Below are 72089 nucleotides of genomic sequence, written 5' to 3'. Positions count from 1 at the left end.
TGAATAATTAAAGTCATTATTTCCAATTGCTCTTGGGCATGCAAATCCTCTTAGAGATATCATTGAATATAACTTACTTGCTGTAAGTCACAAGAAACAAGTTTCTTGTAGCAAGAAACTCCTTACACACCATGCATTCTCTGTAAATGCTTGTTAATTAAGTGGAATTTCTTCCTTTTTATTTTTTTCTTTCTTTTTCTTTTTTCCTATTTTGGTCCTTTTAGGGTCGAACCCAAGGCATATGGAAGTTCCTAGGCTAGGGATTCAAATGGGAGCTGTAGCTGCTGGCCACAGCCACAGCCACAGCAATATGGCATCCAAGCCTCATCTATGACATACACCACAGCTCACAGCAACACAAGATCCTTAACCCATTGAGGGAGACCAGGGATCAAACTCACATCTTCATGGATACTGGTCATGTTTGTTACCACTGAGCCATGACGGGAACTCCCTAAGTGGTATTTCTTTTCTCACTCTCAGGTTTCCTGGTTGCCTCCTAAAATCTCTGCTCACCCACAGCTTTTTTTCAGTGAGACATTATTTGTCATTTTCAACAGAACACATATACTTTTCCAGCTGCAATTTCCTTGACATCGGGAGACAGCAAGCTTGACTTCATAGCAGCATAGATTTATCTCTGGTAAGCAGAGCTGAGATAACACACACATAAGCCAAATTCAAAAGCAAATTTAAGTATTGATCATTAAATACAACTTTATAAGTTATACAACTAGTTCCCCCTGAGGAAAAGTAGTATTTAAAGCAAATTTTGAAAGAAAAAATATAAAAACTTGAGCTATCAAACAGAAACAATCAGGGAGCTCCTGTCGTGGCGCAGTGGTTAACGAATCCGACTAGGAACCATGAGGTTGCAGGTTTGGTCCCTGCCCTTGCTCAGTGGGTTAACTATCCCACGTTGCCACAGCAACCTCCTGGATACTAATCAGGTTCATTTCTGATGCACCACAATGGGAACTCCAGCGGTGGCTACAGGCCGGTGGCTACAGCTCCGATTCCACCCCTAACCTGGGAACCTCCACATGCCACAGGAGCAGCCCAAGAAATAGCAAAAAGACAAAAAAAAAAAAGAAAAAAAAGAAAGAAAAAAAAAAGAAACAATCAGCCTTCTGATACTTTCTCCAAAAATTCTCTCAAATCTTTTCAAATAAATATTATTTTGCATTTATAATGTCTTTTTGTCTCTTTGCCCAACATAAGTGCACACTAGAGTACTGTTCTTATGTTGAAGCCCCACAAAATGTTAAGAATCAGACTTGCTTTACATTTAGCTAACTACTTAAATCTATAGCTTAATAAGCAATCATGTTTTGTTTTCCAAAAGCGAATTAATGCAGTTTATCAACACATGCACAAAACAATTACTTACAATATAGTGAGATTAAACAAAAATACAGAGCAGAGAGAAGAAAAAATAAACATAAAACCCCAAGGCAAGGATGAAAAAAGCAGCAAATGCTGTGAAGTTCTAAACATTTTCTGAAGATTAACCTCCAATTTTGGGGAGTTGCCACCATGGCACAGCGGAAACGAATCCGACTAGGAACCATGAGGCTGCGGGTTTGTTCCCTGGCCTCGCTCAGTGGGTTAAGGATCTGGCATTGCTGTGAGCTGTGGTGCAGGTCACAGACACAGTTCAGATCCTGTGTTGCTGTGGCTGTGGCGTAGGCCAGTGGCTATAGCTCCAATTTGACCCCTAGCCTGGGAACCTCTATATGCCGTGGGTGTGGCTCTAAAAAAAAAAAAAATTAACCACCAATTTTGCTCTGAGCTTCCTGGCAACCATGGAAAGAACCATGATCACTCGCATAATTTATAAGTTCATGCCAAAACACTGTGAATGATGCCTGTATCTATATCCTTATGCAAAATACAAAAAATTTCACAGGGCTATTTATTTTAACATCCACAAATATAAAAAAAAAATTTAAGACTCAAAAGGACAAATGACAAAGTGAAAATCATATTACCTCCTAGCGAGTCTGCAGAAACTCTTGGGCAAAGTCAAGATTACAATGATATTATTTGGGGGGCCAGCAGAACTGGATTACTAAAGCTTCCTACAGACTGATTCGAGATTGTTTTATTAAAGACCAGAAAAAATCTGGTGGTAGATGTACAAACCAATGTTTCTGGACAAAGCATGGTGGAAAATACATGAGAACATCCCTCTTGAGGTGAGGATGAAAAGAAAATGTCCTTGGTAAGAAGAAAGGGAGACTTGATAGTCTGGTTAAGGGACAGAGGGATGGAGGGAAGGAGGCAAATGGAAGGCCCAGGTGCTCCTATTGGAATTGGGGCAGGGACGCATCACAGAGGGATTGAAGCACTCAGGACAGCACTTGTTTTTTATCTTTATTTATTATTATTATTATTATTATTATTACTATTATTTTGCTTTTGAGGGCCATACCCATGGCATATGGAGGTTCCTAAGCTAGGGGGCACAGCCTGCACCACAGCCACAGCAACTCAGGATCCAAGCCACATCTGTGACCTACACAACAGCTCACGGCAATGCTGGATCGCCTACCCCCTGAGCAAGGCCAGGGATTGAACCCTCAACCTCCTGGATACTAATCAGGTTCATTTCTGATGCACCACAATGGGAACTCCAGCGCTTGGTTTTTGATTCACTGGAATAACAAGAAGTGAAAGAGACTGGCGAAGAATCTAACACAAGGGAATGGTTGGAGAACTATTCTAACCGAAACCCACAAATAACTGAATGAGTAAAATCAGGAAAGAAGAGACTCGAGAGAAGGATTTCATGGTCCGGCTGAACTTGGCTCTATCGTTGGCACCTCACTTTCTCCCTCATTTGGGAGGAGTATTGAAGGTAGAAGGGAGAGAAGTGGGTGGGGGGGACTGTCTAAATCTCAGATTTGACGCGCATGTATTCTCAGGTGTGATGTAAGAACAGCATGGAGCTGACGTTCGGATATTAGTTTGTTGTTAGAAAAAAAAAAAGCACAAAATCCAATTTGTTCAAATGAAATAATTTAGGGTGATTTAGATTCTGCAAATGAATGGAGAAAAAAGGTGAAAAAAAAAGGAGACATTAAATATCACCCCCAAATATGTGTAATAGAGAACAGAATAAGAATAGTGTTTTGAACTGGAAAGACTAGTTAGGTATTGAGCAACTATAACTATAAAGCTCTGTTGTATTGTTTCAAGGGTTAATGATTCAACCAAGGATTGGCATTCTTATGACAAAAATGGATATGGACCTCAAGACAGACAAGAATGGTAGATAAAAACTATGATATCAACTAGCCAGAGATAATAATTAAATTTCAGAGAATTATGATCCATTGTAAAGAAGAGAGTTAAAAATGTAGAATAATACTAAAACTGAGTTTAACAGAAGGAGTACTTGACTGGGAATCAAAAGACTGGGGATTGGATCTCAGCTCCAGTCCAAGTTCTCTGTCAGACTTCTGTTAAGTGACTTCACCTCTGGGTCCTGGTTTTCTCAATTGTGAAATGGGGGTAAGTGGATGAGCTCAGTGGCCCCAGCTATGCTGTGAAGGCCTGAGGGGTTGCCAAAGGGAAGGTGAGGCCAACAGGCCAGACCTCAGGCCCTGGACCTGAGCATGTTATTAGCAGAATAGATTCTAACCTTTCAGCGATAACTTATATAAGAAAGCATGGATTCTTTAGACAAAAGAGAACTACTACTGTTTTCAAAACGCTGATGGAAAACCATTAGACTAGATGACCTCTAAGTTCCTTCACATCCCTCATAAATCCTACTTAAGTTAGTAACACAAGCTAGCAAAAACTGGAAGCTGGGGAGTTCCCTGGTGGTCTAGTGGTTAGGACTCAGCGTTTTCACCACTGCCACCTGGGTTCAATTACTGGTCTGGGAACCAAGATCCCACAAGCTGCTGCAAGCTGTGGCCAAAGGAAAAAAACAAAACCTGTAAGCTGATACTATTGCTTCCATCTTATAGGTTGGAAACAAGCACAGAAAATCAGAGCAGATTCTCCTTGATGGAAACACCAAGACTAGCATCTACATCAGCAGACTATCAAGGCAGAGTTGATAGTTTCAAAAAATTTAAAGCTCTTTGTGTTAGGAAAGTGTTCTATAGGATGATTTGGTTATGTTGCAATAAGCATACAGGCACTTGATGTCTTCGTCTATGAAGTCCTTTTACATAAAAATCATGCATAAACATTTGCAGCAATATGTTTGGAGTCCATGGGCATCTGTAATTAAAATTACTCCAAAAATATTCTGCTTTTGCTTCCTAAATATAGAGTTTTTTTTTCCCTGGTTTTGGCCTCCTCTGAACTGCACCACCCGCTTTCCAGTTTGGGTTCCTGTTACTATATGATTCTGCATCTCATAACTACAGTTTGATGAATCACAAAAAAATGCTATTTGACACGGAAAACTGACAGTCCACAGTTTTGTCAGGGTAAATTATGTAAAACGTAGCTGCTGTGCAAAATTAACATTTGATGAATATGTTTGTCGCTTTTTTCCAAGGTATCAATTTAAGTGAGATTAGCATTACTGAGCCAAAATGAACCTTAATTTATAGAAAGTAATGTGAGCAAAACCTTAAGAATAATTGTGGTCTTTAAGGTAGATTACATTTGTGTCTGAACTGGCCTAAGTAGCTAGAGTTATCAAGACTACCGCAGCTACAGCTAACGGTAGTTGTTACAAAGATGAGTTTTGAAGCCAGACTGCCTATTAATCCCAACTTGTTTACTTACTAGCTGAGTGACCTTGTACTAGTTACTTAACCTCTCCATGCTTCTGTTGCCTCTTCTTTCCTACAGGGATATTAAGCAAAGTGTAATATATATGTGTGCACAAAAAAAAAATGTATATGTGTATATACACATATATACACACACAATATTAAACAAAGTTTTATATATATATACACAAAGTATATATATATTATACAAAGTGTAATACTATATAAAAATATATATATTATATATATAATATTACACTTTGCTACTAACATATAAATGCTCAGTAAGCATTAGTTTACAAAGTAAATAAATAACTTGGCCGAAAAAAAAATTCTAACTTATCTAAATCAGTGTTGCATATTGACAAGCATCCTATTTAGAGCTGTCTGCTAACATAGACATGCTAAGCAGGGAATATGACTTGTTACACATTTCAGTGGAAATCAAAGAAAGAGTTACAAGTAACAAGTTCTATCAGCATCAGCAATAAATAAAAAATTAGCAAACTTTTCTTCCTTCTCTCCCTCTCTCCCTTTATGAGTAATTCACATTAAAAGGCATTAGATTGAAAAGAGTAAATTAGGAATTTGGGGGCTGGAGGGGAGTGTCTGGAGTGTTGGAGCCTTTCCTACAGAAAGGAAGAGAACACAGTGACTGGGCACACGGGCCCTAGATGACAGTAGTACTGGGAGATATGTTAGATGGCAAGGAGGAAATGGTGATTGGCAAGACTTGTTGCAATACAAGGGAGATTGGACAAATATGTAAACATACAGGTGATAATGGGAGCCAGGAGGGAAACTATAATAAACTTTGTGTTTCTGGATTTAATTTTTTTTTTTTCATGGCATACAGAGGTTCCCAGGCCAGGGGATCGAATCAAAGCTACAGCTGCCAGCCTACACCACAGCCACAGCAATGCACGATCCAAGCCACGTCTGCAGCTACACCATAGCTCACAGCAACGCTGGATCCGGAACCCAGTGAGTGAGGCCAGGGATCAAACTTGCAACCTCATGGATACCAGTCAGATGACATCCACTGAACCACAATGGGTACCTCTGGATTTGACCTTTAAGTGCTGATAGGAAGTCAAGATTTTCAGTATAGACAGATATTTATAGAAATAAATCTAGTGGGTGTGTGTACATATATGAATATTCTCCCTAGAGGGTCTGAAAGTAGCAACACCCCAACAGTAATGAGCACACCTAGCACCCAGATCCTAATTGCTAAATACTATTCTCCACCAAAATGAACCCAGGGCTCCTTGCAGAAATGACTGATTCCAGGGCTGGAGCGTCTTATAAGGAATGACCTAATCAAGGTACCCAGGTTACCATCACCAGCAAAGACACAAATAAAATTGTGTGTACCATCTGATAGGATGCAATGAGAACATAGCATCAATTCTGTGATATCCCTTGCCAAAAAGATTGTAACCTGAATCTAATCATGAGCAGTCATCAGACTAACACAGATGAATCGATATATTCTACAAAATAAGTGGCCTATAATCTTCACAAGTGTCAAGACCACCAAACTCAAGAAAACCAATTTCAGGACTGAAGGAATCTATAAAGACATAACCATTAAAGGCAACACGTGGTCCTGGATTGAGTCCCTTCACTGTGTGGGATCTGAGTTCCATGGCTGGAATGTACCACACATGCTAATGGAGGTCTAGTAACAAAGATGGCATTCGGGGTGATGGAGCCACACGTCAGCAGCATCTTGCTCTCAAATGGTTCAAGGAAAATTCTTTGTACTAGTCTTACAATTTTTCTGTAAGTTTGAAATTATTTTAATTTTTAAAAAATAACCATTATTTGTTATGAGGTCAGTAAACAATATATTTATTTTTAAGCTCTATTCCAAAAGCTCTTATGACAATTAAATGAGTTAATAACCTACAGAGCATTTAGCACAATGCCTGGCACAGGGTAAGACCCTAAAAATATAGCTATAACTAGCACAATATAGTGCAATATTAAATCTCAAACACACACATTCCTCATCCCACTGGCAAGTGAGTACAATCAGGGGAGTCAAATGAAAGGACTCAATCAGATGGTTGGAACTGTTCCTGCCATGAAGCAAATGTTAGGACAGATGACCTTGAGGCTCCGTTTGTACTTAATTATGTCTGGTCCCATAGTGCTAATTACCATATTTCCTCAGCCCTTTCATAAGCATCTTCTTGATTAAAAATCATTTATTAGGCACAGTACAACGTATACCACCCCACCAAAGCATTGTAAAGGCTTGATTAAGCATTGCATTTTTCTGGCTCCTCTTGAACCCTTACCCACACTCACTTTGTAAATGAAGACATGGATCTGAACAGTTTCACCCAAGGACACGGAGCAGGTTGATGGCAGAGATAAGAACAAACACCTAGAGAGTCACTGACCTTGCTTCCCCTCTGGTTCCCAATGACCAGCTAAACTTACCAAATCAACTCAGCCAAGTTACACCAACAAAAGGAACCCTAGTTCGCTGTGTCTCTTTTCAACTTCAACTTCGCACTTAGCTTTCTATCTCAAAATATTGCCCCTGGGGATTAAGGCAGCATTTCACAATAATGGGATAAGATTTATCCTGTGCAGGAAGCAAAGTTCCTTTATTTTGAAAACCGTCATCGTCAAAAACACAAAGGGAGAAAAGGAAAAGAAGGAAAAATGCAACTGCTCAGACCCGATATCTCTGTATCTCGTTCTTCTCCCTCTGCCTCATTCCTGGCGCATGCAGCTCGCTTTGACATCGAGGGGCGCTCTGCCAGGAAAGAGCCACATGGACTGCCGAAGGGGATCGGAACCTGACCCTCTCTTCTCCCACTCCTCCCCCTTCTCCAAGTCCCCACTGCCAGCTTCACAAACAGTTAATTGCCTTTCCCTACCAAGAGTTTGACAGCCACTCTCCCACAAATGACACTAAAATCTTTACCCCCTGTATGGTTGGTGGTAAAAAAAAAAAAACTGTTTCCATTTTTAGGAGAGCATAAGACCTGGCCCATTTTATTTAGAAATTAATAATAATTCTGAGTGCTCTCTTTTCTCTGTTCTGGAAGAGCAGTGAAGCAGCCGTGCAATGAAGAATTTACCACTGTGCGTGCCAGGACAAAAACAGATGGACCAAAAAAGTTTAGATGGATGAATCTGAAAAATTGGATGACCTTTCTTATACCCCAAAAGTTATAAAAAATTAGAAGAGCAAAACTTCCATTTGCCAGCAAGATTCTCTCCAATTTGCAAATTTCACATTGTGGATTCGGGGACAGGAGTTAAAAAAAAAAGCTCACCCCATTCTCTGGATGGCCAGAGGTCATCTCATCGCCATGGGTCTCCTTACATGAAAAGTCTAGAAAACTGTTCTGTTCATAAACTACCACCTCCTCACTCTGATAAAAATAAGGATGGTTAAGGAACTCAATTCATGGCCTCACGACATCCTGAGATTCCTGAAGCCAGACTAGGGCAAAGAATGGTGCATTTCATTAGAACACAATCCAAATGCAACCAAGGGACAAGAACAAATACCAGAGAGTCATTGACCCTGCTTCCCCTTTGGTTCCAAATGACCAGCTAAATGCCCCAAATTTGAGGATAAGCCCCAACTCAGCCAAGTTATAATAATAATAGGAACCCTAATTCAGTGTGTCCCTTTTCAACTTCAACTTTGCACTTACCTTTATATCCCATAATAGTGTCCCTGGGGATTAATGCTAAGTGCAACCAAGAACTGACTCAGGCTCAGGTCTCAGCTAACTGCTGCCTGTTCCCAATGGAAGCTACTCACCTCACAGATTTACTCATGATCAGAACTGATGCAATAGATTGCAGATTTATAGCATGTTAACTGGATCAGTGCAAATCCAGCACCAATTACCAAAGCCATTTATAGCATCTGCTCAATCAAATGGTCAGTAGAATATAACTGTGTATATATTTGGGGCACAGATATGTTATGGGAAATATTTAGTTCACAGACATTCTGAATAATTCCTAGGCAATGTATAAAATACACTTGTGAATATATAATGTTATTTATAAACAAAGAATGCTGAGATGGAGACCCACAAAGTTCATCCAAATTCAGCTCTGCTCTGCTTTTGGAATATGGGTGAGTTACACTTCCCTACACTCTGTACTTGTATGGGGCAATTCTAGCCAATGAGGTGTGGGGATGTGTCATTGCTGGAGTGAAGAGCCTCATCCTACACTTTCTCAGCCATAGGGAATCCTGTGGTATCATGCTGATTGGTCGAGTCACAAGATAAGTGAAACAAAACTGAGAGTAGAGCGCTCCACCCAGCTCATGAGCAATCTTTTTTTTTTTTTTTTTTTACTCTGTTTCAATCTCCTGAGGCTTGGGAGATCTCTGTTACTGCTATGGGCTTTGCCTGTTTATAAATAATAGGGAGGAGTTCCTGTTGTGGCTCAGTGGTAACAAACCCAACTAGCATCCATGAGGATGCGGGTTTGACCCCTGGCCTCACTGAGTAGGTTAAGGATCAGGCGTTGCCATAAGCTGTGGTGTAAGTCGCAGACGTGGTTCGGATATCACGTTGCTGTGGCTGTGGTGTAGGCCGGCAGCTACAGCTCTGATTGGACCCCTAGCCTGGGAACTTCCATATGCCATGGGTGTGGCCCTAAAAAAAAAAAAAAAAAGCTAAATAAATCATTGGTAAATGTATCAAATAATTTGGGTTTTTATTCCTCAGTCTGACAGGACTTCACAGAAATGGTTCAGGGTGTGTCAGATCCCCCAAGGAAGTAAGAGGTGCATGTCAGTCTTCATATGGGAAGCGAGCAGCCACATCACATCTTGGGAACAGGGTCGTCCACCTGTACTCCCAGAGGAAGTCTCTGAAGGCAGAGGCACAGTAAAGGGTCAGCTACACAGCCAGGTATCAGAAAGAGGCGGCACTTCAAAGTCCAAGGAGGGGAGTTCCCGTTGTGGTGCAGCAGAAACAATCGGACTAGGAACCATGAGGTTGCAGGTTCGATCCCTGGCCTTGCTCAGTGGGTTAAGGATGCAGCATTGCTGTGAGCTGTGGTATAGGTCACAGACACGGCTCAGATCTGGCATTTCTGTGGCTGTGGTGTAGGCTGGCAGCTGTAGCTCTGATTAGACCCCTAGCCTGGGAACCTCCATATGCCGCAGGTACGGCCCTCTAAAGACAAAAGACAAAAAAATAAAATCAAAGTCCGAGGAGGAAATCTGAGTCTTAAACCAAGTACTACCAATGTAGTTAGGTACTAGATGATTCTGAGGTTGGAACAGTGTTACCGGCTGTTTCCAATGGCTTGCACTGGCACTCAGCACACATGGGACTTTCCTGCTCTCTCTCTCTACGCTAATTCTAAAAACCACCACAGAACTGTGACCCAAAAAAAGCTCTCGAATCTTCTAAATTAAAATCTCTTGGAATTGACCTAATCTTACAAACCCGCTTTTTTATTTAATTTTATTTTTTTCAAAATAGCATCCAGACAGAATCCTTAATAATCTCTTCAGACTTTATCTCCCTTCCAAAATATTGCCCCAACACCAGTCATTACCCCCAATGATTCAATTCATCCACTTTCTATAAACAGGTATTCTGTGCATAAACAAAGAGTCAGAGAATCATGATATTTTTTTCATCTTAAAGAAGACTTAGAAACCAATATTCACCATCTCCTAAAAAAATTGGGCAAGAAACAATAGCCAAATTTTTAAAAAATAGTTTCCCAATCTATAACTTTGGTTTTTTCTTACCCACCAGAAACTTCTATATCATGAATAAAATAATGAAGCATCAGAGCACCCACTGCATATTCATCTAAACATATTAGGAAAATATCCCACTAATAATTAAATCAGAACACAAGCTGTTGGTATCCCTTAGGTTTTTTTTTTTATTATTAATAGCAAGATGTTATCATTTGCTCACATTCTTCAGCTTATTAGGAAATTTGGACTGTAATTTTGGATCCTGAGTCGAAAGAACTAATTAAATGATAAATGTCACTTTTTCTCCCAACTTACACAACCAGAATTTTGAATAACACATTTATCTATTGTGCCAAATCAAGAGAGAAAACATTACTCTTTTGGTCCTTAGAGGACTAAAAGGGACTCACAAAAGTGATTAATTTACAAATAAATGGGATTTTTTTTTTTCTGTTTACTAGGATTTTACATTTCTGCTTTTCTACAAAAGGTAAAGGCATTCCTGATCCTCTAAGCACATCACAAACATTAATTCTCTATTTTGAGAAAATCCTAAGTGGCTTTAAAATTATCATTAGTCCCATTTACAAATAAAATTGAAAGAGGCATATTAATGTATCAAGCTTGTCTTACTCAAGTAAGAAACAATGGTAAAACCTGGTCTGGACTCCACATCAATTTTTTTTTTCAGTTGAAAATTGTATTTTACCTACAGAGGGGAGGGGAGGGGAGGGAAAGGTGGGAGAGGAAGTGGAGGAAGGAGGGAGGCACATATACCATCAAATTCAGCCATCGGGAGAAACTGGCAATGTTTAGTAAGTCAAAATATACATGTTACAATGTATACTTACAATGTTTAGTAAGTATACAAAATATACAGGCTTGATACATTAATATGCCTCTTTCAATTTTATTTGTAAATGGGACTAATGATAATTTTAAAGCCACTTAGGATTTTCTCAAAATAGAGAAATAATGTTTGTGATGTGCTTAGAGGATCAGGAATGCCTTTACCTTTTGTAGAAAAGCAGAAATGTAAAATCCTAGTAAACAATATTTCTCCAGCTCATCTTTATACCATTCCTATATCCTTATATCATTCTTCAAATTCTCAATTCCTCTTAAAAGGACAAATGATGCCCCAGGCATTAACAAATTACATCAACTTGTTGTTAACTGGTTTTTCCAAGTAATTGAATAGGAACAATTGTGTGCAGTCACTGTCCTATGTAGACATACTGTGCATTGTGTCATCAGCACAGCTCTGTGAAGGAGAACCGTGAATGCTGCCCTCAGTAACTGAGGAAGGGCAGCACACAGGTTCTGCTTATCTTGTCCTGTGGTGTGTGGGATTCAGACCACAGCCTGGGCCCAGGGGACCCACTGTACTCCATGCTTCCTCTCTTGTTAACTCTTTTTTATGCCTAAGTGAGAATTATTCCATGCAATTCTTCAACAATTTTCTAAGCTACAATATAAAAATCACAAAGCAGGAGAACTACATACCTAATTTCACTTTTCTTTAGTGATTCAGAAAACATATCAATACTTTGAAGGATTTCAGAATCAGTAACCATAAAATGAAAATAATAATAAAGTCTACCTCAAAAGACTTCCGAGAATTGAGAAAACTTAGATGAAGTACTTCAGCAAAGCCTGGCTAATAATATGTGTAGCTACCATTCAATAAATGGTAGTTATTTATTATTATCTTAATTATTTATAAGAATAATTTATAACAATAGAAATTACATTTAAAGAAAGGATAGTTGATAAAATATGACACAAATCAACATATCTATTGAAACAAAAACAAACTCACAGATATAGAGAACAGACTTGTGGTTGCCAAGGGGGAGGGGGCATGGGGGAGGAAAGAATTGTGAGTTTGGGATTAGCAGAGGCAAATTATTATACATAGGATGGATTAACAACAAGAGCCTACTGTATAGCACAGGGAACTATATTCAATACCCTGTGATAAACCATAATGGAAAAGAATATGAAAAATAGCATTTATATGGATGACCAAGTTACTTTACTGTAAAGCAGAAATTAAGACAACAATGTAAATCAATTATACCTCAATGAAATTTTTTAAAAAGATTGTTTAATTCTTTCTTCTAATAATGCTCCACAATACATTGATATCTCCTTTATACTAGAGTCCTAAAAATTTGGTGGTAAATTGATATTTTTATTTAAAAAGTCATACTTTCTCTTTTAAAGACATTTTCATTTAAGGGCACCTTATTATTTTCATGTCTGTCTAAATTTCAATTAACAGTGACTGTTAAATCTTCAACTCTACAGTTTTTCAACCACCAGTCTTTGTCAAGAGATTTATAGTCAATCAAATGTGCAATTACTCTAGAAATCCAAATATTTATAGAATTTAAAGTAAATTATTTTATAAAATGCATAACCATGACAGTTTTGTAATTTCAGACTTTTATGCCTGAATTTTCTCTACTGGGAAAGAAGAAATGCTAAATAACACTCCATCTAGCTCTCCTTTCTCCTTGCTATAAAAGCCAAATCCTGGAGTTCCTGTCGTGGCTCAGTGGAAACAAATCTGACTAGGAACCATGAGGTTGCAGGTTCAATCCCTGGCCTCGCTCAGTGGGTTAAGGATCCAGTGTTGCCATGAGCTGTGGTGTAGGCCGGCAGCTGAAGCACCAATTCAACCCCTAGCCTGGGAACCTCCATATGCTGCGGGTGCAGCCCTAAAAATAAATAAATAAATAAATAAATAAATAAATAAATGGCAAGTCCTTGAGCTTATTCAGACTGAGCCCAGATTACTGAGGCAGGATAAAGATACTGCAAGAGAAACACATCCCTTTTCACTTCCTTCTTAATAGAAATCATATTTTGTCTCTTGAGACAGGACACTACAGAAATACAGAAAGGAAGACTCACTCTGAATATGTCTCATATCAATCTATTTCCAAGAAAAGGAAAAGACTTCTTAATTTGTATTGAAGTATAACTTACATACAGTAAAACACACAAATCTGAACTGAGCAGCTCAATACAGTTTTACACAATTCTATATCCATGGAACCACAGCAAGATCAAGATATAGGACATTCGATTGGGAGGGACCAAGATGGTGACATAGGAAGCTCCTGAATGTCCCTCCACCCACAGATACACCAATTGTACACCTACAATTCCCTCTGAGACAAAAGCCAGAAACTGAGTGTTTTCATGAAAACAAGTAGGAATGTCTGAGACACACTGGTACCATAAACCCCACTCCCAGCTCAGCAGTGAACAATCAGCAGGGAACTGCCAACTTCCAAGTTCTCTCTGAAGAGCAAAGGGACAGACCCCCGAAAACACCAGACTCTGAAAGCCAAATGGGGCTTGCATCCACAAGTCCCACAGGACTACAACAAACGAAGAATTTTAACTACGACCACTGACTGTGGCTATCCTCCCCAGGTCCCAATACAGAGGGAGCACAAAAAACAGCCATCTTTCATTCTTCATTGAAAGGGACTCAACTATATACCTTGAAAGTTGCCTAAGGGTCTGGCTTCTAGTTGGCATGAATTTAGGGGTTGACATATCTTCCCTGGAACCTGAAAGAACTAGTAGGCACTTCTCTGTCTTATTTATACAGCTCCTGCAATAGTCAAACCAAGTGTCTCCCTTGAAGGAGCTTGTCCACACATTTAGTACCCCAATTTTTATGGCTCTCACCTGAGGGACAGACCTCCAAATCACTTTGTTCCAATAGCCAATGGGACTTGCATTCATGAGTCTCAAAGGAAAATAGGAAACAAAGCAGCTGTTTTTAAACTGGCACAGGAGCACCCCTCACACCATGGCTGTACACTCGGGCTAAGTGCAAAGGAAACAGGCAAAAAACATCCACTCACAGTGTTTTTGCTGGAAGGGACTTAACTACATACTTTCCTGGCTGCTGCCTAAAGGTCTGGTTTCTAATCGGCCCACATGAAGGTGTTAATGGTGATCCTCTCCTATAGGACACTGATGGCTTGTGGCATACCCTCAACTACTGGGAGCCACTAAGAACAAAGATGGCAGCTTGCACAATCACAAAGGTTTGAGAGACAACCAGGACCTTAGGCCATGCTGATGGACAAGGTTCACCACCTACACAAAACCAGTCTGTCAAGACTGAGAGGAGTATGCTTTCTCTAATGTGCATAAATCAATACAGAGAGTCAAAAACAAAAACAAAACAAGAGCATATGTACCAAACAAAAGAATAAGATAAATCTCTAGAAACTGATCTTAATGAAACACAGATAAATGATTTACACAACAGAGAGCTGAAAATACAGTCTTTAAGATACTCACCAAAGTCAGAAGATGGATGCATGAACAAACTGAAAATTTCAACAGAGATAGACAATACTAAAAGGTACAAAACAAAAATCACAGAGCTGTAAAATATAGAGCTGAAATGAAAAATTCAATAAAAGGGTTTAACAGCAGACTAAATCAAGCACAAGAAAGGATCAGTGGACTCAAAGGCAAAGCAGTGGAAAACACCAAACCAGAAGAGCAAAATGAAAAAGAGTAAAGATAGTTTAAGGGCTTAATGATACACTATCAAGCATTAGAGGGGTCCTAGAAAGAGGAAAGAGCAGCAGAAAGTTTATTCAGATAACTAATGGCTAAAAACTTCCCTAATCTGGAGAAAGAAACAGACATCCAGATCCAGGAAGCCCAAAGAATCCCAAAATGATGAATCTGAAGAGAACTGGGAGTTACCACTGTGGCTCAGTGGGTTAATAACCCAATCTAGTGTCCCTGAAGATGTTCAATCCCTGGCCTCAGTCAGTGAGTTAAGGATCCAGTGTTGCCACAAGCTGAGGCGTAGGTTACAGATGTGGCTTGGATCTGGCATTGCTAAGGCTGTGGCATAGGCCAGCAGCTGCAGCTCCAGTTCCACCCCTAGCCTGGGAACTTCCATATGCTGTAGGTGTGGCCCTAGAGAAATAAATACGAATCATACCAAGACACATTACAATTAAATGATCAAAAGTTAAAAACACGGAGAGAATTTAAAAGCAGCAAGAGAAAAGCAACTTATTAAGTACAAGGGAAACTCCATAAGACTATCAACAGATTTTTCAGCATAAGCCCTGCAAGCTTGAAGGGAGTGGAATGATTAAGTGCTGAAAGAAAAAAACTCCCAACCAAGATACTCTACCACACAATAGGAAAGGGGTAGTCTCTTCAATAAATGATATTGGATAGGGTTAGGGTTAGATAGCCACATCCAAAAGAATGAAACTGGACCCATATCTTATACCACATACAAAAAAACAACTCAAGATGGATTAAAGACTTAAATGTAAGACCCAAAGTCATAAGAATTCTAGAAAGAAACATAGGGGTAAGCTCCTTGAAATTGGTTTTGGCAATGATTTTGGGGGTTTGACACCAAAAGCAAAGGCAGAAATCACACACATAAGCAAGTGGGACTACATCAGCCTAAAAAACTTCTCTATAGCAAATGAAACCACCAACAAAATGAAAAAGTAATCTATGGAATGGGAGAAAATATTTGCAAACCATGTATCCAATTAGGGGTTAATCCAAAATATACCAGGAATCCATGCAGTCCAAAAGCAAAACAAACAGTTAACAGGTAAAGGATTTGAATAGACATTTTTATGAAGACAACATACAAACAGCCAACAGATACATGAAAGCTCAAAATCACTAATCAGGGAAAGGCAAACCAAAACCCCAATGAAATATCATCTCAAACCTGCTAGGATGTCTATCATCAAAAAGAAAAGAGGTAACGAATGCTAGTGAGGACGTAGAGAAAAAGGAACCCTTGTACATTGCTGGTAGGAAATTAAACTGGTGCAGCCACTATAGAAAACTGTATTGAGTTTCCTAAAAAAAATTAAAAACCAAACTACTGCATGATATAGCAATTCCAAGGTTGAGTAGATATCCAAAGAAAACTAAATGGCTTTCTCCTAAATTCTCATGTGTACTGCAGCATTACTTACAGTACTAGTGTAGGGAAACAACCTAGGTGCAGGTGGATGAATGGATAAAGAAAATGTGATTTATATACACATACACACACACAGGAAAATTACTCCATAATTTAAAAATATGGAAATCCTGCCATTTGCAACATCATGGATAAACATGGAGTGTATTATGATAAATAAGCTAAATACATGAAGACAAATACTGCATGACACCACTTACATGAGGAATCTTTAAAAAAAAAAAGTCAAACTCAGAAATAGGAGAATGGTGGTTGCCATGGTGGGTTAGGGGAAACAGGGAGTGATTGGTAGAAAGGTACAACATTTCACTTTTAAGATGAATAAAGTCTGAGGATCTAATGTAAAACTTAGTAACTACAGTTGATGACACTGTCTAATTGAAATCTGCTAAGAAAGTAGAACTTTAGTGTTCTCACCCACAAACAAAAAAGGTAAATACATGAGGTGATGGACTCGATGGTAGGAATCCTTTCACACTGTATACATATATCAAAGCGTCTGTTGTACACTTGAAATATATATGTTTAATTGTCAATTATACCTCAATAAAGCTGAAAACGAAGATATGGAACATTTCTCCACATCCCAATACTACTTTTATACTACTTTTAAATTACCTAAAAATTTTGCCTAAAGAATGTTAGATCACAGGAGTTCCTGTCATGGCTCAGTGGTTAACAAATCTGACTAGCATCCATGAGGACACAGGTTAGTTACCTGGCCTTGCTCAGTGGGTTAAGGATTCAGTGTTACCACAAGCTGTGGTGTAAGTCGCAGATTCAGCTTGGATTCCACGTTGCTGTGGTTGTGATGTAGGCCGGTGGCTACAGCTCTGATTTGATCCCTAGCCTTGGAACCTCCATGTGCCACGGGTGCGGCCCTAAAAAGCAAAAAAAAAAAAAAGGTTACATGGCAGAAATGGTATTCTTATTTCTTATGCTCAACAGTAAGACCGCTGGGGAGATGGACTGATGAAAGATGGGGAGGTTAAGGGGTCGAAAGGACAGGTCTGGGAATCCAAAAGATCTGCCCCTGTGTATATTTGACCTCTGTCAAATCATACCTCCCTACCCTGTGGTCGCTTCAGTTGTATTATGAGTATACTATCCTATCTGTAGGTGAGTCTTAATGGGGATTAAGTGAGTTAATGTATGCAAGGACTCACAAGGCATCAAGTAGGCACTTAATAGGTTAAAAACAACTAATGGCTGGTATCAATAGAGAATTCATCATTTTAATATTCTGCTGATGTTTGGGGGCAAAACATCTTCCTTCTTACTGACTTCTACATTTTCATGTGATAAGGCCCCAAGGGAGAGTGACAATATTTTCATCCCTACCATTTTGATTTAGCTGCTGAAGGAAACTGTAATTCATTTGAACTACTGTATCAGTATCAAATGCCACTTTAAAAGCAATTGTTAAGAATTCTGAGAATAAACTTATACTTTCTTTGATCAAATAAGCTGCTGTAATCAGAATGAATGTTTTGCAATGATCAAGCTATTTATTCTTGAGAGCTTCCAATTTTTTGAAGCCTAAAATGGTTTAGTTCTGTCCACCAAGCAATTAATATGTTCTACTAAACAAATCAGAGCTGGAGAACCAAATTAACACCTTTCAAGAGTGATATATCAGCACGGCTTCTACAGAATGCTTTATGACCCTTCCACCTAATTTAATGGATAAATTCTAAGTGTTGAAATGCCCCCGTACGGCTTGAATTCTTTCAGAGGGAAGAAAATATACATTTGTATTAAGTGAAACAGTAGAAAAATTAAACTCCTCCACTGTATATGAAATTCTATTTTCAAATCCTTTACCTTAACCCCAAAACTAGGAGTTCATTTGTTAACCCAGATTTAATTCCATTAAGAAAGATGTTTTGTGCAAATAAATGAGTTGAGACAAAGGCACACCTAATGTTTCCAGTCTTACACGACTAACAGCTCATGTCTCAGGACTGTTGACCACTCAGATGTCAGTACCACATCTGGGTCTTCAGTTTGGGGCAATGATCAGCCTTTCTGCACACCCTGGTGAATAGGACACCGCGGCCCAAAAACCAGAGTAAATCATGTGGACCTACTATTATTTTCTCCCGTACCTACCTGTGAGAAAATAAAAAATACACATATTTGTCTTTGCCTGGGGTTCTTAGAATTCCTAAAACCCTTGGAACTTCCTAAGTGGTAAGAACAATAGGAGAGTCTTCTGCTCTCATGAGGCAACTTGAGGGGGGGGGTCCTGGATGGGAGCTGGTCATCAGAAAGAACAAGCCATGATTAGAAGCTTGGGATCTTCAGTCCCGGCCCCCACTTCTCCAGAGAAGAGAAAGGGGCTAGAAATTAGGTTACTAATTGAGTGTGCATGTGTGATGAAGCCTCCATAAAAATCCCAAAAGTATGGGGTTTGGAAAGCTTTCAGGTTGGTGAACACATTATGTCCCAGAAGTGTGAGGCAGCCCAACTCCTTGGGGATGGCAGCTCCCAGGTGTGGCCCCTCCCAGACCATGCCCTCTGTACCTCTTTATCCTGCTCTTCATCGGTACACTCTATCGCATTCTTTAATAAATTGGTAAAAGTAACTAAGTGTTTCTCCAAGTTCTTTGAGATGTTCTAGCAAATAATCAAATGCAAGAAGGAGGTGATGAGAACCTTCAATCTGTAGCCAAAACAGACAGAAGCTATTTGTGGGTAACCTGGGCATCTATTACTTGCATCTGAAGTCGGGGGGGGGCAGCCTCATGGAACTGTCCTCCCCTGTGGGTCTGACAGTCTCCAGGTAAGTAGTATCATAATTAAGTTATAGGACACCCACTGGGGGCCCCAGAATGGCTTGGGGGGATGACACATTTGGTAACTAGATTGTCACGAGTGAAGTGTTCTGTGTGAAAGTGAAGGAGGATGAGACAGGAGAGCCCAAGGTTTTTCCAACCCACCCCCTCCTGGCCTCCATGGACTTGAGGTTGTTTAGGGGACATGAGCAAGGAAAATTGACTTTTGTCCCCCCAAACTATCTCCAATATCCATTTTTTTACTGTAACAAAAGACAAACTTTATTCACTTGGAAAATAGTAACACCAAGTCTGGGAGAATCACATTCCAGTTTTAAATGGGATCATATGGCTAATTACCAAATTATGGCTAATATTCAGAGTAGAAAGTAACATAAACCAAATTAATTAATACCCATTTTAATCTGACTTTAGGGACTAAATTCCAAAAGAATGAGCCTCCTCAGAAGTGCCCCAGATCTATACATGAAACAGAAACTGATCTATGTTGCTGGAAGTAACTATTGGCCAGCCCTGCTAGACAGCGGAAGGATCCTAAGCAGTCCCACCAACTACAACGTCATTCCAGGGTGCTTGTTTCTCTTGAAATAGATTAAGGATTGCCCTTCCTTTCTCCAACCTTCTTCTAGTACATTTGCCTGAGTAAAGAGACTGGGAGGAGGCTTCTGTATTTCTTCTTCCTTTTTTTTTGCTTTTTAGGGCCACCCCCTTGGCATATGCATGTTGCCAGGCTAGGGGTCGAATCAGAGCTACAGCTGCCGGCCTACACCACAGCCACAGCAACGCCAGAAGTAAGCCACATCTGCAACCTACACTGCAGCTCACGGCGATGCCATATCCTTAACCCACTGATCGAGGCCAGGGATGGAACCCGCAACTTCATGGATCCTAGTAGGGTTTGTTAACCTCTGAGCCACAAAGGGAACTCCCTGTATGTCTTCTTCAATAGGACTTAGGGAGTGCCTGTGTCTCTAAAAAAAAAAAAAGAAAAGAAAAGAAAGAAAGGAAATGAGAAAAGAAAAAGGTTGTTGTTGCTGCTCTTATTATCATTATCACACCAGAACCTTGGCAACAGAGGCCAAGTTCAGCTGCTGACTGTTCTGATATGAGCAGAGGAGTAAGAACTTATGCTGCATTGGGAACCAATACAGTAATTGAACAGAAAAATGCCAAAATCATGGCCAGAAGATAAGAGGTGAAGAGAGGAATCGGGCTGGGGTTGGGGAAGAGCAAGGTTCTAGAAGGCTGAGTCAGGAAACAGCAAAGGGGACTTCTTGGTGAGTGATAAACATGAGAGTAACAGGCTCAGTACTGGCAACTGCAGTCCTAGTGCAAGTCCTGGGGGCTGAGCTCAGCTGATGAGGTCAGAAAAGCCATGAGAGTGAGGAACATCTGAGGCGTGGCCCTCACAAAGTGGTTACATCCAGAAGAGCCTCCTCAATCAGAACTCCCTTACAACTCGATGACTTAGAAACTTCCCTTCAGTCGTCTAGGGCAATGTTCAAGGGATGGATGAGCTAGAGGAAAAGAGTCTGAATTAAGAGCATCAATTAAGGTCACCCCCACGCACCATAAAACAGCTTGTGATAGCCAGGAAAATAGAGTAAACTCATCCAAGGAAGTCCCCTGGAGTTCTATAAATCTAGGGCTGAATTGTCATGTTTTAAACACTCTTAGGAGGCATAAGAGTTATATAAATTTTGGAGTTCCCATCGTGGCTCAGTGGTTGACGAATCCAACTAGGAACCATGAGGTGGCAGGTTCGATCCCTGGCCCCAATCAATGGGTTAGGGATCCGGCATTGCCTTGAGCTGTGGTGTGGGTCACAGACTCGGCTCGGATCCCACGTTGCTGTGGCTGTTGTGTAGGCTGGCGGCTACAGCTCCAATTGGACCCCTGGCCTGGGAACCTCCATATGCCAGGGCAGCGGCCCTAGAAAAAGGGAAAAAGACCAAAAAAAAAAAAGAATTATATAAATTTTATTTATTTATTTATTTGCCTTTTTGTCTTTTTAGGGCCACTCCCACAGCATATTCGACCCCAGGCTAGGGGTCGAATCGGAGCTACAGATGCCAGCCTACACCACAGCACAGCAACACAGGATCAGAGCCTCGTCCGCCACCCACACCACACCTCACAGCAACACCGGATCGTTAATCCACTGAGCAAGGCCAGGGATCGAACCCACAAGCTCATGGTCACTAGTCGGATTTGTTTCCAATGTGCCACAATGGGAACTCCCTACAATGAAATTTTTTATCCTACCAATAGTAATAGAACATTTTGGGGATTTCATTTCTTAAAATAAAACTGCTTCATTAATTATCCTTTCCTCCTTCCTTTACCTCTTTTTTAAATGTTTTTTTTTATTTTTATTGAAGTATAGTTGATGTACAATATTATTTAAATTATAGATGTGATTCACAATTTTGAGAGGTTATACTCCATTTATAATTATTATATCTTCCTTTATCTCTTTACTACATATTTATTTTATCTGTGTGGGCAGTTTGGCAACAACTATAGAATGCATATAAGAAAAATACACAGGAGTTCCTATTGTGACTCAGTGGTAATGAACCCCATTAGTATCCATAAGGATGAGGGCTCCATCCCTGGCCTCACTCAGTGAGTTAAGGATCTAGCGTTGCCATGAACTGTGGTGTAGGTCACAATTCGGTTCAGATCTAGCACTGATGTGGCTGTGGTGTAGGCTGGCAGCAGCCTCAATTCAACCCCTAGCGTGGGAACTTCCATATGCCACAGATGTGGCCCTAAAAAAAGAGAGAGAGAGAGAAAAGAAAAACGCACAGTATTTTGACCAAGGCTTTTCTCAAGACAAACCCTTAAAAAGAAATGAAATGCACGCAATGTGCAGAGAAGGCTTCGAAAGAGCCAGTCCATCAGTCTTTTCAGACATACCCAGTCTCATAACCAAAGTCACTACAAGAACCATTCATTATTTGACTATTGAGTGACTACAACATGCATGGCACTAGGCTGGTTCTGGTGTCCACCTAGTAGAAAAACAGAGGCTTTCTGGGAGAGAGATATGTAAACCAACAATTACAGATCAGGGCTGTGATCGTAGCCTGATATGTAAACCAACAACCACCTGATCAGGGCTGTGATCGTAGCCTGCACAAGATGCAGTGGCTATGGAAGTGTGTTCATCCTTGACTACCAAGAACAGTCCTATTCTGATGTATGAACATGGGCCAAGTGTAAATATTTGCTGAGAGAAAGTACAGATGATGAGGGGTCATGGTGAGATCTAACAAAAGCTCGTTTTAACTTCACCTATTCCATAGGATATACTGAGATAATTTTTCTAGCACTGCATCTTAACAACATTTATTTGTCAAGTCCTCATCAGCTTCAAGCTGCATACCACTGCCATTCCTGTGCCTTACACTTTTTCATTTTTTTTTCTTCCTTTAGTATCCAAACCAGCATGGACTTGGTCATCCACCTTCCAGTTTGGGGTGAAGGTCATCACCTGGTCACTTCTATTGCTGTGTCCTCACTAGAATAGAGACATATGGCTAATGTGTTGTTGATTGTGTTATTTTGGTGTGTTCTGATGCTATCACATCTCCTAAATTTTCTTCAGCCAATTACTGTCAAGTGCATTTAATTTCTTCTATTTCATGTTAGGCCGTTGCCAATGTGCTCATCCCCATAGGGCTGATATTCTGCTGAGGAAATACTGGATTTTTCCTTTACCCTAACACAGCGAGGTGTTGCATGATAGTTTCATGAAAGTGAAGCTACGCTATTCAGGAAGACCTAGCCAGCCATTGTAAGAGCTGGCTTCTTTTAGCCTTTCAATGTATATCCATGTTCTTTATTCAGTATGTCACTGTTCCCATGTTCCACTTAATTATGTGATAATGTGGAGAGTGCCATGGGGTGGTCTGAGAAAGTAGGTAGAATTGAGTAAATGTCAACAACAAATGGCAGAGCTCAAAGACAATGCTACTGACGCACACTTTGGTCAACAGAAAATGTGACTGAGATCTTAGGCAAAAGATCTGAAAGCATAAGTGAAAAATCCAGTATCTCTACATTCCTGTGAAAAGAAATGTTTTACCCTAAATGTACTATATTTACTATAGTTGCAACAGCTTTCTGTTCCTCTTCAGAAAATGGTGTAAGAATCATTTATAATATCCTTGGTCTACAATACAATTGATATACTTCACATAGAAATTGGAAAATAATGTGATTATACTTAGTGTGCAAGATGTTCTTTCTGATGTCTTACATTATAGTTTCTTCGTTTTCTTTTAACCATAGAAATGGAGCAGGTCACTTCCTACCTCCAGGACAAAATTTAAGTTTCTTTATATTTCTTCAAATGTTTTTAAGTGCATTGTTTCCACGAGTTTTGAGAGCTGGTTTCAAGATGGAATTTACACTGTGCATCATTTAGGTTAGATTCCATCTACATGCATATTGTAAATGTACTAAAAAGTGAAACATTTTTGAAAACGCGATACAACAGCTTAGTCCAGATCATAATTTTCATAATTTTTGCTATTTAGGGAAAACATTAACATTTTTTTTTAAACCACAGCATTTCATCATGAAATTTGCAGTGCATGGATACAAATTTCCCCACAAAGATTTTTCAAAGGTATGTAGACACCAAATTTCTCCACAAAGATTTTAAAGAGGATATTAGCTGTGGACTTGGGATACTGGATGGCAGCTGGTCTGACATGACAGGCGTGAATAAATGTGCCAACAAAGCCCTTATGGTTTATTGGGTAATTATGGGAAGTGACACTGGTGCCAGCCAATCATATTCCTGGGCAGCTACTTCTCAACCCACTTCCTCTTAAAGTAGATCGTTAAAAATGCACTTCGGTGGAGAAGCTTTGCTCCTACTCGACATAAATAGTCTATTTGCAAAGTTAGTCATTTGGTCAAAATGCAGCACATCAGTGATGCTACAGTGAACAGCCTCCTCTTTATCACACAAACATCTTCCGTTAAAGGCATTTCAGAGTGAGGCTTTTGAACATGAGGGGAATGAATGGGCCTGCAATGGGCATGTGCCCATCAATTCCCATCCATAAAACCACATATTGACACACAAAAGTGAGTTCATTCCATTTCTGAAATGTAACTTTAGAGCTTATGGGTACAGTGCAAACTGAATCACATTTTTTTTAAATGCCAAACAGAGGACACTTTTTTTTTTTAACTTGAAAAGACAAATCTTAATTCCTGGAAGCTGATGAAGTCCATCTCCTCGTGCCACTCCACTAAACAAAGAGGTGATGACCAAAAAGCTTTCCAAAAATTGCTCAGGAAGATTAGAACTTCTTCCTAATGACATGGAAGTTACTATTCTTAAGTAAACAATCTGCTATCACCCCAAACTTCAAAAGTCAAGGTGGCTTCAAATACTGCTTGGGAAGAGGGATGTTGGCATGATATTGAGAAAACCAAGAAGGCTTATTGAGAAACTGTTTTAAAACTACTGTTGGATTGACAAGAATAGGATGTTTATTTTCTAATATGACATTTACCTTCATTCCCAGAAAGGTACTGATATCTAATCCTGAAATCAAGCTTCACAACAAAAAATCTGAGTCCCCAGAAGAAGTATATATGTTAAGGTCTAGAAAGTTCTGCCAATAAATTGTATTTGACTCATAACCGGGAGCAATGCTCAAAATAGTCATCTCTGGTTTTCATGGGCACTAATTCATCAGAATGGATTCCCTGATGTCCCTGACTGGCATAGGGTCTAAAAGGCTCCTTGATGGAAAGTCCAAGGGATGAAGTTCAAGGGAAGGGGCCAAGGAAGCCAAAGTAGCAGGGGAGTACCCAGGGTCTAGAGAAAGTGGCCATTGACTGAACAATTCAGACATCTTCAATGTTTTAAAGTAGATACACCTGTGTGTACTGACTCATATCTGCCTCGCTTCTTCCTCCATGAAACTTCTATCACACTAGGCTAGACCCAGAGAAGAAGTATTTATGAAAGACTAGTGACTTGTACTAAAAATGTAGACACTGATCAAGTGTACCTGAGGTATTCCCATTAGAGCACAGTGGGGCAGGTGCAAGGGGAAAGGAGGAAAGAAAGAAAGGAGGAGATGATGGATAACTATAACCTGTCATAGCAACTAAGGAATTTAGCAGGATGGACCTTGAGAAAAGAGAAGCAATATTGACTAGAAGGGAAATCTGAAACAAAAGGAGGATTTAGCAGACAAAAGGTTGCCTTTTCTCTGGGTGACAAGAATGACAAGTGTGCTGGCCACCAGGAGCAATGAGGTAGACACTGGTTTCCATCAGCATCCCAAATCCAATTTGAAACCATCATTCCATCTTCAAAGTAATAGATGAAAAATTTTACACTGAGGACAAAGCACCTGAAGTTGAATCACATCATCAACCTGGGGCTGATGAGACACTGAGTGGATTTTCTATTACATTTCTACAGACTGAACATCTGTCTTAGAGTGAGCTTATTCAGCCTCAGCCAAGAGCTTTCATATCCAAGCCTACTCATCACCATCTGAGGGCACTGAACTGAAAGATACTCTGAGGAGACAGGACAGACCATCGGGAAATCGTTTTAACTCATGAAAGCTTATCCGGAAAAAGGAAAAAACACCCCCTGATAAAGCACCATGAAAAAGAATCTATGGCCTAGCAGCCAAGTTCTTTTAAAAAAAAAATTAACCCTCACATTGTCACTGTGAGGAAAGTGACCTTTCACTTTCTGAAGAGGCTCAGGTACCAAAAAGTGACTGACTTTAAAAAGGCAAAAAACACTCCATCTCTGAGGCAGAGGAAAATCCACGCACTTCTATTTTCATACAATAGGCATCAACAAATGTTGACCCAAAAATAAGAGGATGAATACATCCAGCTCAATGCACTGTGTTATTCTGAAGTTAGGGAGTTATGACTTAAAATCTCTTCTCTGAAAACAGTGATGAAAATGAGATCTATAGATAAAGCAGCAGACAGAGATTAAGTATTAGTCGCGGACAACCCTCCTTTAAGACACCCTTAGGGATACAGAGAACAAACTAGTGGTTACCACAGGGGAGTGGAGCAGGGGAAGGGTCAAAATTAAGTGAAGGGGATTAAGAGGTACAAACTACTAGGTATAAAATAAATAAGTTACAAGGATGGAATGCACAGCACAAGGAATACAGTCAATATTTCATAGTAATTTTGTATGGAGTATAATAAATAAAAGTATCAAATTACAGAGTTCCCTGATGGCTCAGCAGGTTGGGAATCAAGTGATGTCACTGCTGTGGCTCTGGTTACTGCTGTGGCGCAGGTTTGATCCCTGGCCCAGGAATTTCCACATGAAATAGGAATAGTCCCCCCAAAAAAATCTAATTACTAAGCTGTAAACCTGAAACTAATATACTGCAAGTCAACTGTACTCTAATTTAAAAAAAAAAAATTAAACCCTTAGGGAGGTCCTATATGATCCTGGAGCTCAACAGATTGAATTTAGAAAATCCCATGACAACATACCACAGTATACATCAGTCTCTTCCATTTCAATGTGTTGGCCTTTAATTTCTTTACAAGGAAGCAAGAATTGGAGATAATTAACTGCTCCAAAATAGTTTCCCCTCAATCCCAATTCAAGCAGGAAAATTAAATTCTGTGTCTTAGTTCTCCTCACAGAGATCTAAAGAGAAGACTATGAATCAAAGAAATAACACTTTGGAATAAGCCTAAGTTAAAGCTATGCCTTCTTTCTCTGGGGAAAATTAATATACAAGATCCAAGATCCAGACTTTGAAATGTTTTGGCAAATGATGTGGAGGAAAATCTACCTTACTTTCTCAGCTGTCCTTAAAGCTCTGCTTCCAGCCACTTGATCCGTTCAGTCTCCTTGAGATGCTGATAGACATCTCTCAAAGCAGTGGCAATGCGCATTTCACAGAAAACCTCTCTCTGGAAGGCAGAGCTCCTTGGAATGACACCACCTTGGCCAGAAACCCTTATTTCCTGCAGTGCTGCATCTATCCAAGAAATAGTCTCTTCAGGACCAACATTGCCAAGAACAATACAGAAAAACACACTGGCATTCACCAACTTTGAAAGTAGCCCAGAAACAGAGATGCTCAGCCCACTCACAGTAGAGAAAGACACGTACACACCCCCACTTCTTTGTCTGCATTACCTACCACATACCTGAGAGACTTAGCTAGCCCTCTACTAATGAACAAAGACTAGCTTAAGGAATAATAAGTTCTTTGGTGGGGGTGGGAAGCAGTTCAAGCTCAAGAGTTGGAGACTTGGGCAAAATCTGATTCTTTTTAGAATGGCACCTCTCAACGATGCTCGACCAGAATCCGCCAGTGTTTACATTCTACTTCATGATTGAGATTAATTAGACACTAAGGAAAAGGGTCCCCAACAGGTCACCAAAAACTAATTACCTGACCTCAATCCAGATCTGGTAGACTGCACTCATTGGGTAAAGCTAACTCGAAGTTGGTCTCACCAGTCTTTCAAATGCCCTTGGACTAGAGAGAGTAGGGGGGTGACCAGAGGTCCCCTTTCTGGACCTCTATCCATCAGCCTTTTGTTTCAAATAAAGAACAAGTGTGCAAAAGCCTGTGGCAGGCACTATTATAGTATTACTTCTTTCAATCCAATGGCAGGAAATCTTGGTCAGAACTTTCTAAGTCCCTTTCTATCCTTCTCAGTAACCACCATCCTTCTTGACATCCTCACAAACTAATTAACGCCCAGTACTTCTCTGGCTAGAATAACTCCTTACTATAAAAAGAGAGGCCAAACTCTTAGACGGAAAATTTTATTTTGGAATATATACATATTTTAGTCTACAAACATTCCCTGAACAATAAGTGTTTCGGCACACTGGACTAATAATTTAGATAGTGAAATTATTAATGACTGAGTTAATACAACTTCATAAGTGACCAACCTATATTCTGGACTAATATAGACAATTCTACTTCCATATACTAGGTTGAGTTTCATAAGCCATATTTGCAGATATTTTATAGCAAAGTGGGATTTGAAAAAGATCTGCAAACACCCTGGGAAAAATAACATTAGAAATTGGAATCACAAGGCCATCAGGAGAGGCAGAGTAAAATTAAGAAAGATGGGCAAGGAGAAAATACCTAAATACCTTTTAAATGAGATTTGAAAAGGAGATGGAGGAGCAATGAGGTGTAAAGATAAGACAAAGGCAAACTTTCAGATTTCCAGATAAACAAGCAGACATCATTCACACCCAGTGAGCTACGTGACACAGAGAGGCCATCAAGCCTCACAAGGAGCAATGCTCTCACCTCACACGTTAATTATAAAAGGAAGTCTAGTCCTTGTCTGCCGTACAGCTAGATTTCTAGTTTTCCATCTCACTGCTCTAAGGAATCATTTATGTTGGCTCAAGCCACCAGAGACTAATGGATATTCCCCACTCCATAAACCAGCAGCCACATTCATGTGTTTCTATGGAGAGGCTGGGAAGGTAACACGTATGTAAGGTTATCTACATAACCAAAACTATCATTCACCAACAGCGCCAATGGTAATACACTCCCATGTATAAACCCAGCAGACTTAAATATATTTCTACAGCATTGTTGGTTGCCTTAATAACTTAGGGAGATACTTAGCCGTTCTGGTTGTGAGGACAAAGCTGCACTAACTAAAAGAAACTCCAAGCTTCACTGAAACTAATCCTTGTGTAACAAGAAATTTGAGAAAACCTACTTTGACCTTCAGGTGTGCTAAAGTTCCTATGACAAAGAAGCATGACTAGCTGCCCAGGACCCAGGTCTGATGAAAAAGCTAAACACAATGCTTGTGGCCCTTTCTTTCTACCAAAAATACCAACTTCGATCTTTTTTTTTTATTAGTACTCCCATCAAGGAAATTTTTTATTTTATTTCTTAGACTTTATCTGATAAAGATTTAAAGCACCAAAGAAACAGACGGGGGGGAAAAAAGCAAAACAATGAATTTATTTTTCTCATATATAAAAAAAGGCAAAAAGAATACTGAAATTATAAATAGCTTTTCATTTGATTGACTAAAAATTTTAATCACTGATTACAGCTGAGCATACAGGGTTTAACCCAAGATACCAGGCACTCAATGGCACCATCTTTTATTCAATTTCATAGACCAGTCATACTTAAAGAAAAATATAGAAAGCCAAATCACACAATTCTGAATTTAATTCCAAGCCCCATGAAATTAGCACCAGAATAAAATGAATAACTGGTTATATTCTAGCTTCATCCTCATAAAGTTCAGGTATTTATGCTAGTGGCTTTTTTGTATGTATATTTGTTTCTTGTGTATTTCTTATAGTTGTTTTCTATGGAGTTCAGCAAATTCAAAGATGGTGCTGGCTAGAAATTTTGTTCTGTAGCTTAGAACTCAGAGATGAGCCTAATCAAATTTATTTGGCAATAAAGTCAGAAATGCAGTTGTCATGACCCTCTTATATACACAGGCTACTCCTGTGGTAATTTCTAATTCAGGAATAGGAAATTAATCTCAGGTGAAAGCATGTAATTCATCTACTAGCAAACCAAATTGCTTCTACAAAATGATATCAACCTAAACTATTCCTATACCTGAATCAATGTGGAGAGAGTTGGAGCTCTCTGAACAAGGATTCTCTGCAATTCAAGGAGAGTCATTTACTCAGCCCCGTGGAGAAATCACCATTGTTTTTGGTGGTAGGTGAAAGTGAGAGGTTGCAATTAACTTTTCTTTAATTAAATCCTTTGTAAACAAGGGTATTCATCATTTTTAAAAAGACATAATATCTCCTTTGTATTGTTTTTCTTCTTTAATACAATAAATGACAATTTTATTTTTTCATCCCTTCTTTAGTTCTTTTTTTTTTTTTGTCTTTTTGTCTTTTTTGTTGTTGTTGTTGTTGCTATTTCTTGGGCCGCTCCCTCGGCATATGGAGGTTTCCAGGCTAGGGGTTGAATCAGAGCTATAGCCACCGGCCTACGCCAGAGCCACAGCAACGCGGGATCCGAGCCGCGTCTGCAACCTACACCACAGCTCACGACAACGCTGGATCGTTAACCCACTGAGCAAGGGCAGGGACCGAACCCGCAACCTCATGGTTCCTAGTCGGATTCGTTAACCACTGCGCCACAACGGGAACCCCCCCTCTTTAGTTCTTAAAGGAAGCTGAAAGATGGAAACCATGAGAATAAAAGCTTTATGGTAGCTATGAAAAACTCCATTCTAGCAGACACTGGAGGAAACAGAAGGAGTTTGGAGCTCCCAAAAGCTCTGTCCCCGGAGAATTGTCACCACTTGATCCATCTAGCACCTCACTGAAAAGCTCCAGCTCAGGACTGGTCTTTATTTGACATGACTCAGAATTCTCTGTAGCAAACAGCCCTATCTATAGGACGTTTGTCAAAAATAATCAGTGGCAACTGTTTAACATTGTTGCTGCTTGAGGCAGTACCATCAACTGGGGCTAACAAGAGGCTGATCAAAGAAACTTTAAAGGAGAAACTAGGGAATGGCATGTCCTACAGGCTTTAAGAACTCTGAAATATTTCTGGCAAGCAAGAAAGCCATGAATCTGAACAAGGCTGTGGGCATACCCAAGGCTGTGCACATGTTTAGAAAAGACTTAAGAAGGCCATGATTTTGCACCCCTGACTGACCATGATGCTCTGCTCAAGCAGATAGTGAAGACTATGGCAGACTTATAAATAATCTGCCATAGCAGTGAAAGTATGCCCCCAACACACACACACACAAAGACATAAATAGCTATAAAACTGTGTTATGTTTATAATATATAAAAATGAGGAGTTCCCATCATGGCGCAGTGGTTAACAAATCCGACTAGGAACCATGAGGTTGCGGGTTCGGTCCCTGCCCTTGCTCAGTGGGTTGACGATCCGGCATTGCCGTGAGCTGTGGTGTAGGTTGCAGACGCGGCTCGGATCCCGCGTTACTGTGGCTCTGGCGTAGGCCGGTGGCTACAGCTCTGATAGGACCCTTAGCCTGGGAAACTCCATATGCCGAGGGAGCGGCCCAAGAAATAGCAAAAAGACAAAAAAAAAAAAAAAGAAATTTGTATAACAAAAATTACACAAAGGAGAAGAGAGCTATATTGGAGCAAAACTTTTGTATACTATAAAAATTAGATTGGCGTTAATACACTAGATTATTTTAAGATGTTAATTATAATCCCCAGGACAGGCATTCCCATTGTGGCACTGCAGAAATGAATCCAACTAGGAACCATGAGGTTGCAGGTTCGATCCCTCACCTCACTCAGTGGGTGAAGGATCTGGCATTGCCATGAGATGTGGTGTAGGTCACAGATGCATTTTGAATCTGGCATTACTGTGGCTCTGGCATAGGCCGGCAGCAACAGCTCCTATTAGACCCCTAGCCTGGGAACCTCCATATGCCATGGGTGCATCCCTAAAAAGACAAAAGGCAATAATAATAATAATAATAATTCCCAGGACAATCACTACAAAAATAACTCAAAAACATATAGTAAAAAAATGGCATGCTGGAAAATATCTACTTAACACAAAAGTAAGCAGTATTATAGGATTAGAGGAACAAAGAAGCAACAATATATACAGAAAACAAATAGCAAAATGGCAGGCATAAATCCTACCTTATCAGTAATTATATTAAATGTAAATGGACTAGACTCAAAGGCAGAGACTGACCAAAATATGGGGGTTTTTTAATGATCCAATTAGAGTCGCTTAAAGCCAAAGACAAAAATAAGTAAAAAGATGCAAGAATATCATCATGAAAACAGTAACCAAAAGAGAGCTGGAGTAACTACACTTGTATTGGATAAAACAGACTTTAGGACAAAATTGTTTCAAGAGAAAAAGAAGGGCATTTTATTTATTTTATTTTATTTTATTTTATTTTATTTTATTTATTGCTTTTTAGGGCTGCACCCGTGGCATGAAGAAGTTCCCAGGCTAGGGGTCTACTCGGAGCTACAGCTGCCAGCCTATGCCATAGCCATAGCAACGCAGGATCCGAGCTGTGTCTGAAATCCACACCACAGCTCATGACAATGCCGGATCCTTAACCCACTGAGTGAGGCCAGGGATCGAACCCGCAACCTCATGGTTCTTAGTCAGATTTGTCTCCACTGTGCCACGATGGAACTCCCAAGAAGGGCATTTTATAATGATAAAAAGTTCAGTCCATCAGGAAACCTAAACAAGTGTAAACATTTCTAACAAGAGAGCGAAAATACATGACGCAAAAACTGAAAGATCTAAAGAAAAATGAGACAATTAAAAAACAGAGAATCCGATACTCTATTTTTGATAATGGATAGACCAATCAATAAAAGATCAACAAGGAAATAGAACACTTGAACAATGCCATAAATCAACTAGAATTAGCATACATCTCTAGAACATTCACCTTTTTCTCAAGTGTATATGAAACATTCTCAAAGATAGTTCATGTGTTAGGCCATAAGACACATTTCAAATTCTTTAAATAGATTAAAAATGTACAAAATACATTATCTGATCACAATGGGACAAAATTAGGAATCTGTAACAGAAGGAAATTTAGGAAATTCACAAATATGTAGAGATTAAAGCACACATTCCTAAAAATCCAATGGGTCACAGAAGAAATCACAAAGGAAATTAGAAAAGATTTTAAATAATGAAAACAAAAGCACAATATACCAAAACTTAAAGATGCAACTACAGCACTGCTTAGAAGAGAACTGATAGCTATAAAGAACTGTATTTAAAAATAAAGAGAATTCCCTTGTGGTGCAGTGGGTTAGGGATCCACTACATCAGCTGGTATCGCTGCTATGGCACAGGTGTGATCCCTGGCCCAGGATCAGCCACATGACCACAGGCACAGACAAAAATAAAAATAAAATAAAAATGACCTCAGTTCCCATTGTGGCTCAGCGGTAACGAACCCGACTAGTACCCATGAGAATGCAAGTTCAATCCCTGGCCCTCCTCAGTGGGGTTAAGAATTTGACACTGCTGTGAGCTTCAATGTAGGTCAAAGTGTGGCACAGGCTGGCAGCTACAGCTCTGATTAAACCCCTAGCCTGGGAACTTCCATTTGCCATGGGTTCAACCCTAAAAAACAACAAAAATGGAAAAAAAATAAAAACCAACAACAAAAAAGAGCTCAAATTAATAATCTAATCTAATCTTTTACTTTAAAAATTACTTTATTCTTCTTAGTTTGAGGAATAGAAACTGGAAAAACAATAAAGAAAAATCACCGAACTAAAAGTTAGTTTTTTGAAAGATTTTAAAATTGACAAACCTTTAGATAACAAAGAAAAAAGAGACTCAAGTTGCTACAACCAGAAACGAAAGTAGAGAATGTCACTATCAACCTTACAGAAATAAAAATGATGACATGAGAATGTTCTAGACAAATACACGCCAACAAATAAGACAACCTATATGGAACGGACAAATTCACAGCAAGACGCAAACTATCAAAACTGACTCAGAAAGAAGCTGAAAAGCTGAGTAGGTCTACAACAAATAAATAAAGAGATTATATGAGTGCGGGGAGTCAGAATAGTGGCACCCCAAGAATGCCCGTGTCCTAATCCCCTGAACCTGTGAATATGTTAAGTTTCATGGCAAAGGAGAATTAAGGTTACACATGGAATTAAGGTTTCCTAATAAACTAAACTCAAAATAGATTATCCTGGATTATCCTGGTACATACAACGTAATCACAAGAGTCCTTAAAGTAGAAGAGAGGAGTAAGAGAGGAAGACAGAGTGATGCAACATGAGAAGGATTCAATCACCTGTTGCTTAAAGATGGAGAAAGAAAACCAAAACCCATGGAGTGAGGGAAGCCTCTAGGAATTGAAAAAGGCAAGGAAACATATTCTTCCATAAATCTTGTCAGCACCACTGACACTTGGATTTAGCCCAGTAAGACTGTGTCAGAATTCTAACCTTCAGATTTGCAGGATAATAAATTTGTATCGCCTTATGACACTAAGTCTGTGGTAATTTGTCATAGCAGCAATAGAAAACTAATAGAGATTATGGCAATGAGAGTGTGATGCTGAGATAACAAATACCTAAAAGTGTGGAAATAACTTTTTTTAAAAAAAATAAAGGTATAGCTGATTCACAGTGTTGTGTCAATTTCTGCTGAAGAGCATAGTGACCCCGTCATACATATCTCTACACTCTTTGCTCATAGTATCTTCCATCATGTTCTACCTCAAGAAGTTGGATATAATTCCCTCTGCTGTACAGGGAATTTGGGGTTGGTAGATGGAAGTAACTTCTGAAGTGAACAGTAGGCAGAGGCTAGAAAACTTTTAAGAAGCATGATTGGAAAAGCCTACATTGCCTTGAACAGACTGTTAGCAGAAATATGGATGTTAACAACTCTGCTAGTGAAACTCAGAAGGAAGTGAAGAAGCATGGTAGCTAAAACATACATTGCCTTAGAGAATTCCTAAATTATTGTTAACAGACCATCTGTAGAATGAGGGGAAAACTGTTAAAAAGAAACCAGGACTTGCTGGTTTGGGGAATTCTCAGCCTTTCCAGTTGCCAAAGATACTAAAATTTAAGCTATTCACTATCAAGAGAGAAAAAACTTGAGTGTGCTGCTTTAAAAGCTTTTGCTAATACCTCAATCAAAAAGGTCAGACTATTTAGTCACATATAACAGAAAACATTCTTTGAAAAGATTAAATGTGCACCTCATAAATCCCTTCGGCCATCAGCAGAAACCAAAAATAAAGATGGGATTACCTAAGAAAAGTCTTAGATGAATCTCCTGGATGTTGGAGTGTCTCCCACCACATACACAGGAGATCCACAATGTTCTTGAAGATTTTAAATACTAGCAGAAACACTACCAGGTTGGACCCAAAAGGACAAAGAGAGTGCAAAATGAAAGAAGGCTGCTAGACACCCAAAATTCTAGAGGTGGGAAACATGCTGATAAAACTGCTAAGCTGAAAAGATGTGCTACCTTTTGTGTTATAAAAAAGAAAAGATAACTCTGAGGGTAGAATTGAGACCCCGGAGGGTGGGGCCAAGTTCTGCAAAGAATTATTCCCAAGCCTTAAATCCTAACAGAGCTTTGAAATTGCTGGGGATTAGGGCTCCTCCTTCCACTCCTTGTCCTCCCCTTTTCAACAGGAATGTCTATAACCGTTATCCTACTTTTATCCCACTGCTGCATTTTGTGTGCAGATAATTTGCTTTGTATTCTCATAGGACCACAGAGGGAGGTAAATTTTGTCCCAGATGGATTATCACCAGAGCCTCACCTAAACCCAGTTTAGACGATTTAAATTGATTGTATTTGGGCTTCTGACCTATTAATATTTAGAAAAGATTATGAAGTTTGAATTGATGCCGTAATGGGTTGAGCATTGAAGACACATGTTCACACCAAAACGTGTACACAAATGTTCATATCAGCATTATTGATGATAGTCAGAGTGAAAATATGAGTTCCCTGGTGGCTCAGTGGGTTAAGGATCTGGTGTGATCACTGCTATGGCTCTGGTTACTACTGTGGTGCATGTTTGATCCCTGACCCAGGAATGTCCACATGGCATGGGCACAGCCAAAAATAAAAGTGAAAATAATCCAAATGTCCACCAGCTGATGAAAAGATAAACAAATGTGGTATATTCACACAATGAAACATTATTTGGCTACAAAAAAGGAACGGGCTTTTGAAACATGCTACAACATGCATGAACTTATGCAAAAGTAAAAGAAGCCCGACACAAAGGCCACATATTATATGATCCCATTTTTATGAAATGTCGAGAATATGCAAATCCATAGAGTAGATTCATGGTTTTTAAGGGTTTGGAAGAGAGAAATGACTGCTATGGCTATGGTATTATTTTAAGGGTAATAACTGTCTGGAAATAGATACTGATGATGGGTGTACAACTCCATGAATATATTAAAAACCACTGAAATTGTACAGTTAAAAGAGTGGACTTCATGGCATATTAATTACATCTCAATAAAGCTACTATTTTTATTTCTTTATTTTTTTGTCTTTTTGCCTTTTCTAAGGCCACTCCTGCGGCATATGGAGGTTCCCAGGCTAGGGGTCTAATTGGAGCTGTAGCCACCGGCCTACGCCACAGCCACAGCCACAGCCACGCAGGGATCTGAGCCACGTCTGCAACCTACACCACAGCTCATGGCAACGAACCTGAGACCTCACGGTTCTTAGTCGGATTCGTTAACCACTGAGGCATGACAGGAACTCCAAATTACTATTTTTAAAAAGTCATTTCTCATCAACATCTTTTTAGGGGATAAGCATGAAAACATTTCTTTTGAGAATAAAAACTTCATTATATCTTCCTAACCCCAGATTCCTAACCTTCACGGAGAAAGACTAAGAATATCAGGTTCCACTCTATTTTTTAAATACTTAGAACTTAATTTTTAGTTCATGTGTATTCAGTTTGAGGCTTTCATTTTCATTCATTCATTCAAGAAATATGTGTTGAGTGACTTTTGTATGTCAGGCATGGGGCCACACACAAAAGCACAAATCTTTGTTTTTGAGAAGGTTCACAAAGGACTCAAAGAAATTATAAGGATATTTCTCCAGCAATTATCCTGTCTCTCTTGCATCGTCAATTTTTCCCTCTCTACTAGATTATTCCCATCAGTATATAAACCTTCAGATATTTCTTCTTCAGATATAAGTTTTTTTAAGCTTTTCTTAACCCCACTTCTCTCCTCCAGCTACTCCAATTTCTTTTTTTTTTTTTGGCCATACTCACAGCATGCGGCCAACAGTGCAGTAACAACACTGGATCCTTCAGCCACTGCATCACAGGAGAACTCCCAGCTACTTATTTTTTTCTATCAATTTTACAGCAAAAAACTCCGTGAAATGGTACTTTGTTACTTGCAATTTCACCAATGTTCTCTCGGATATGTCCGTTAGTATTTGGCCCCCATTGCATCACTGAAACCACTCTTTACAAAGTCCCCAGTGACACAAGCACCATACACTCCAGGCTTTATCCCTACTTTCTACCTGCTCCTTCTAAATCTCTTTTGCTCATATCTTTTATCTTCCCAATCTCAGAGGGCTGGGAAGCCTGAGAGAGCTCAGTCGATGGTCAAACACCTCAAAGTCACCATGTCCAAAATGAGCTCCCTATACTCTCCCCAAAACAACTATTCCTAAGGTCTCCCACATCTCATTCAAACCAACTATTATCTTTCCTCTCAAAGCAAAAATCTTAACTCCTCTTTTTGTTCACCTCCTCCATCAGGTCCATCGGGAAATTCTATGAGCATTGCCTTCAACAAACATCAAGAGTTTGAGCAGGTCTCATCATCCTCACTGTCACTACCCAGATTTAAAGATCAAGATCACTTCAGTTACAGAGTTCCCGCTGTGGCACAACAGGATCAGCTGAGTCTCTGCAGCACTGGGACACAGGTTCAATTGCTGCCTGGCACCGCAGGTTAAGAATCCGGTGCCCGGGAACTCCATATGCTGCAGGGCGGCAAAAAAAAAAAAAAGAAAAAAAAGGAAAAAAGATTATTTCAGTATTTCAGTAACCTCTTAATTAGTTCCTTCAGTCCTTTTTCAGAAGAGTCTTTTTTTTTTTTTTTGGCTTTTTAGGGTGGCACCCAAGGCATATGGAGGTTCTCAGGCTAGGAGTCGAACTAGAGCTACAGCTGCCGGCCTACCCACAGCCATAGCAACGCCAGATCTGAGGCTTATCTGTGACCTACACCACAGCTCGTGGCTGGCTCCTTAACCCACTGAGCGAGGCCAGGGATTGAACTTGCACGCTCATAGATACAAGTCGGACTTGATCCCTGGCCTCGCTCAGTGGGTTAAGGATCTGGCATTGCCGTGAGCTGTGGTGTAGGTCGAAGACGGAGCTCAGATCCTGCGTTGCTACGGCTATGGTGTCAGATGGCAGCTATAGCTCTGATCAGACTCCTAGTCTGGGAACCTCCATATGCCTATGGCCCTAATAAGCAAAAAATAAATAAATAAAAATTCCTCTTCTCAGTGAGACCTCCCCTGGCCACCCAATTTCTATATCTCCCAGCTACTTATATTTCCCCTCATTTATTTCTTCTCATTCAGTTTTCCATTAAAACTACATGTCACTATAGTTTTAATGGAAAACTATATGTATCTTATTTACCATATGTTTCCCGCACTAGACTGTAAGCTTCAGGGGGCAGATATTCTATTTTGTTCACTGTGTTCCCCAATGCATGGAAAAGAGTCAGGCTCTATATAAGCCACATGGTGCTCCATAAATGAATGACTGAATGATTCCTAAATGAAGGCAAACATGATATGATGATATTATGAAAACAAAGAAGAAAAAGGGTGTAGTTATAAGAAAATGGTCATTTGTTCTTAGACACAAATCATAATTTGTCTCTCATACTGTAACAAGTTCGATGATCTAGTACTTACTCATCTTTCAAACTCCAACACATATTTCACCTTTCCTACAAATTCTTCTGATAGTCCTAGTACTCTGGGACTCTCTCCCATGCCCGTCTCCTCAACCCTTAACATTGACCTTCATCAGCTACCACTAAAGACCAGGCACAGCACCCTGCTATATGTATGTGTGGATACACCTGCAAACTATTTCTCCAACATTCTGCCATCTCCTTGAGAATATGACCCTCATCTTATACTTTTACATAGTACCCCAATTCCCACCACTGACAATTCATGGAATTCTGTGTATGTGCTTGGTCCGTTTTTACTGAATGTGGGGGAGATCGGAGGATCAACATGTTTTAAAACATCAAGATTCATCAATGCTCAAAGACCTAGGCAATCCTAGGGGTCTCCCAGGAGAAATATCTCTGAAGAACAAGCAATGATAGCAATGGTAAGATTGGGATACAGTTTTTTTTTAACTCCGTTTTTTTTTTTTTTTTCCAATTGTAAAACCATCTCTATAACATGAAATTCACTATTTGCACCATCTTTTAGGATAAGTTTAGTGGCATTAAGTGCATTTACGCTGTTGTGAAGTGTCGTTACCATCTCTTTCTTATATAAGCCTTTATTTATTTATTTATTTATTTATTTATTTATTTATTTTCTTTTTAGGGCTGCACCTGCGACATATGGAGGTTCCCAGGCTAGGGGTCAAATTGGAGCTACAGCCACTGGCCTACACCATAGCCACAGCAATGCAGTATCAGAGCCTTCTCTGCGACCTACACCACAGCTCATGGCAACATCAGATCCTTAACCCACTGAGCACGGCCAGGGATCGAACCCAAAACCTCATGGTTTCTAGTCAGATTCGTTTCCAATGCACCACGACAGGAACTCCTATATAAGCTTTTTAAATGCTGGTTGCAGGGAGTTCCCCTTGTGGTATAGCTGCTTAAGGATCCAGTGTTGTCTCCGATGTGGTTCAGATTTGATCCCTGACCCAGGAACTTTCAAATGTCATGGGTGCAGCCAAAGAAAGAAAAAACAAACAAAATGTCTGCTGCAGAAGCAAATAAGAGATATTCTGCCTTATATGACACTATTATAGCAACAGCAACCCACCCAAATTCCTGGGGCCAGAGTTATCCTTAGCTTTTTTTCAAGTTATCCCAGGACCTTAAGAGGCATAAGTACTGAAAAAATCCCTGTAATTAGCATTGAAAACCAGAAAGAAATAGGAAAATATAGAAAAACTTCCAAAAATATTCAGAGAAAGTCTGGCAAATAACTTTTTTTTTTTCGGCTTTTTAGGGCCAAACCCGGGGTATATGGAGGTCCCCAGGCTAGGGGTCTAATCAGAGCTACAGCTGCTGTCCTACACCACAGCCCATGGCAACACTGGATCCTTAACTCACTGAGCGAGGCCAGGGATTGAACCTGCATCCTCATGGATCCTAGTCAGGTTTGTTTACCACTGAGCCACAACGGGAACTCCTGGCAAATATCTTTTAAAACTATTCCAAATAAAGCAAAAGATAACTTCCAGTAATTTTACCTTACCAAGAAAGCATCTGTGTAACAAAGTTTATTTTCATTACCCAAAGGTTACCTTATAACTCTGTCTTGCGAGTACTTAACAAGTAATTTTGTACAAAAGATGTTTCCCCTTCATCCATCTGCTCCTTTAACTGTTGCCCTCCACCAGAAGTGGCTTCATTAGGTTCTTTTTATTTGCACGCAAGAACCACCGTAGCCAAACTCTACATCACCGCTGGCTGCCAGCGAGCAGTAAAACCCTTTAAACCGCACTCCTTTTCCTCTCCTCATAGTAGTTTTTTAAATTTATAAATCCTTTATTAAATACATATATCTAAGTTCAGATAAAGACATTGGGAGAGAGGTCATCTGTGTGATACGAATATGCAGCGAGTGGGCCCCTGCCCAGGAGGACGTATCACGTAGCAGGTCAAAGCAAAGACTTGAAGTCATGTCAGCTCATGTTCCCGTCTGGTTCCTGCAAGCCTGAGCTGCACAAAACTCAAGACACTGAATCTCTGACCTTCAGCTCCAGCTGCTATAAAATGGGGTACATGGCAGTACCTACACATGATGTTTGAATCTATAGTGCTAAGTTCTGTGCCTGGCACAAAGTAAACTAAGTAAGGAGTTTCCTGGTGGCTTAGCTGGTTAAAGACCTGGTGTTGTCACTGCTGTGGTGCAGTTTCTTTTTTTTTTTTTCTTTTTTTGTCTTTTGTCTTTTTAGGGCCACACCCACAGCATATGGAGGTTCCCAGGCTAGGGGTCCAATCAGAGCTGTAGCCGATGGCCTATGCCACAGCCACATGGGATCCAAGCTGCATCTGTGACCTACACCACAACTCATGGCAATGCAGGATCCTTAACCCACTAAGCAAGGCCAGGGATCCAACCCATGTCCTCATGGATATTAGGTTCATTAGACGGAAACTCCCGTGGTGCAATTTCAATCCCTGGCCCAGGAATTTCCTCATGCTACAGAGGCAGCTGAAAACAAAACAAAACAAAAAAGCCACTAAATGAAAATAAGTAACACTAGTATTGTTTTCATATAACAGAAAGGAAAGCAATGGCAACAACAACAACAAAATCAATCATCATGCCTAAGGTGGAGAGAATTTTATTTATTTATTTTTGCCTTTTCTAGCGCCGATCCCAAGGCATATGGAGGTTCCCAGGCTAGGGGTCTAATCGGAGCTGTAGCTGCCGGCCTACACCAGACCCACAGCAACGCAGGATCCGAACCTCGTCTGCAACCTACACCACAGCTCATGGCAATGCCAGATCGTTAACCCACTGAGCAAGGCCAGGGATCGAACCCGAAACCTCCATGGTTCCTAGTCGGATTCATTAACCACTGCGCCATGACGGGAACTCCAGGTGGAGAGAATTTTAAATTGCATCCCTTCACTAATAAGCTGGGGGTAGGAAAAATTTTACCAGATCTTTGTATCACATAGCTTAAGGACCAGGGAATCCTCCTTCTGTAGAGTGATGGACATGCAAGTTATGAATGGTGAGGCCAGGAGCTCATCTAAATGAGGAGGCGGACATGAGTCTACATTATGTTTGTTTGTTTTATGGCTGCACCGGCAGCATATGGAAGTTCCCAGGCCAGGGATGAATCCGAACCACAGCTGCAGCAACACCAGATGCTTTAACCCACTGCACCAGCTGGGGATCCAACCCAAGTCTCCTCCACAGAGACCTGAGCAGCTGCAGTCAGATTCTTAACACACTGTGCCACAGTGGGAACTCCTAAATTATGTTTAAAAAGAGCAGGAATTTGGGGAGCTGTCTCTGGGCAGCTCCAAGGTTTCAGGAGCCCTGGAACCAAGGAAAAGAGAGGTAATGAGCTCATGAGCTCCCCAGCTATGAAGAAAGGCCAACAATATTTAAACAGTTTAGGGCCCTCAAGCAGACCATGGTCAGTAAAAAATGACCCATGATACAAAGTGGTCAATCAACTAGTTTTGTGCAAATCATGTCCAAGGTTGAACCTGAAGTCCTTCCTTGTTCTGAGCTGTGATGACTTTATTAACTCTAAAACCTTCCCAACAGTCTTGCACGCAGCACCTCATCAGTGGTGATTTTGGAGCAAAGGAGCAGGGGTTGGGGTGCAGGTAGAGCGCTGTAGATGGGGAAAGAATGGGGGCCAAGGGGGAGGAGGTTGGTGAGAGGAAAATGGAACTGGAGAGCTAGTGTGGATTAACAGCAAAAAATGACAAGATGTAAGTTCTTCTAGGAATCCCTGGGAATATTGAGGAGAGCATTGAACCTTCAGTATCTGATGCAATGAAATCTTTAGTTGCTCTGTTTAGAATAAATGTTAAAGAAAATATGAAAGCTGGAAGACTTGGGAATCCTCTGGTTACAATTATTAATTTTACATATCTATTAGGAACTAAAATTTTTACATAACTGTACACTTATATTTGGATGGATCTAAAGTTAGGAAGTAGGAGTTAAGAAGTTTAAATTACAATGATATTCTACTTAAAATATGTAAAAATGGTGTTATTTTATCGAAACTCTTACATTTCATCAAGTGCAAAAAGTATAAACCGGGAACCAAGAAAGATCTGCAATATGTCATATAACATATGGAAAGCATCATTAACGACGAGAATCAGCCAAAGTGAATGCAAATTCCAGCCTTGCTCCTTAACTGTGTGAGCTGGAACACTCACTCAAGCTCTCGACGTTTCAGGAGTCTCGCCTGCCAATGAGCGCTAAAGGACCCGCTCTGTTGGACCAGACATCTGTGGGCCCCACACCGCCACCTCACCATCCTTCCAATCTTCCCCACTCCCTCCATTCCTGATGCCCTTTGTCCCCTTGGCCTCCTTGGAGTTTGAGGACCCTCCAAAAGCCCCTGCTGAATGTCTGGACTTCGGCATAACTTAAGACTTTGGGGCTGGCTCGGTTGGTCCGTCTCAGTAGCTCCCACACTCTGCCCCTCCCTACTGCCTCAGATGTGGACTTTCTGCTCCAGCCACCAGCCCTGCCACTGCTCCTACTCATATCCCAGAAGGCCATGGCCCAGTCGTCAGCAAGGAGGGGAGATTTTGACAGTAATAATACCCATTGCTAAGTTCTCACGACAATCAAGTGAGATCAGGTCTGCAAAAATTGTATTTTTATGAAGGGTTAGACCACAATTTTATGCTGGCAGTCATAGAAAGCTGCCTCAGTAACGACGTGTCAACCCTTGAGCTTGGATGTTTGAAAAAATGTTACATTCATCTATATATTCTGCTTTCAGTTGCTTTTTCTTTTGTGTTGACGTGGGGATCTGACCAAAATGAGCAGGCTGTAATACGGTCTTTACTTACAAATCTGTCTTCCTGTAGAAGCAAATAGATGCCAATGTAAGACTCAAATGTTACCACTACTATGGAGAATGAAAAACTGGGAGTAAACTTAACAGACTCACAGTTAATAGTTGAGGATAACTCCCAAAATGCATCTATGAGTTAGTCTTGGATTCCCTCCACAATACACGGGAATCTCAACTCCTGCAGGAGCCCTGGAGAACCTGCCCCAGGGTCCCACTAGCCCACCACCCACAGGGTAAAATCTCCTCCTTAAATGAGAAGACTGGATACCTCAGAGACCCAGATGGATGCACTTTGCTCAGCTACCTGCATCTCCCTGAGGTTTCACTGACCTGTGCAATACTCCTTTTCCTCACTTCCCCCCCTTTCTTTTGAGAGAGGGGATAGTTTTGTTGTTTCCGCTGTACCCATGACATGTAGGAATTCCTGGGCCAGGGATCAAACCAAGGCACAGCAGTGACAATGCCAGATCCTTACCCCACCGGGGAACTCCCTCCCCTTTCTTTTCCTAACCTCCACTTCACCTTTTTTATACGTTTTCTCAGCAGAAGCCTTAACCAAACAGTAAGCACCTGAGTCCAGGACATAAGTTTGGTTGGATGGGTTCCAGCTGCCAAGAAACTCAGCAGCTGTTCCTGAATAGTTGAGGTTTGAGTGAGATGGAGGTATTGAGATCCTGGAAATGAGAAACCGAATTCTGCCAATCATTTAAACCACTATTTTAAAAATGACAAGACATGAAGCAGAAATTAACACAATACTGTAAATCGACTATAATAAATAAATAAATAAAATTCATCTCCTCCACCAGTGGAGAGAGTTTCCTCAACCCTTACTATAATTTCAGTGATGGAGATAGTAAGAAAATATTTGGAGATTTAAAACAAAACTAAATCTGGAGTTCCCATCATGGCTCAGCGGTTAACGAATCCGACTAGGAACCATGAGGTTGCGGTGTTTGATCCATGGCCTTGCTCAGTGGGTTAAGGATCTGGCATTGCCTGTGAGATGTGATGGAGGTTGCAGACAAGGTTCGGATCTGGTGTTGCTGTGGCTATAATATAGGCCGGCAGCTACAGCTCCGATTAGACCCCTAGCCTGGGAACCTCCATATGCCGTGGGAGCGGCCCAAGAAATGGCAAAAAGACAAAAAAAAAAAAAAAACTAAATCCATCACATGCAAGTCTCCACCTTGTGGGAGACAGTGAACAAAGGGAGTTCCATGCATTCCCAGACATGCCAATGACTGTAAAGACATACACACCTTTATTAAAAGATGACTTTTAAAAAGATAAAATAAAAGCTACAAGATGCTTCATAGTAAGTTCACTCCTGGAAGAAGAAACTGTTGACACAGCTTGTGCCAAGGGGACCGGCAAGCACTTCCCGCCGAGCCTGCCCTCGTGGACCCGGGTCAGGCAGCTTATTTGAAGCTGTCCTTTGAATCCAAACACTGTCCCATCTGTCAGTTACAGTCACCTGCCGGCTCAGTCACAAAAGCTCCCTGTCACCTCTGGACAGGAGTCTGACAGCTTCCAGAGCAGCCGTTCTGTCACTAACACTTATTTCTTTTCAACCTGCATAAGATTATAGTCATTTAACTGGGCCAGAGACACTCTTTTTCTGTTAAGATCAGCCCCAGGCCAGACCTGTCCTCACTGGGAGTGTGTCTACGGGTCCATTTCCTGGGTCCTCCCTCCCAGCCCCTCTTGGTGGCCTTCGTCAGTGACTCGTTCTCGTAGGAGCCATGCTCAGGAACACAGGAACGTTGACACTCCATTAACTTCAGAGGTGAACGACTTTCAAGGTGTGTTTCTGCTAAATTATAAGTGGCACATTCAGGTCGATTAACCGCGCCCCCCCTTACCTGACCTGTTTGTCTCTCAGGCAGTAGGAACTGCCACCTCTCTCTCAGGACACCTGCTTCTCAGGGAACACGTCAGCCAGGTGACAGCCTGAGCGGCTCGGGTTGGGGCGCATCCCCCCGCTGCCTCCTCAGAGAACCCCACACCCCCAAAACTCATGCAACCTTCAAGGCGCAACCGGGTTATTTCCCACACATTGGCAGCTACAGGAATGTGCACTGATGTGTGTAGAGATGGCAAGTATGCGTCAGTACTTGCTGGTAATACTTAAGCTCAGTTAACCTGCCGTGTAGGGCACCACATAAAACTGGCTGGACTGGAGCCACTGGAAACGGGAAATAAAAGTCTTACAAAAAGGTGTGTAGGGTGCGTTGGTAGGTAGTGAAGTCTTAATTTTTGGAAGGAATTTCATGAGAAAGAACCAGATGGGAGGGGCTTGGAAAGTGGTGGAGCAGAGGGGAAAAAATGTGAAATTGCTCTTAAATATACTGTGTTGGAGGTGGGTGAGGTACCCATGAAGTGAGAACTGGACACTGGAACTTAAAAGAGAGGCAGAGGCTGAGGAAAACTGACTGGAGAATGATGAGCCCAGAGCTCGTTCCTAAAGCCTGGGAGTGGCTGAGAGTCACAGGGAAAAAAGAGAACAGAGAAAGGAAAGAGAGAGCTAGGCTGAGACATATTGCCATGCTTCTTTCGTCTGTCCCTTTTGCAGCACAAGTCTGTTTACGGAACGGTGAGTAACTGCTACGACTAGAGCTTAGGACGGATGGGGTGTAGTACAGAGAGGACGCTGAAGGCAGACATTTCCGTCAAGAAAACCAGTCTCTCAGCTCCAATAAGATACCCACAAAAATCATATCACCAATGCCCCTATTATCCCATTCACACTGGACAAGGGAGCCTCATAATCTAATCAAATCTGGAGAACAAAAATCTAACCTCAACTTAGTTTATCTATGGTTAAACAATAAAAATCCAATGTATATAATTTAAGATCTTAGAAAAGCTCACACAGGATTTGGTACATAAATACTGATGTATTCTATCATAATTATCTTTCCCATGATAACAAAATCTGGATTGCAAATTTTAACTAGCACTGTACAGTTACTCAATTCTATTCAATACTAGCCACAGGAATTTGATATCCCTGCTGTAAAGCACAGGGTACTATATCCGGTCTCTTAGGATAGAGCCTGATGGAAGATAGTATGAGAAAAAGAATTTATATATATGTATGACTGGGTCACTACACTGTACAGCAGAAACTGACACAACACTGTAAACCCAATAAACTTTAATTAAAAAAATAAAATTGCAAAAAAAGGAACTGGATTTCTATTGGCTACTGATCAACCACTGTAGATTTCTAGAATGTGAGTCTTTGTGCTTACACTTGTACTATACTTATAACTCTATACTGCACCGCACAATGAAAACCACAGATTATTCATTTACTTTCTGCTCCATCTCTCTGGACACTCAAGGATCTCCTGCATGGGTTTCACTGGAAACTGCTATTCCGTATACCCGTCTGCTTTTGCTAACATGTGCACAAGAGAGCAAAGATAAAGAAAACGCAAGTGTCCGTCAGCTCAAATGCTTTTCCCCGCTCCACCCCACTGCTTCCTCCTCTTTTTCCTGGTGTCCCACCCACTCACAGGCAGGCCTTCTCATGAGGCTGATATATCAGTTACATGAAAGGCAAGCCACTTACCACAGCAAACTCAACCCAGCAAAATGAAAGCTATTTCTCCCTCTCCCATAACAGCCTGAAGTGACAGGCAGTCCTCAGGGTTGGTAGTGCTGCTCCGTGAAATCATCCAGGGACCCACATTCTTGTCCCCCCATCTCCGGGGGCCTTGTGTTCATGTGCATCTTTGGGACTGGTGAACCACACCACGGTCAGCCAGAAGGGGCAGGAGAAAGCAGAACAGCCATGTCACTTCTGTCCACATCCTGTGGGCCAGAGGTTGACAAATATAACCCTAGTTGGGCCGCCATGTGCCCCCGAAATTGGGGGTGTGGTCTTTGAGGGAAGAAAAACTGAAGGAGGGAATGGATATGGGGGACAGTTAAAAGTCTCTGTCACAGCTGGTTCAGATCTGGGCTTAGAGAAGGCCATGTCTGTCCGGTCTGAGCATTTCTCACACCAGATTCTCGTGGGGCTGCTTCAACTAGAGCAGTGCTAATACTGCCAACTGGAATCTTGACGTTGCCAGCACTGCACTGAGTATTTTATATACATTAACTCATATAACTCTCACAACAAAGACAGGAACTGGAAACCATCATGCCCACTTTAGAGATAAGAAAAACTGAATTTAGAGGAGTAAATCAACTTTCCCAAGCTCAGCTGGCTATGTGGCAGGGCCAGGAGAAAAGGGAAGAGTGAGGTGGTCACACGTAGACTTGAAATAAACTAGACCATTGAGAAAGCTCTGCGTTAAGAGGGTGGGACTGAAAGCTGGGCTCCCACAAGGAACTAGAGTGGAGCCAGGGAGCCAGGATGAGAGCAGAAGGATGCTTAAAGCTAGCGTTAAAGAGATGAGCTGTGGCCATTCCCACCAAGGCACTGGGGGAGTTGGGAGTTTGTTCTCCCCTGGGGCCCACCAGACCCTGCATCTGGTAGCAACCTGCTCACTGGAGGGGGAACTCCTGCCTGGTGCCATAGTCAGTTTCCATGTTTCAGGACCTGGAGGTGCTCTGTCCCTTCTTAGCCATTCAGCACATGTACTGAATGTCATCCATTAGTCAGAATCTGTGCAGACCTCGGAAATTTAGAGATGAACAAGAACAAGTCACCCCTCCCCTTCACAGACACAAAGTCTAGTAGGGAAAACAGACATGAATTAGATACATGGTGCTCACAAGAGTGTGTAACAAATGTAACAGCAGAGCAGTGCTGAGGGCCACTGTCTGCCTCATGTAAAGTGGAGGGGGGCATTCTTCTCAGGGAGCATGAGGTGAGGAAGTGACCCTAAAGCTGCATAAGGAATGACAGGATGAAATGAGATAACTAGAAGTTCTCTGTAGCCCACAGCACACGGATGCTTTAAACCAATCTCTCTAATGGCTGCATAAAGATGATACAAGAGTTTAAAAAAAAAAAAAAAGGAACCATACTTGTAGTAACCATACTACATTGACTTTCTTCTCAGAGCCTCATTTCCAAGATCCTAACTCTGATTTATTTTAATTTGATCTTCATTAAGGACTATCTTTTCCTGGCGATCCCTGCTTCCCTGGCATTGATGCTTTCATTATATGCCTTCAATTTCGCCCATCTGATTCCCTCCCCTACAGATTTTTCCTGGGGCAACCAGTACTTCCAACAGACATCTTACACGTCTTGCTATAAAATGTCAGTTATGGTCCCTACTATTAATGAAAACAAACTTCAAGAATATTTGTAAAATCAGCCCAACTAGAGCACCCCTGGAGCCCTTTCAGTCTAAAACACCTTTGGCAAAGGTTCACTGGATCAGAAACAAGTGCCATCATAAAAGAAAATAAACTGACTGATAATGAACAGTTCTGGGGTCACCATTCACACAAGACTGTAGGCTGCTAAGGACAAGGGAGGCTACGCCCTGGGTGCCCCTGGAGTCTGGACCCTCATGATTGACTAGATCCAAAATTAAGCCAGCTCACAGAATAAAAAAATCTCCCTGGCAAGAAGATAGAGTGAAGAATTTAAGAAGCAGTGCTTGTATCTTCAGAGGGATAAGTTTCATTTCTTGAGATACTTTATGCTCAGGACCGGGTTGCTGTACAAATCACAAATACTTTATCCATTCCCCAGATATTTACCGAACACCTAATACATGCCACACAGCATCCTAGGTACTAAAAATGCCACAGGTAGACACTGTCCATGCCATGTGGGCCAACAGACACACAAATAAATCTATGATTATAAACTGTGGAAAAGGCTATAGAGGAAAATTAAAGAGTTGGGTAAACATTTTGAGAGGAGACTATTTTGATTAAGAGGTCAGGGAAAGTATCACTGAAGAAGGTATTTAAGCCCAAAATGAAGAAGAAGAGTCCAGCAAAATGACAGGGCTGCGAATGCTGATGAACCATGAATGCAGAGTATGGGATTTAACATCCAAGGCTATGGAGGAGGGAACTGAGGCTCCTGTGTAAGCCCAGCAGAGAAGTCACCTGCAGGAGCCCAGGTCCCTGGCTACGGCAAGCCAAGAGGGTCATAAAATCTCTACCTCTCAATACAGGTCATCTAAATTTTAGTGTTAAATTGTTTTCTATCTTCAGCAACAAAAATGAAGAAAGAAGTGACCAAGAGTTTGAATTCTGACTGCTGAGGTTGTCGCTATGTCAATCCTTGAACTCTCCAGGGAGAATGAATCATTACATTTATATTCTGAGTTCACTTAGTATTTTGACCACTGTACTGTCTATTACTGTATTTTTTTTTTTTAAGGGCTGCACCTGTGGCATATGGAAACTCCCAGGATAGGGGTCTAATGGAGCTGTAACTGCTGACCTACGCCAGAGCCAGAGCAACGCGGGATCTGAGCCACATCTTCGACCTACACCACAGCTCACGTCAAAGCCAGATCCTTGACCCACTGAGCAAGGCCAGGGATCAAACCCACAACCTCTTGGTTCCTAGTCGGATTCGTTTCCACTGCACCATGACTTTACTAATTTTTCTCTCCTTCTAGCTTGCAAGGTTATAATGTATAGAAATGTTACATTTTTATTTATATCCCTGAATTCTAGAACACTGCCTAGAAAAGAGTAGCTATTCTATAAATATATAAGAAATAAATACATGAAAAAAAATAAGCTAAATCAGTCATTACATCCTATGGAATTATCTTATATTTCAAGGAGATATGGATTTACATACATTATTATTTTTATTTAAAAGTGTCTAAAGGTAATACTGATGAGAAATAGCTTCTTTGCTTTATTGGATGATTCTCAAATCTTAGAGAAAGAGGAAAAAAAGAAATTGAAAAATATATACTAAGGTATTACGTAAGGAGTTATTTTCTTATCAAAATGTCAGATCATTATGGTCAGTGAAGATACAAAGCCCTCCACATACCACTTGACCTCAAAATAAATGCATCCATCCTTTAAAAAAAGGAGGGGGGTCAACACAGAGTTATTTTGTCCTCTCATTGAAGAAGACTTATATTACACACTAATATAATACGAATGTAATTATTCTAAAAAAAAAAAAACCCATCCTATTCAGAAACATTGCATTTTGCACAACAATGCCAGCCGCCCACAATCACTGAGATACACTCACCATGGACAATGACCAGGTATCACGTATAATAGGACCAGACGCAGCAGACAAATTAAAATGTGTGTCTTTGTCGAATGATACTGTTTGGAGCAATGTAAGTGACATGGCAATTAATGTCTGTGAACAGCTGGTTTTAAAGATTAAAGAAAGTGATTATTTTGCCCTGCCAATGGACAGAGCTACCTAACTGTGCAAGATGTTGGCATTTTAAGGTACACTTCTGTGAAATGCTAAGGATGAGAGCATGCTGTTTAGAAAAATTTAACCCTGACTTACAACAGGAGGAGACCATTTGGAAGTGTTGTAAGAGGAGGTCCAGAATTGCAACATGCAAACCGGGAATTGTGTGTTGCCGTTTATATGGCCAGAGCCAAATCACAAGCTTATCAAAGCAGGAAATTACTTGATTATAAAGAATGATTCCACTTCTTCCTGTATATGCTGCTTCTTTTCTTCCCATAATAGTGGTCTTTAAAGGAAAAAAGAGAGAGAGAGAAATGAAGATTGAGAGAGAAACATGTTTCCATGTATCTGGAGGGACTACCAGCTTTAACAGACATATTCCTCCAAATGGCTGAGTGATCAAGAAGTCCTAACACCGCAAATACAAAATATGTCCAAGGTCCCAATATCAATTCCTCTATGAAGCAAAATGTCTCCACTAGCAAATTAGTATCGTGAGCTCTGGTGACCAAATCCATCATGGTAGAGCCTTGACATCTGAAAGGGATATGTCTTATGACCTTCCAGATCTTACGAACATTCAGGAAGAAAAACACAGAGCTGGAGTTCCCTGGTGGCTCAGTGGGTTAAGGATCCAGTGTTGTCACTGCTGTGTGGTGGACTTGATCATTGGCCTGAGAACTTCTGCATGCTGCAGGCAAGGCAAAATGAAGAAAGGAAGAAAGGAAGGGGGTGGGAAGAAAAGAAAGAGAGAGCTGCCAACGGACTGTGTTTGGAAAGATAATTTCAAAATTAACAACGTATTTCTCAATCCAAGAGATTTACTCTTAGGGGAATAAGGCCAGTTCACTGACACAGCAAATATCCATTGAGGTCTTTATTTTGTTGCTACAAAGCCAGTTAGAAGGTGAAGGTGGTCACAGTGGAGCTGTGAAGAGGTGTAAGTCAAAGCCATCTGAAGACACAGTTCCTGACTGGGTCAGATATGGCTGGTGAGGATGATGATAGAATCACAGATAACTGCTATGTTTCTGGTTTTAGTAAATAATCAGAAGGACAGGATACCTTTATTGTGATATGGAGAACCAGGGAGGTGGCAGAAGTTGAACAAAAAAAAAAAAAAAAACAAGGCTTTTAAGGAAAATCTGAAGATATTACTGACTGGAAAATTAAGAAAAGGCGTGTCAAGTATTACACCTGCACCACAGTATCCAGATGTGTTGGATGCATCACCAGGATGGATGTGAACATCTGGGGCTTGATTTACTGGCTTTTTGAGCATCCAAGTGCAAGTATTAGGGGTTTCAGTGGGTGAAGAGAGAGGGAAGCTTGCAGATTGAAGCTGAGTAGATTCTTTGATATGCAAGTCAGAAAAAATATTACAAAATATTTACCCATCATCAAGTAGCTTATTAGCACTGTCACACCACATATCGTTGACAGTGAAGAGTCTAGGCAGGGATGTTCTTTACCGTGTTAGTGCCACAGGCAAGACTCAAAGGCAAACAGAAATGTTTGGGGGAAAAAAAAATTAAATGACTCCCCTGTGATGTGTGAGCCCGAGTGGCAAAGTCTACATCCTGTTTCGTAAGCTCGGGTATAGAAAACCTTTTTTTACAATATTGTTGTAATACTGTTGTAATACTGTTATCATTGCATTAATCGGTATCTAAAAGTCACCAACTCAACCTTAGTCCTTATTTAGAAAGATCCAGTGCGAAATATATTGATGGCACCCAGAAGCAGCTAATCAATAGTGCAGGGATTCTTTCTGACTTGGAAAATCAGACCTTGGCAGATAAAAGGACTTTCTGTCTTGGCTCTCAAATCAATAGGTCAATTGGTTCTGGCTCCAAGTATTCAATATATATTTAACCTAAAAATAATAGACTCTTTTGACCCAGTTCTATGAACCTCTCTTTATTAGTGTGCTATAAGTTATTGGGGAAAGACTGAAAAAAAAAAGATAATAATTGACAGGACAATAGCGAAAAGGCAGAGAATCACTTTCATACAGGATTCTAGAGACATCTCTGGTTCATTTTTTTCTCTAAATGTTATAGATTCTACCCTGTAATAGCTCTTAGGTCTTTCCCCTCCTCTCTTCTTACTTACACCCACTCTCATTCTCTCACCCTTCAATGCAAGGTTCTCCAAACCCTTTAATGCTCTTTAATTCATTCATTGAACATATGTTAATTGAACAGCTATTTATGCAGCAGGCACTATTCTAGGTACTCGCAAACAATAAAGAAAACACACCTTGTGCTTAAGGAGTTTACAATCTACTGGGGAAAATATAAAAGCAAGAAACACAATAAGTGAATTATATAGTATGTGCTATTAAAAAAAAAAAACACACACAGAAAGGTGGTAAAGTGAGGTGAGGAGGATGGATTCAGTAGTATGTAAGGATATGCTACCATGTTAGATTATCTGGCCAGGGAGTCCTTGTGGAGAGCTGAAAATCTGAGCAGAGACTTGGCAGAGGAGGAGGAGGAGTTGGCAAAGCAGATACCTGGGGGGGAATCTTTCCAGAAGGGGAAAGGACCAGAGCTCAAGCCCAAAGCCAGGGACTCAGAGAGTGAGGAGCGGTAGAGAAGTGGAAGTGAGGTTGGGCTGACTTCCTCTTCCCCCTGCAACACTCAGCTCAGCCACAGAGGAGTCACCAGACTTCTTCCCCACCACCCAGCCTACCAGTCAATACAAGGTGTGGATTTTATCCCATAAAAAGCCTTCTGAGGTCTGCTTTTCTACTTTCATCACTCCTCAAAGGGACTGCTGAAGTAGGTCTTATCTTTCTTCCAGTCCACTGGTTTTCAAACTGTATTCCAGTGAATTTTAGGAATTCCTTGGAAGTGATGCAGGGCTTGAGGGTGGACCCACTTACCACCCTGATAAGGAAATATCAAAGAATATTTTGTGGGGGTTTTTTGGCTACACCCAAGGCATGGGCCAAGGATTGAATCCATGCTATAGCAGGATCCTTAACGGTTAAGCCACCAGGAAACGCCCAAGATTATTTTTCAAAATGTTCACTGGGGTTGTGTCTGGGTGATAGGATTTCACAGAATCTTTGTCCTTTTTTTTTTTTTTTTTGGCTTTTTAGGGCTGCACCCACAGCATATGGAGGTTCCCAGGCTAGGGGTCCAATCGGAGCTATAGCTACTGGCCTACAACATAGACACGGCAATGAAGGATCCTTAACCCACTGAGTGAGGCCAGGGATCAAACCGGAGTCCTCGGGATGCTAGCTGGGTTCATTAACCGCTGAGCCACGACAGGAATTCCTATACTTTTTCTTAAAGAACTTTTTGTATTGCTTTTTTGAAAAGAGTATTTTTATAATACTACACAGTTGAATGTTAAACAATGGGGGTTAGGGGCACCTACCCTCTGCATAGTTGAAAATCCACATATAGCTTACAGTCAGACCTCTGTATATGCAGTTTCTCTGCATCAGTGGATTCAACTAATCTCAGATCATGCAGTACTGTAGTATTTACTATTAAAAAAAAATCTGTGTATGGGAGTTCCTGTCGTGGCACAGCAGAAACGAATCCCACTAGGAACCATGAGGTTGCAGGTTCGATCCCTGGCCTTGCTCAGTGGGCTAAGGATCTGGCATTGTCGTGAGCTGTGGTGCAGGTTGCAGACTTGGCTCGGATCTGGCATGGCTGTGGCATAGGCCAGCGGATACAGCTCGGATTAGACCCCTAGTCCAGGAACCTCCATATGCCGAAGGTGCGGCCCTAAAAAGACTAAAAAATAAATAAATAAAAAATCTGTGTATAAATGGGCCCACATAGTTCAAACCTGTGTTATTCTAGTGTCCACTATAAGAACTTTTATAATTAAAATGTCAAGCGCTCCTATTTGAGGGAAGAAGCCTCACCCTCCTTATTTACTGGCATGGAGAAATGCATTACATTGTTGAGTAAAAAGTAATCTATAAAATGATACTATGTCTCTGTCTTTACAGAAGAGAGACTCTAAGATACACAGTAACAGGTTAGTGATGATTTTCTCTGGACACTGTGATGACAGGTGACTTTCCATTTGTGCTTTTCTATACTCTTAGATGTTCTGTGCATTGAACATATATTACACTTACAATTTTTTAAACATCAATGTGTTTTCGTTCCATAAAGAAAAACTAAAAGCTTAATACCATCACTATTTACATTGAAACAACCTTAGTTAATGCTAATTAAGTGTCCTACCCATTCTAATGTCTCTCTCTCCTTTTTTTTCCTTTGGCAGCATCTGCAGCATGCAAAAGTTCCCAGGCCAGAGATCAAACCCACACCACACCACAGCAGCAACCTGAGCCGCAGCAGTGGCAATGCAAGACCCTTAACCTGCTGAGCCACCAAGGAGCTCCCCAGTCTCTTGACATGTTCTGTTCCCCTACTGATCCACTGGTCACATCAAGAAACTCAGGAAAAGACATTCACCCAATCATTTCTTTTTGTGCCGCCCTAAGATAAAAGGACCAAGAAAATGGCATTGGAGTGAGCACAGAGGGGAAGCCTGGCATTCCTCCAAGTGTACCCTCAAATGGATAAAGGTTGAGACTATGACCTTCAAGTTGGGAATTCTCACCACGTTTTTGTCCAGATTCTTCCCAACAACAATAATACTCTCTATTTATCTCAGCTGTTTAATACCTAACCTTTAATTTCTATTTCTCACACCTGGAAGCCTGTTTTTTCCTCATATTTGATACAGGTGCTTTATCATTTCAATCTCTCCCCTTTGGAACTGCATTCTCTTGCTCACATCCTAATCATAAAGGGTGAACTGCGGACCTTACCTGACACTTGTTCCTAGAAATCCTGACCAGAAAAGCTCTCCTCTGTGTCTTTATTTTATATCTAAGTCATCTTCCTAGGCAATGAACCCCCCCAAAAGATTAATGTAGTTTGAACTTTTATAGAGGAATATCATTTGTGCACTGTCATATTTAGCACAAATGGTGCTTCAGTCACAGCTCAGTAATATTCCAGCATATTATTTCCAAGGCACTTGAGAGTTTAAAGAATTATTGAAGGGCACGCTGTACTCATTTGGTAATAAGGCAGAGAGCACGGCTGTCTACATATGATTTCAACAAATGGAATCACTGCTAATTTCATCGCACATGGCAAAATAGTTGTGATAATAACCCAGATAAAAAATCCCACTGGAGGAAATCGATGAGAGTCTTTTATAAGACCTCTAAGAAGTATTGAAGGGGAAGTTCTAGGAGTTGAAGGCAAGATGCTGAGAAATCATCTTCCCATACTGAATGCATAGCCTTGACACTGTGGCTTTGTCAGGCCCTGGAGTGAGGCCATGACTGGCCTGCAGGAGCTGCTGAGCTGCACTGCAAGATGTAGCTCAATGGAGAGGTCAGAGCTACTGAAGGAGGGAGTTGACATCCTTAGAAGAAACTATAGATACACCAAAGCCCAGGTGTATGAGGAGAAAAGTCCCTGATCACTGCAGCTTTGTAAAGAGCATAGGTGAGACAGGTTGTCTATCTTTTTTTAACATTAAACAAATTTTTATTAAAGTAGTCAATTTACAATGTTCCTTCAATTTCTGCTGTATAGCAAAGTGACCCAGCCATACATACGCATATATTTGGGTTTGTTTTTTTTTTCATAGTATCTTCCACCATGTTCTAATCCTAGAGACTGGACAGAGTTCCCCGTGCTGTAGAGTAGGACCCTGTTACTGATCTATTCTAAATGTAATAGTTTGCATCTGCTAACCCCCAACTCCCGGTCCATCCCCTTCTCTCCCCACCTCCCCGCTGGCAAAACACAAGTCTGCTTTCCATGTCCATGATCTGTTTCTGTTTTGCAGATAGGTCATTTGTGCCATATTTTAGACTCCAAATAACATTCAAATAGATGTGTTTTAGGGGAAGGAAAGGTCACGCTCACTGTCAGATATCACCAACTAGCAGTTTAAAGGGTTCAGGATGTCCAATAATCAGCAAGAGAGTGAAACCTACAGTCATGAGAGGTCCTTTCATATACACTGCCCCAGCTCTATTTCGGACACTGATTTTTTTTTTTTATTAAGTTATCTGTTTTAAGCCATGATACTATTCAAGTCTCCAAGTTATGAGAATCCTGAGAACAGGGATGGATCTTTCCTTCTGTTTCATGGATAGGCACAATGTTGCCATTTCAGGAACTAGCTTATTCAAAACACATTACAGCTTCTCCTGCTTCTTAAAATTTATTCTCTGCTATCAGAAACTAACATCAGTGAGATGTTTTAAGGATACTGTTATTTGTATTAGTTTTTAAAAATCCAATTCTTTATTTAGACAGAAAGGTCTCCACCTTCAGGCTTCTCTACCGCTTGCCAACAACTTCAAGTCCCTCCACTGTGCCCACTATGTCTGTGCCCATAGTGACCAAAGGAGTCTCCGCCTCTTTGGAGAAATCTCCTGGAACACCCTGTGGGCAGGGTCTACACATTACTCCTTAAGGGAACATAAAATTATTTCAGTAATAGTTGGTTATTACGGGGGGGAAAAAAAGTAAAATGGGCAGGTACATCTAAAGCTCCTTGAAGTTTTTGACTAGATATGAACTAGATTAAAACCATAAAAAATATACAAGTTTCCAGGAGTTCCCGTCATGGCATAGCGGAAATGAATCCGACTAGGAACCGTGAGGTTTTGGGTTCAATGCCTGGCCTCGCTCAGTGGGTTAAGGATCCCGGTGTTGCTGTGAGCTGTGGTCGCAGACCGCGGCTCAGATCCTATGTTGCTGTAGGCCGAGCGGCTGCAGCTCCGATTAGACCCCTAGCCTGGGAACCTCCATATGCCACAGGTGCAGCCCTAAAAAATCAAAAGACAAAAAAATATATATACACGCACGTGTGTGCCTGAGTTCCCGTAGTGGCTCAGCAGATACGAATCTGAAAAGAATCCGACTAGTAACCATGAGGTTGCCTGTTCAATCCCTGGCCTCACTCAGTGAATTAAAGACCCAATATTGCCCTGAGCTGTGGCATAGGTCGCTGAGGAGGACTGGAAACGGAGTTGCTGCAGCTGTGGTGCAGGCCTGCAGCTGCAGCGGCTGCAGCTCCAGTTCAACCACTAGCCTGGGAACCTCCATATGCCACGGGCGCGGCCCAAAAAGAAAAAAAAAAAGTACACAAGTGCCAGTAAATGGTTCACCCAAATAGAGCTGAAGTGACTGTACACCAACATAGTGCCCTGTGGGGAACACGTTCCAAGACCCCGGTGGATGGCTAAAATCATACATACCTTATAAAGTTTACCTTATAAATGAGTCACTGGAGGAGATGAAGAACAGTAACAAACAATAAATAGAACAATGATAACCACACCCATACTAAAAGGTACACGAATACAGTCTCTCTCTCAGACCGTGTACTCACCCGTCTTCCCGGAAGGATGTGAGATGATGCCACGCCTGTGGGATGAGATGAAGTGAGGTGAAGCCCACAGGTTTTGTGACAGCACTGAGCTGCCCTTACTTTGTTTTGCCGCCGCCCAGCAAGCCAAACACTGAACGCGAGGCTCTCAGAAAAGACACGGTTCATTTGCAAGACAGCCAAACGAGGAGACAGAAGAACCAACCTCAAACCCAGCTCCCCCCAAGGCAAGGGGTTGGGGTACTTACAGGATAAAGCAGCAGCAGGGTGGCGGGAGATGGCGGGAGCCTACGGAGCCTGAGGAAGGGTGATTTGAAAAAGATTCGGTGATTGGTGTTCTGCGCAGACGGGAGGAGGCGATAAGAGCTGTGCATGTGCTGGGGGCGGGGCTCCTGCCCTCAGGTTGAAAGGTCACACAGAGTGAGACACTCGCGCATGCCCAGTTGCAAGGTCCGTGGTCCTATCCAGTCTTATCCAGCTCAGCTCCAACTAGATGCAGCTGATTCCCGGCTGGGCTCAAACTCCAAGTTCCTGGAAAAACACTTGAGCAAACATCTTATTGTTGAGGCTACGTGCGGCTTGGAGAACATGCAAGTCTTGAACCAATTCTGGTGGATTTAACCCACAGTTTCACTGTACTTGACCTTCTGATGATACATCAGCAGAAGGATCAGTTGCTTGGAGTGGTCCTGAGTCCTCAAGCCATGACAGCGTCAATGGCTGGGGATCCTGGTGGTGCGGACAGAGCGGACCTTGCAAGATTTGATCACACTGCTAGAAGGGTGAGGAATTTTACGTTTATGAATTGTTTATTTCTGGAATTTTCCATGTAGTGTTTTCAGACATTGGTTGACTTTTAAGGTAGCTGAAACCACAGAAAGCGAAACCCGTATAAGGGGACACTGCTGTTTAGGAAGATGGTTTTCCTAGATTTTCTTCAAATACAGAGATTGTATCTTGCAGTGTTTGGTATCTATCTGCTCTATAACACCTGGATTTGTTTGTTTTCCTGTGCCTCCCTCCTCCTCAGGCACCTTATCCTGTGATGACTTCAACTCACCAACACATGTTTCCCTGAATACCTCACTATTCAGGGGTGGCTGTGGGCCTTAACAAGAGCCAGTGAACATGAAATTCAGAATATTGATTCAGACATGCTCTTCCCCTAGCCGCACACTGCACTGTGCATTATTAGAAGTCGCTTTGCAAACACTAGGGGACTTTGCAAACACTCGGGACACTTTAGAAAGCAAAATAGAGGGGAAAAGACAGACTTAATAATACGTTTGAGCTCTAAGTGAAGCCCCAAAGCCTGAATTTGCACTTTTCAGTAACATTTTTTAAAAAATCAACCTCTTTTAATTTTTAAAATAGTTTGCGACAGGTTTTCCATTATTTGCAACAATAATTTAAAAAGTACTAATACATCCAGAAAAAATTGAATTATATCTATTTAAAACCCAAATCATGAAGTACCGGGTCAACAACTAAATAAGGCCTTTTGGGCCTATAATTTTATGCAGTACTTATCACCAGGCCCCCAGGTGCTATGACAAATGAGCAAGTTAAAACAAGGAAATATATCATTTCTCAGGTTCTACTGACAAAGATCTCTTTTATTTTGATTTTTAAAAAATTTTATCTCCAAACAAAACTGGAACTGAGGATTACATACAGTTTTCTCTTTTATTCAAGGCCCAGATGGCTGACTACAAAAACTTAATTTTTGGTCTCCTGAAAATTGAGGACTGTCAGCTCTTAAGATTTTAAGTAATTCAGTCAAGTGACTATAGGCACTGGAAGGCTTGCCTTCAGTTTTTGTGGTTGTTTTTGTCTTGTCATTAATAATTGTAACATATCTTAATATTCATAAGGCTGTCCTCAGAGAAAATCAGCAGGGTGCCCCCCCAAACCTCCTGCCCCGTATCAGACAACATAGGTTGTTTACAAGCTAGGATCCCCAAGGATGGAGCTTTGAGCAGCTGGAGCTTTTAAGGACTGGTGTGATGGAGCTCGGTGAGCATTTGGGAACATTTGGCAATTTTGCCATGAGATGATGGCTTGAGGGAGGATTGACTGTAGGAGAACAGTGACTTGTGACAGAGGCAGACAGGGACAAGAGGAATTTGGGTTGTCCATGGCACTCTGGAGAAGGTTTTTAAAGCTCACAGATTTGCTTCGTTACAGGGTTTTAGGGAGGGAGGGGTGCTGTGCAGCAGGATGGAGCCCACTGTGTCCTGCCTCTTTCTCTCACCCCCATACTTACCTGCACAACCCTCAGTGCTGTGAACCTGATGGCTTTTTCTTCCATGGTTCGATTATGTTCTATGACATGGGTCACTTTAAGAAAGGAAGATTACCAACATGTATACCACTTCATTGTCTAAGACCTTAAAAATCTGGGTGTTTTCTCTGGCTGGGAGCAGGAGAGGAAACGTGAGATTTGGAGCATGAGAAGGAGTCAAGTCACCATTGCTGGCCTGAACATGGAGGAGCCACAGGCAAGGAACAAAAGCGGAATCTAGTTGCTGATAGCAAGTCCCAGCTGACAACCAGTAAAGAGACGGGAAATTTAGCCCTGCAACTGCAAATAACTGAAATCTGCCAACTATAAGCATGAGTTTTTTTCGTTTTTGTTTTTGTTTTGTTTTTGTTTTTGGTTTTTTTTTTGGTCTTGTCTTTTTTGCCATTTATTGGGCTGCTCTCTCGGCATATGGAGTTCCCAGGCTAGGGGTCTAATCGGAGCTGTAGCCACCGGCCTACGCCAGAGCCACAGCAACGTGGGATCCGAGCCTCATCTGCAACCTACACCACAGCTCATGGCAACCCTGGATCTTTAACCCACTGAGCGAGGCCAGGAATCGAACCTGCAACCTCATGGTTCCTAGTTGGATTCGTTAACCACTGGGCCATGACAGGAACTCCTACAAGCATGAGTTTAGAAGTTGATTTTTTTTTTCCCCAGAGTCTCTAGGCAAGAACTCAGTCTGGCACATACCTTGCTTTTAGTCTTGAGTTCATCCTGAACAGAGAACCCAGTCATGGTTTTTGTTTTGTTTTGTTTTGTTTTTTGTCTTTTTTTTTTTTTTTTTTTTTTTTTTTGCCATTTCTTGGGCCGTTCCTGAGGCATATGGAGGTTCCCAGGCTAGGGATCTAATCGGAGCTGTAGCCACCAGCCTATGCCAGAGCCACAGCAACGTGGGATCCGAGCCAAGTCTGCAGCCTACACCACAGCTCACGGCAATGCCAGATCATTAACCCACTGAACAAGGCCAGGAATTGAACCCAAAACCTCATGGTTCCTAGTCGGATTCATTAACCACTGCGCCACAACAGGAACTCCCAAGAACCCAGTCATGTTGTGCTGGACCTCAGACCTACAGAACTGTGGGTTAATGAATGGGGTGTTGTTTTAAGCCTCTAAATTTGTGGTTATTTTGTTACACAGTGATAACTAACAAATACATGTGTCAAATCAAAGCAGTAAACAGAGAAAATTATTTTTGAAGAAAAAAGGTAAAGGAGTTTTCCTGTGGTGCAACAGGTTAGGGATCTGGCATTGTCACTGAAGCAGTTTGGCAACAGCAGGTTTGATCCCTGGCTTGGGAATGTCTACATGCCATGGGCATAGCCAGAAGGAAGGAAAGAAGGAAGGAAGGAAGGGAGAAGAACTGAAGGGAGGAAACCTACTGAAGAAAAAGTTTTTCACACATTAAGGGCAAGTGGCAAACAGTTGCATAATTCAAATCTACATATCTTAATACCAATCGCCTTACTGAGTTTTGGATAAGACCATTTATCAACACATAAGGTATGTGAAAATCACATAGAAATGGACATAGTGGAGTCCCTGTTGTGGCTCAGTGGTTAACAAACCCGGCTAGTATTCATGAGGATTCGGGTTTAATCCCTGGCCTTGCTCAGTGGGTTGAGGATCTGGCATTGCTGTGGCTGTGGTGTAGGTGGGCAGCTGTAGCTCTGATTGGACCCCTAGCCTAGGAACCTCCATATGCCCTTGGTTCGGACCTAAAAAGCAAAAAGAAAGAAATGGACATAGTCTTCACAACTTCTAATTCCCAGGGCTTCTGGAACTCCAGCAGCAATGTTTGGGAATGAATAACAAGATGGTCTTCATAAGATAAGGTCACCTAAGAATATGTTTAGTTTTGTAAGAAGCCGTCAGACTGTCTTCCATTCGCAGCAGCAATGAGTAAGGGTACCTGTTACCCCACGTCCTCACCAGCATTTGGTGGTGTCCGTGTTCTGGGTTCCAGCCACTGTAATAGGTGTGCGGTGGTATCTCATTGTTGTGTTAATTTGCGTTTCTCTGATGACATCTGATGTGGAGCATCTTTTCATATGCTTATATGCCATCTGTGTATCTTCTTTAGTGAGGTGTCTGTTAAGGTCTTTGGCCAAATTTTTAATTGGGTTGTTTGTTGTCTTATTGTTGAGTTTGAAAAGTTCTTGGTATATTTTGGATAGCAGTTCTTTACCAGATGTGTTTTTCACAAATAGTCCCTCCCTTCCGGTCTGTGGCTTGTCTTCTCATTCTCTTAACAGTGACTTTTGCAATAGAAAATTTTTCAATTTTAATGAAGTCAAGTTTCAGTTCTTTATGAATCATGCTATTGGTGCTCTGTCTAAAACTTCATGCCAAACACAAAGTCATCTAGGTGTTTCTCTTATGTTTGCTTCTAAGAGTCCTATAGTTTTGCATTTCACATTTAAGCCCATTATCCATTTTGAGTTATTTCCATGAAGGGTGGAAGGTCTATGTCTAGATTCATTTCCGTGTATATGGATGCCCAGTTGTTTCAGCACATTTATTGAAAGACAGAATTTTTCATTTCCCTACCAACTTTTATTACAAGGTGCCTGCTAGTCTGTTAATGTACATGTGTTTCTAACAATAATAATAAATCTCCCTAAAAACTTAGGATGCTAGCATTTCATAAGAAGATCCAGCAATTGTTGCATTTATTCATTTTTCTCCTAACTGCTCTTTGAGCTGGATTAGTGGCGTGACCTCATTTTACAAATAGAAAAGCTGACAGAGAGAGAAAGAGGAGAAAAGCTGCCTTGTTGACCCCACAATGGCCCCAGAAGGGTGAGAACTCAGGCTTACTGTCTCTAATTGTTGCCTGCGCACCTGAGTGCCTGATGCCTGGGGGTCACCTGGTGTGCCCCTGTCGTTCATCAAGCAATGACAAGGATAGATGCTGGAGTCTCTTGGTCTTGCGCTGAGCAAGCACCTAAGAAGTCCACTCTTCAAAAACGATCTGGAGTTCCCGTTGTGGCTCAGTGGTTAACAAATCTGACTAGGAACCATGAGGTTGTGGGTTCAATTCCTCGCCTTGCTCGGTGGGTTAACGATCTGGCATTGCCAGACGCGGCTCGGATCCTGCGTTGCTGTGGCTCTGGTGTAGGCTGGCAGCTACAGCTCCGATTGGACCCCTAGCCTGGTAACCTCCATATGCCGCAGAAGCGGCCCTAGAAATGGCAAAAAAGACAAAAAAAAAAAAAAAGATCTTTCAGAGGCTCAGCAGAAATGAATCTGACCAGTGTCCATGAGGACGCAGGCTCGATCCCTGGCCTCAATCAGTGGGTTAAGGATCCGGCATTGCTGTTAGCTGTGGTGTAGGTTGCAGACGTGGCTCGAATGTGGCATTGCTGTGGCTGTGGCTGTGGCTGTGGCATAATCATAGGCCAGTGGCTACAGCTCCAATTCGACCCCTAGCCTGGGAACCTCCATATGCTGCAGGAGCGGCCCAAGAAATGGCAAAAAGACAAAAAAAAAAAAATCAACTTTCTCTCATTGTAAGACAAACATGAGGAGAAACCCTGGGTGGCCCTACCACACAGAACATGAGACCCACTTCTTAGCAAGCAATAAGGCATCTCATAGTTTTAATCCTGTGTGACAAAAGCAAGAATAGGAACCCTCTCTTTGGCAGTAATGCTACCAAAAGAACAAACATTCTGAGTTGTAAGCCTAAGTTAGAGGCGGCAGGAACATTAGTTGTCTCCCCTGGAATGTCATGCTCCTTTTCTGCAAAGGATTCATCAGAAAAGTTATACCAAAAATATTGGGAAGTCGCTGGACCAGAACACATACAAATAGTTTCAGAAGCAGAAAGAAGATGCTTAAATCAAGTTCCGGTGGTCCTGACTTAAACACTACCTTTCCTAATGGAACATAATTCTGCTGACTTTTAGGATGACCTCGCTTGTGCATGCCTGAAAAAGGAAAAGTGTTAAATAAATTCATTGGTTCTTAACTGTTCTCAGATTTGTGGAGCTGGATACAAGCCCTTTAAAAAGGGCTTTATAGCCTAGCCTGCCTGCTGACTCGCTTCCTTTGGTGGCTGCTCCACTGGCTTAGGATCAAGGCTACTGTTGCACAGAACAGCCAGGGGTCTGATACAGTGCTGACAACAGCTGGGCACCTGTTCCCAAAGCCGCAGGTTCACCTCCTGCACTGTTGGTGGGAATGTAAATTAGTACAACCACCATGGAAAATAGTATGGAGGTACCTTAGAAAACTATACATAGAACTACCATATGACCCAGCAATCCCACTCTTGGCCATATATCTGGACAAAACTTTCCTTGAAAAGGACACATGCACCCCCATGTTCATTGAAGCACTATTCACAATAGCCAAGACATGGAAACAACCTAAATGTCCATCAACAGATGATTGGATTAAGAAGATGTGGTATATATACACAATGGAATACTACTCAGCCATAAAGAAGAACAAAATAATGCCATTTGCAGCAACATGGATGGAACTAGAGACTCTCATACTAAGTGAAGTAAGTAAGAAAGAGAAAGACAAATACCATATGATTTCTATTATATCTGGATTCTAATATATGACACGAATGAACCTTTCAACAGAAAGAAAATCATGGACTTGGAGAACAGACTTGTGGTTGCCAAGAGGGAAGGGGAGGAACTGGGCAGGACTGGGAATTTGAGGTTAATAGATGCAAACTATTGCCTTTGGAATGGATAAGCAATGGGATCTTGCTGTATAGCACTGGGAACTATGTCTGGTCACTTGTGATGGAGCATGATAATGTGAGAAAAAAGAATGTATACATGTATATGTGACTGGGTCACCTCGCTGTGCAGTAGAAAATTGACAGAACACTGTAAATCAGTTATAGTGGAAAAAATAAAAATCATTTTATATATATATATATATATATATATATATAAAGCCCCAGGTTCAAACTTCACAAGTTGTTTATGCATTGATTCTAACAACTACATTTGAGAAACTGACTCAGAAAGAAGAACCATCCAAAAAGGCACTGGATTACCTGCCGATATTTTTAACGGAGAAAGATTTTAGTTAAAATACAGTGAACTCACTCTCCTGACCTAACAGTTTTATAGGCGTGATATTACTTCGCTCATTGTTCCTAAGACTTAGCTTCTAAAATCTCTATCAGAATTCTTAGTTTTGGAGTTCCCGTGTGGCTCAGCATGTTAAGAATCCAACATGGTGTCCATAAGGATACAGGTTCAATCCCTGGCCTCTCTCAGTGGGTTAAGGATCTGGTGTTTCCAAGAGCTGTAGTGTAGGTCGAAGACACAGCTCAGATCTGGTGTTTCTGTGGCTGTGGTGCAGTCCAGCAGCTGTAGCTCTGATTAGATCCCTAGCCTGGGAACCTCCATATGCCTTGGGTGCGGCCCTAAAAAAAAAAGAAGAAAAAATAAAAAGACAAAAAAAAAACCCACATCTTTGTATTCTTTGTATTGTTGATAGAGTTCCCTGGTTGCTTAGCAGGTTAAGGATCTGGCATTGTCACTGCATAGCTTGGGTCACTGCTGTGGCACAGGTTTGATCCCTGGCCATGGAACTTCTGCAAGCCACGGGGCACTTCTGCAAGCCACGGGCACAGCCAAAAATACCCGTTGGGAAATGCCGCTCATAGTATGATTACTAGCAGGTCATGATGTCAGTTTAGGGCCCACATATATTCTCTATCAATCCTGGAGGACTGGAGTCTAAAATGAAGACGTAGATAGGGCTCCATTCCTCCCTATCTATGGGTGAACTGTATTTCCTTGCCATTTTCAGCTTCTAGAAATCCCTGCATTCTTTGGCTCTGGCCCCTTCTTCTTATCATTCCATCGTCTCCCTTCCATCATCACAGCTTATACCACTGACTCTGATCCTCCCACCTCCCCTGAGATTACATTGGCTCACCTGGATAATCCAGGATCATCTCTCCATCTCAGAAGTCTTAACTTAGTCATACCTGCAAAGTCCCTTTTACTACCTAAGATGATATTCTCACAAGTTCCAAGGATCAGGACGTGACATTTTTGGGGCACCCATACTTAGCCAAACTACCTCATCAATCATCTCTCAGTTCGTCAAAATGTGTATTGATATGATCACTGTCTAAAATGTACAGGGCAGGGGTTCCTGTTGTGGCTCAGTGGTTAATAAATCCGACTAGGAACCATGAGGTTGCGGGTTCGATCCCTAGCCTTGCTCAGTGGGTTAGGGATCCGGCGTTGCCATGAGCTGTGGTGTAGGTTGCAGACATGGCTCGAATCCCGAGTTGCTGTGGCTCTGGCGTAGGCCGGTGGCTACAGCTCCGATTTGACCCCTAGCCTGGGAACCTCTATATGCCACAGAAGCAGCCTTAGGAATAGCAAAAAGACAAAAAATAATAATAATAGTAAAATTAAATTAAAAAATAAAATGTACAGAGCATACACTGGTACTGTCAGGATCATAGAGATAATAAGACCAAGTCCCCAGTCTTAAGGAATTTATGATCTAATAGAGCAAATGAAATTAATTCATAAATGATTTTCAGTTCAAAGAATCATATAAGCAAGCAAAGGGGACAGAACAATACTGTCTCTCAGAATCCAACACAAGAAATTAAGTAGGACACTAGATTCAGGAAGTGCCAAAAGTTAAGGTTGTCATGGTAACGTGAACTCAGCAACGCAGCAAAACCTGTTCTTTAAAAGTATACACTTAACAGCTTTGCACAGTTTTTATCTGCTGAAGGAGCAATTTTCATTCAGTGATCCAGAACCATGGATTAGCTCTTGTTCTGTGGCTATAAGACAAAGAACAGCTTGCCTCACCAAATTCAATCTCACAAATATTTAATGTCATCTATGTGTTAGACATTGAGGTAAATCCTGAGAGGATTCAAATATTGAATAAGACGTAATAATTACTGGCCCCAAGGAACTTTTCACCCAGGGCGAAGTGTGCAAAAGTGATGGAGAAAGTCCACGGAACAGAAAGAGTGCTAAGGGAAGCCACAGACATGAGAGGCCCAGAATCTGGGGGACAACAAAAGGTCCTCAGAATCAGGTTGAAATGAGTAGGATATTTACAAGAAGGTACTAAGGCAGGAACACCCCCACACACACACGCCCTCCGCCTCTCAGAGCTGGCAAGAACAGAGGATGCAGGGGAACAGTAACAGTGTGGCTGAAATAAAGGTCGCAAGAAAGGGTCTTACAAAGCCAGGGCCCAGAATGGTAGGCAGTACTGTAATTAGCAGATATTAGTGTTTTCGATAAAGATATTACGCAAATTTCAAAGGCCAAAGATGTCTTTCCTATCTCTATTTTACCTGATTCCCACATCATAAAAATGTCCTTTCAGCAAAGCCCTTATCCAAATTTTCAGACTTCTTACTGTTCATGCTGTGTCCAGGCCATGTACTTGGCACCTCTCATTCCCTGCACCTGAAACTCAAGGCGTCCATTTTCTAGATAAGCAGGTGGAGAGTCAGAGGTCAGTTTCCCGAGGGTGCATAAGGAAGGAAGTAGTGAAGCAGAGGGTTTCAATGTTGTGGATCTAACTACAGAGCCCAAGTGATTTCTCACTTTGTTGAATGTACGGGATCATGTTGCTTGTTTGATGTCTCTCTCCCCCTGTTAAACCCTGAGTATCTCCTGGACAAGGTTCAGACCTTGCTTAGCATTGTATCCCCAGAAGCCAGTTCAATGACCAACACATAACAGACCCTAAGTTTTGCTAAATGAGTGAATAAATGAATTTTAGGCAACAGTTACCGAAGGCGAGGTGTTTCTTTTCTCTCTGAAGGTAAAACCTTTCTGGTATGACAGTGATGTCAATTATATGCCAGGTTACAGCAAACTCTTGGTGAGTTTTATCTATCAACTGGTAATTTATAATAATAAAGAGGAGATGCAGAATTCCTGTCATGGCTCAGTGGTAAACAAACCTGACTAGCATCCATGAGGATGCAGGTTCGATTCCTGGCCTTGCTCAGTGGGTTAAGGATCCAGCATTGCCGTGAGCTGTGGTGTAGGTCACAGACGAGACTTGGACCCCAAATTGCTGTGGCTGTGGCTAGTGGCCCCAGCTCCAATTGGACCCCTAGCCTGGGAACCTCTATATGCCGGAGACGCGGCCCTTTAAAAAAAAAAAAAAAATTTCTTCTCTTTCTACATCTCTATTCATTTAAGTCAGGTCGTTTCAGAAATTCTCTCCCCCTCCCTTGAAGCCTTATCAGGTCGATCCCATACTCTTGGGAAATGCGGTTGGCATGACCCTTAGAATATATTTCCGAATCTCACATCCACCGCTGTTACCTGGGGTGGGCACCACCACCTCCTTCTAAGACAACAGCAGCCACTTCTACAGTCTCCCTTCCCACCCACGGCACTCCGTTTCAACACAGCAGCTCTGCTGATCCCTTTCAAAATCATATGAAATCACTTCCCTCCCCTGCTTACAACCTAAATGGCTCCCCAAGTCTCTCTGGGGCCTCCAAGGGTCCATGCCATGTGGCCTCTCCCCTCTGACCTCACATCCCACCCTCCCCCTCGTTCAGTGCACCCCAGCCACACACTCGCACTACAGGCATCTGCTCTCCCCGCTGGGGGCACTCTTTCCCCATGTATCCATCCTTTCAAGTCAGTGTTCAAATGCCACCTTATTCATCCTATTGGCGGGGCCTTCCCTGACTGCCCCACTCAGCAATGCAACTACTTTTCCTGCTTGGCCAGATGCTTGGCCCCTACTCCATCTGATACATGAGGATTCATCTATTTGCTTATTATCTGTTTCTACCTACTAAAAATGCAGTACCCTGGGGGAAAGACTATGCGTCTTTTTTTTTCCTCTCCTTCTCATGAATCAGTGACAAGGACAGTGTTCGGCATGTGGCAGGTAGTCAGACTTGTTGAATGAATGAAAGCAAAGCAGCAATTCATGGAAAGCCTTCTGTTTTGCCCTTGTTACTGTTAAAAGTTCGCAGAGATACAGAACAGATGAAACACAGCCTCTACAGGGCAGAAGTACACATTCAGCGGTTTTCACCTGTTTATATATGTTTTATTTGTAAGCAGCAGAGACACACTGTTTGTAAAGTCACAGACAACAGCGCATTTGGTGCATTCAGAATCTAAAAAGCTCTCTGAGTCAACAGACACATCGCCAGGAGTCCAGAGAAGGAAACTAGACACAGTTCAAAAGTGTTCAAGAGGTTGTTATCTAAGAATAAAAAGAAGGTGGCTGCCTAACACACTAAGAAAAAGTTGTTTCTCATGGTCTTACTTGCAAATCTTAGGACACCGTAAAGTGTCAGGATTTTTTCCCCAGTTCATACAGTGCCAGAGATATTTTTCAAAAAGATACTAGATCCTCAGTGTATATAACCCATGAGATGTAAGATTCAATAAATGATAAAATAATCATGAGGCTTGAAAAAGAGTTCTGAGTTTGAGATGTTGCACCTTGTTGCCTTAGATTGTAATCTCCACCATTTGGATAAAATATTTATCAGTTCTTCATATGGAATAATGAGTCTGAATGCCTTGGCAGAGAAGCCCTGTTAAAAAACACTTCTTTGCCAGCATTAGCCCCTCCGTGTGAAGTGGCAAAGATGATGAGATGTGGGTGAGGGGAGCTGCCATAAGGCGACCACTCAGAAATATGCCTGCATAGACAGATGGGGCTCCGCTGTGCCCTGAAGGCAGACAGAGGCGACTCCACTGGCCCGCAGGAGGGTGTGTATTCCAGGGTCCATCTGCCCCCCAGAGAAGACCCTGCCCCTGGGCTCCCAGACTTGCAACCTTGGTCTTCAGCTCCTTGGTCTTGAGCAACTTGGAGGAATCTCACAGGAGGGTCCCTGGCTGTCTAGATGAACCCTGGGCAAGGTCCCCCGGGAGCACGCGCACAGGAGGGTCCCTGGCTGTCTAGATGAATCTCACAGGAGGGTCCCTGGCTGTCCACCCGAACCCTGGGCAAGGTCCCCCGGGAGCACGCGCTCTGAGTATCACAGGCGTAAAGGCACTACACAGAAAACGGAGAGCGGTTACCAAGCACATTGCCATATAGTAGATTGTAAAACTTGAGAATGCCTATCTGCTGTCCTTTGCTGCCACCGTTCAAAACAGGCTTCCCCCTCAGACTTCAACTAGAAAAGGAGGGTTGATCTACATATTCTTAAATTTAACATTCAAGCTGTGTATACTTTGGCTACAATGTTTTTGTAGGATTTTATTACTAATTTCATTGGTGGGGTTTCTGAGTTGAAAGGGCTATTTGGTCAAAATTTTAGATTTTGAGTACATGATAAACATGCAGAATTGTTCAGTGCAGCATTGTTATTGTAGCAACTCAAAAACAATGTGAAAAACAACAACCATCAATAGAGGTAGCTCAAGGAATTATGTTGCAAACATATAATGGAATAAAAATGTAAATCTTTTTCCAAAGTTCCGGCTGTGGTGCAAGGTGATCTGATCAGCAGCCTCTTAGGAGCCCTGACACTCAGATTTGATCCGGGCCAGCCCTGTGGGTTAAGGATCCCTTGTTGCCACAGTGGTGGCCTAGGTCTCTGATCCCTGGCCCCGGGAACTCCATATGCTGTGAGGCAGCTGAAGAAAAAGAAAATAAATAAATAAAACAAATGTAAATTTTTCTAGAGAAATACCTAGGAGAATATATATATATATTTTTTGTTTGTTTGGTTGGTTGGTTTTTGTCTTTTTAGGGCTGCACTCATGGCAATTGGAGGTTCCCAGGTTAGGTGTCTAATTGGGGCTGTAGCTGCTGGCCTACACCACAGCCACAGCAACGCAGGATTCGAGCTGCATCTGCAACCTACACCACAGCTCACAACAACGTTGGATTCTTAACCCACTGAGCAAGGCCAGAGATCAAACCTGCATCCTCATGGATCCTAGTCAGGTTTGTTAACCGCTGAGCCATGGTTGGAACTCCAAGAAATACCTAGGAGGATATTAATAAACTACCACAAAGGGTTCTGAGAAACTCGATTTTCTACTTCGTATATGCCTGTATGGTTTAAAAGTTTGCAACAAGCATCTGCTATTTCTATAAACAACAGCACATTCAGGTGTGTGTGTGTGTGTGTGTGTGTGATTCAGTTCACCAAGCTTTGTGCATAATGAAATTCAAGTAAATGGTACAGAGTAATGATGATTAATTTGCTATTAATTATATCTGTAAAATAGACTTATGCCTTTTATCACTTCATAAGAAATACATGACCCCAAAACTAGAAAACTGAGGTTGTTCACAGGAAAACAAGTTTCTTTTCTTCTGACTCAAAATTACCTGACCTATTAATTCCGATGACCTACTCGAATAAGCAAAAATGATGCCAAAAATATAAAGATAATATAAACTTAGGTGAAAACCACAGTCTACATAGAAATG

The sequence above is a fragment of the Phacochoerus africanus genome, chromosome 6 (genome assembly GCF_016906955.1).
Source record: "Phacochoerus africanus isolate WHEZ1 chromosome 6, ROS_Pafr_v1, whole genome shotgun sequence".
In the NCBI taxonomy this organism is placed as follows: domain Eukaryota; kingdom Metazoa; phylum Chordata; class Mammalia; order Artiodactyla; family Suidae; genus Phacochoerus; species Phacochoerus africanus.
This window is presented reverse-complemented; position numbering follows the sequence as displayed.